We start from the raw sequence: 72089 nt of genomic DNA, 5'->3' as shown, positions 1-72089 counted from the left end.
CGCCTGATAGCCCAGAGAGCTTGGTGTTGGTGAGGCTCGCGGAGAGAAAGACTGCTGTCAGCGGTGCTCTCGTGACAATCGGCGTGGTGAGGACCTCCGCGACGAGGAGACGACGGCAGAGGAGGGAAGATGACGCGGAAGAAGAGAAAGGGGCACCGGTTGGAGAAGATGAGGAGAAGAAGAAGAGCAGAGAGTAAACACGGCGTGAGAGAGGAGGAAGAATCGGGGCGGCGACGAGATAAGGTGAGGAAGGATTCGACGATTAGAGAGGAATAGGGCACGGTGAGGAATTATAACCATTAATTAAATTAGATAACTAGGTTTATTTTAATTAAAACCTAAGTAATTTCTTTTATCAACTCCTACTTAAATTGGATATTCCAAATAGATTTTTCTCAAGTGCAAATATGCCCCCTCCAATTATATCTAGCGAGCTCTGAAAAATTCCTAAAAATGTCTAAAAATTCCGTTAAGATTATTTCCCAATTAAATCTTATTATTTAATTATTATTATTATTTTTTTATTGTCGTATTTTACAATAAAAGTGCACAATTATTAGTAAAAATCAATAAAAATAATAAGAATTCAAGGACTGTAGGGTGGACGACCTCACGGTCGCATGAGGGGGCTAATTGAAAAGGTCACGAACCTTGCGGCCTTGAGAAGCAACTGTAGACAACCTTAAGTGGTTACGATCGCCCTCACAACTACGGTCGGCCTCGCAGCTACGAGCAACCTTTGCAGCAGTATAAGATAGCCACCAAGCACGAGAAAAATAAAATCAGAGGCGGGGGAAAAAGAATTTGTACCTACTCTGATAAAGCCAAAGCCAAATTAAGACGAGGAGAAAGGGTTAGAAAACCTAATTCATATTTATTTTTCTTTATAAAAAGTTATATATAATTTCATATTAAATTTGATTTAAATTCTTTCTTAAAGTTTTTTCATATATTATATTTTATCAAAGTGAATATATTTACAATTCCATGTCTCTGATTTATATAAATATAAAACAAATTCTATTTTCGTTTAAAAATATTTAAACGATCACAAATTCCGTTTATAATTCATATTTATTTTTTTAATAAAATTTATACATAGCTTCGTATCAAAATTTGTTTTAAATTTCTTTTCAAATATTATATTTCATTAAAGTTAAACAAATTAATTATTATGTAACAAATCTGTATCTGATTTATATAAATTTGAAATAGATTTTATTTTCGTTTTAACTTTTAATTAATTTATAAACGAAATTTGTCACAGAAATTATACAGTCTTCTGATTATAATTCATATTTATTTTTGTTTATAAAAATTTATATGTTCGTTTCAAATTTGTTTTAAATTCTGTCTTAATTTTTTTTAAATATATAATTTACTAAAATGAAACGGATTAATAATTCTGTATTAAATCTGTCTCTGATTTATATAAATCTGAAACAGATTTTATTTCCGTTTTAACTTTTAATTAATTTATAAACAATATTTGTCACAGAAATGATACAGTCTCAAATTTTGTTTATAATTCATATTTATTTTTGTTTATAAAAATTTATATGTAATTTCGTTTCAAATTTATTTTAAATTCTGTCTTAATTTTTTTAAAAAAATATATAATTTACTAAAATGAAACGAATTAATAATTCCGTATTAAATCTGTCTCTGATTTATATAAATCTAAAACAGATTTTATTTTTGTTTTAAAAATCGGTTTCTAAAGCCCTGTTTTCTTGTAGTGTTTGTAAATATTATAAATTATTTTTATAATCATATTGTAGGTATGGGTGTATGAGCACATCAGCATTATTGATCCAGACCATCCAGAAAAATTGCCAAGAATACTATGGTGGAGGTGACCTAACTATCATGTTGACACAGTCAAAAAAATGATAGACCGTGTAACTGCAGATAAAATTTTAGTAGATTTAATTCCGGCAGAATCAGAGTTGGATTTACTACCAAACCGGCCTCAACCAACTGAGTCTCTTGAGTTGGTTGGCCAAGAATCTTTACAGCAAGCCGAAGAAGGTCTACTGCAGTGTGACGATACGGTAGATTATATTTTGTGCAAGAAAAATGATAACAAAATTGATAGTTTAAAGCAAGATTTACATAAAGCTACTCAAAGTTTAGAGGAAGCTAATAAAAACCTGGCAACGGTGATAGAAGAAAAGGATAGTCTAGTAACAGCAAAGGATATTGTGATTGCTGATATGGAATCTATGCTTAAAGAAAAGGATCAACAAATAAGTGAACTACGTAAGGAACGGGATACGAGTGGCACCAAGGCTGACACTATAAATTCTGACGTGGATAACAGAATTTTAAATGTTAAAGAAAAAATCATAGCTGATGCCGAAAATAAGATTAAAGAACTCCAACAAGTCATACAAAGCATATCAGGGGAGCCAAGAGCATCAGAAGGCATAGACCCTAATCTGTCTATAATTCCAACTAATTTTCGGGTAGCCCCCAAAAGAAAGAGAACCCAGAGAAGTTTGATAGCCGAATGCAACAAAAAAAAAAGGCAAACAGCTTATTCTTACTATCGAACCAGATGCTCCTGCACCATCAAAGACAGAAGATACAATTTCATCGCAGCTAGAAACAAAATGTGATGAACTTAACAAGGTCAAAACCAAAATATTGAAGGTACGGTCGAGAGTAGGTAAGTTGTTATTTTATATTCCTTAATGACATAGTATAATTTTAATTATCTCAACAAGCGAAGACATTTTTTAAAAAGAGTCAAGATGGTGTGATAGCCGATGCATTATTGAAGCTCAGTCAGTTAAGGTAAGGTAGTTGCCAGCCTAAATACTTAAACCACATGTCAATGAAGGATTATTATTATTGGACTTTAATGATATTTTTTTTACTTTAAATTTATTAAATACCATTGACTGTATCCTTGTGTGTAGGGTGACGGTGCAACCAATATGGACAAATGATAATTTCTCTTTAGATATTCAATCTTTTATGACAATATTTGATTAGACGTAATACACCAATGGGGATTGCATAAATGTTTATTGGAATATTCTTGCTAATGAAGACAAAAAACTCTAACTCACCGTACCACCCATCTATATTTTGTGGGGTTGGATTCCGAGTATGTCCCTTATCTCATTGTAAATTGTTTATAATATATATTGGATGCAGTCATCTAAATACCTCTATTATTTGCATAGAAATTGTTCGGAATGATGCACGTGGATGCATTGAAACAAACTGCAAAAACTGATGATGACAAGGACATTAGATATATTTTCTATCCTCTAAATAACCAAGATGATCATTGGCATCTAATGGTCATGGACCTGGAGAAAAGTCAAATAATTCATTATAACTCTCTTGGTACCATAGAAAATTACACTTCTGTTTTTAATCAAACTGTAAGTAACAAATTTCGTATATCCAATAATCATTGGTTATGTATTAATTACTATGGTTTGATATTTGTAGGTGTTATTTTTTAAGGAGCTAAACTGGTCATACTATACCAGATGCCATAAAGGTTTACACCTTTCTCCGGGAGAGAGTATAAAACGATTCAAGTTATTGGCCCCACACAAAGCAAATCGTAAGTATTTGTGTATCTTCCATAATAATTGGATTTGGCTTTTTTTATGATGCATTCTGCTTTTCTTTTGTAGGTTGGATTGTGCTTTTTTTATAATGCGCTATGTAGAGAGTTTGATGTTCCAGAGATCTACAGACTTTGTACAAGCTGATATGAGAGCTTATAGATTTAGACATGGACATAAAATCATGTTTGACAAAAACTTTAAACTGTAGATACTGAACAATTGTAATATACTATTCTTGTAATGATTTACTGTTTGTGTAAATTAAATTTATGGTGAATCAATTTATTTTACTTTAATTTCTTTTTTGATAAGGAGCATGGTAGCACATTTTGAGTTTTTAGAAAGGGGGAGATAGTATACATTTTTAAGAAAAGATACCATACCAGGCCCACGTTGGGCCTGATATTCAATCATATCAGGCCCAACGGTGCCTAAATTTGTTTTTTTCCATCACTTGTCAGCACACCTATGGAGCTTTAAACCATGATTGGCTACCACCGATGGATTCCTTGGAACTCCAGAATACCACTTGGACTGAAATGGGTCGAATCAGAGGTGTCTAGGTCCATCAGTGGGTTTTGACCAAAACCCACTGATGGCCCTCCCATACTTGGATTTACCTGAAATCACGGTCCCTGTGAAGTTCTGACTAGGGAGGAGGTATATCTGGTGTCAAAACATATTTATACCCCATTTATAAGAAGGTATTGCTCCGTACCAGTTGGCACGGAACAGGGCACAGCTTTTCTGAAGAGGATTTTTAAAATTGTTGTTATTTATTTTTTTCATCAGGACACTGTTACAATGTTTGGAGTTTATATTAGGGAGAGTTATATTTAATGTTTTATGAAACGATATGATACCAGGCCCACGTTGGGCTTGATAGATACTCATATCAGGCCCACGTTGGGCCTGATATTGAAGCATATCAGGTCCAACGAAGGTTGATTATATTTTATTTTTTTCCCAGCACCTATAGAGCTTTAAATAATGATTTTCCAGCAGATTTGGAGTCCTTGCAACTCCAGAATACCACTCGAACTGAAATGGGTCGAATAAGAGGTGTCTAGGTCCATCAGTGAGTTTTGACCAAAACCCACTGATGTCCCTCCCCTACTTGGATTTACCTGAAATCACGTTCCCTGTGAAGTTCTGACTAGGGAGAAGGTATATCTGGTGTCAAAACGTATTTATACCTCATTTCTAAGAAGGTATTGCTCCGTGCCAGTTGGCATGGAACAGGGCACAACTTTTCTGAAGGGGACTTTTAAAATTGATGTTATTTATTTTTTTCAACAGGACACTGTTAGAATGTTTGGAATTTATATTAGGGGAGTTAGATTTAATGTTTTATGAAATGATACGATACCAGGCCCACGTTGGGCCTGATATGCACTCATATCAGGCCCAACGGAGGCTGATTATAGTTTATTTTTTTCTCTGCACCTATAGAGCTTTAAATAATGATTTTCCAGCAGATTTGGAGTCCTTGCAACTCCGGAATACCACTCGAACTGAAATGGGTCGAAACAAAGGTGTCTAGGTCCATCAGTGGGTTTTGACCAAAACCCACTAATAACCCTCCCCTACTTGGATGTTGGGTTTTTCGGGCCGCGAAAACCGCTTTTTCGGGCCGCGAAAACCGCTTTTTCGCATCGCAGAAACCCCGAAACTCGCTAGCCAACGGATCCGTGCAAAGAAAAATTTTTCGAAAAACTACAATTACGAGTTTACCTAGATCTACACTTAGATCTACAAGGGAAAAGGTTATACCTTTGAAGCGAAGCCCTTCGCGTTCCCGCTCATCCAAATGGTGCCGGATCTCGAAGTTGTCAACGTAGACAACTCTCTATACGTATCCACATGAACAACTCAATGGAGAGAGAGCCTTAGAGTGTGCTAGCACTCCAAAGGGTCTCAGCAATGGTAGAGGAGGAGAGGGAGAGGGAGAGCTTGAGGAAGAGGATGAAGTGAATTGCCTTGAATGAAAAATTCATTCCATACCATCACAATAGTGGCCGGCCACTTTCAAAAAGGTGTAATCCCCATTTCCACATTAAGTGCAATTAATGTGGAGCCATTAAAGTGAAGAATTGTAACCTCCATGAGGTGACATCTCACTTAAGTAACCATGATGATGTGGAGCATCATCATTGGTCCACATCTTGCCAACTCACTAATGATGTGGCAAAAAGTCAAGTCAAACTTGACTTTTCCTCTTCCTCTCAAGTCAAGTCAAACTTGACTTAATCTCTCTCATGGTTGATCTAATCCAACCATTTAATTCAAGCCAATTTAATATAATGAATCTAATTCATTTAATTAAATTGATTCAATGAGTCATAATCTAAATTAGACTCATTGAACACATGAATCAACTTGAGTCCAACTCAATTAGCCCAATTAGGATTACTCTTAATCCAATTTGATTCATCAAATGAATCTAATCCTCTTGGTTCATCATATGAACCTAATCTCCATCTAATTGTCCTTAGTGTGTGACCCTATAGGTTCTTGTAATGTTGGCAATGCCCCTAAACCCATTTAGGAGCATAAGTAATGAGCGGTATCTACCAACACATCATTACTACCCAAGTTACAAGAATGTTGAGATCCAACATCACCTTGTGACTACTAATTGTGACTCCTCACAAAATATGACAAGTGTCCTTCTATCCTAGACATCTAGATTGATCAATGTGAGGCATAGACCGTGTCATCCTCTAATCAATCTAAATCTTGAACTCCAAGTAGACTCACTCAATCAAATGAGCTCAATATCCTATATTGACTTATTTGGGCATGGCCATGCACTTCGTGGTCTCACTCTATCAAGAAATATCGATGTCGCTCCCGTCATATAGGAGGGATAGATCCCATCTACATCACTCACATCCCTCTGCATAATTCGTTACATACCCAGTAATCGCCTTTATATTCCACCCAGTTACGGGTGACGTTTGACGAAACCAAAGTACATAACTCCTTATGTAGGGATCCATGGTGACTTCAGGTCTAAGGACTAGTAGTCATACTAATAGCCACATGAGAAAGTATATGACACTCATATAACGATCCATGATACTTTCTCACGGCGGGTCATTCAGTATACATTCTCCAATGCATACCCATGTGTCAACTTGATATCTCTATATCCATGACTTGTGAGATAAAGTCATCGAGTTGACCTACATGCTAGTCTTATTGCATTAACATTGTGCCTGAATGTTAATACTCGACTAGGAATGATTAAGAGTAGTGTTCCCTATATCATCTCACTATCGATTCAACCAATCGATTGATATAGGTTAAGAACCTTCTACTCAAGGACGTTATTATACTTAGTTTATTTGGCACCAATACAAGTAAGTATAACAACCAAAAACCAAATGCCTTTATTTATATAGAATATGATACAACAAGTCCAAAATACAATCATCAAATGATTGGCTCTAGGGCTCTAGCTAACAATCTCCCACTAGCACTAGTGTCAATCAGTGTAGGCTCTAAGCCCCAATGACCTAGTGTGCCCATCATGCTTCCTCTGTGCCAAAGCCTTGGTCAAGGGATTTGCGATGTTAGCCTCTATAGGTACTCTGCAAATCTTCACATATCCTCTCTCGATGATCTCCGGAATGAGATGGAAGCGCCGTAGTATGTGTTTGGTCCGCTGGTGTGAGCGAGGTTCCTTCGCCTATGCTATAGCTCCATTGTTGTCACAATAGAGCTCAATAGGGTTAGCAATGCTAGGAACCACCCCAAGTTCAGTGATGAACTTGAATCCAATCGCCTCCTTTCACGCCTCGATGCGAGAATATACTACCGTCAGAGAATCACCATCGTGTCCTCGCTCAACTCTTCCACCACAAGACCACCATTAATGCAAAACACGAACCTCGATCACGATCTATAGTCATCCTCATTCGAAGCTAGCATCATCAGAACCCTTTACTAGCTCATCATCGCCTCCATATATCAAGAAATATTCTTTAGTCCTTCTTAAATACTTAAGAATATTCTTGATCGCTATCCAATGACTTTCACCGGATCCGACGTATCTCGTCATGTTCAAAGCATACGAGACATCAGGTCGAGTACATAGCATGGCGTACATGATAGATCCTATGACTAAGGCATAAGGGATCTGATCCATGCGGTCTCTCTCCTCTCTAGAAGAGGGACCTTGAGTCTTCGAAAGACTCACGCCATGTGACATCGGCAGAAATCCCTTCTTGGAGTTCTGCATGGCAAACCGAAGGAGTACCTTGTCAATATATGTACTCTGACTTAGGCCAAGCAATCTCTTAGATCTATCTTTATAGATCTGTATCCCTAGAACGCGGGATGTCTCACCTAAGTCCTTCATTGAGAAGCAACTCCCTAGCCAGGTCTTGACAGACTGAAGCAAAGGGATGTCTTTCCCAATGAGTAGTATGTCATCCACATACAATATGAGGAAGACAACTATGTCCCCTATAATCTTCTTGTAGACACAAGGTTCATCTTCGTTCTTGATGAAACCAAACTGTTTGATTGCATCATCGAATCAAAGATTCCAGCTCCGAGAAGCTTGCTTTAGTCCATAAATGGACCTATGCAGCTTGCATACTCTGCTAGTATGCTTTGGATCTACAAAACCCTCAGGTTGTGTCATGTACACATCCTCGAGTAGGTTTCCATTCAGAAACGTGGTTTTGACATCCATCTGCCAGATCTCGTAATCGTGGTAAGCTGCAATAGCAAGCATGATCCGAATGGACTTAAACATCGCTATTGGAGAAAAGGTTTCATCATAGTCAATACCATGAATCTGCTTGAAACCTTTAGCTACCAAGCGACCCTTATAGATAAATCCATCCATGTCAGTCTTTCTCTTAAAGACCCACTTACACCCTATGGGTTTTACCCCTTCAGGTGGATCAACCAAAGTCCATACTTGGTTGGTGTACATGGATTCCATTTCGGATCTCATGGCCTCTAGCCATTTCTCGGAATCTGGTCTCATCACAACTTCCTGATAGGTGATAGGCTCATCCTCTATGAGCACAACGTCATCATGGTCAGACAAGAGAAATGAGTATCTCTCAGGCTGATGGCATACCCTATCAAACCCGCGAAGAAGTATGTCTACTCGAACTGGTTGTTGTTCCTCAACTCCTTGTGGAACAACATCATCCACAACACTTTGTGGTTCCAGTTCAACTTCCATCGAGGCATCAGTGCTATTATTTGCATCTTGAACTTCTTCAAGATCGAACGTGCTCCCACTAGTCTTTCTAGAAACAAAGTCCCTTTCTAGAAAGACCCAGTCTTTGCCACAACTACCTTGTGCTGACTAGGAATGTAGAAGTAATATCCCTTAGTTTCCTTGGGATATCCAATAAAGTAGCACTTGTCGGATTTGGGTCCTAATTTGTCTGAGACTTGACGTCTAACGTAAGCCTCACAACCCCAAATCCTCATGAAAGACACCTAGGCATCTCTCCCAGTCCATATCCTATATGGTGTCTTTATCACTGCCTTGGATGGAACTCGGTTGAGTATAAAAGTTGTCGTGTCTAGAGCATAACCCCAAAGGTATGTCGAAAGATCTGTGTGACTCATCATAGATCGTACCATATCTAATAGGGTACGATTCCTCCTTTCGGATACACCATTCCACTATGGTGTTCCAGGAGGAGTGAGTTGGGATAGAATCCCACACTCAGCTAGATAGTCACGGAACTCATGGCTAAGGTATTCTCCACCTCGATCGGATCGAAGTATCTTAATACTCTTGCCTAGCTAGTTCTGTACTTCATTCTTGAATTCTTTGAACTTTTCAAAGGATTCAGACTTATGTGTCATCAAGTACACATAACCATATCTACTGAAGTCATCAGTAAATGTGATGAAGTACCTATAACCGCCTCTAGCAGCGGCATTGAAAGGGCCACATACATCACTATGTATGAGTCCTAACAAATCAGTCGCTCTTTCGCTGTGCCCACTAAAGGGAGTCTTGGTCATCTTGCCTAGTAGGCATGACTCGCACATCTCATAAGATTCAAAATCAAATGAGTCCAGCAAACCATTTTTATGGAGTTGGGATAAGCGCTTGTCATTTATATGACCTAAGCGACAGTGCTAGAGATAGGTTTGGTTCAGGTCATTTGACTTGAACCTCTTGGTATTTATGTTATAGATAGGGCTTTCAAGGTCTAGAATATAGAGTCCATTTATCAGAGGTGCACTACAATAGAACATATCGTTTAAATAGACGGAACAACATTTGTTCTTTATTGTAAACGAAAATCCTTTCTTGTCCAAACAAGAAACTGAAATTATGTTCTTAGTCAAGGCAGGCACATAACAACAATCATCTAATTCTAGTACAAGCCCAGAGGGTAGAGATAGATAGTAAGTTCCTACAGCAATAGCAGCAACCTGTGCTCCATTGCTTACTCGTAGGTCTACCTCACCCTTCGTCAATGTCCTGCTATTGCTCAGTACTTGTACATTAGTACAAATGTGCGAAGCACATTCGGTATCTAATACCCACGATGAAGAAATAGAGAGGTTGACTTCTATAACATGTATACCTGAAGTAGAAATCTTATTTCTCTTCTTCTTAAGATCTTCCAAGTATTCTTTGGAGTTCCTCTTCCAGTGCCTTGCTTGTCCTTGATATAGGTGATAAAGATGTTCAACCATATCGTAAGCATCCATCAACTCATGTTGATTCTGAAGCTTAGAGTTCATGGTCGCGAGCATAAGACAAGACACATCTAATGCGTCATCTTGATGCTTCTTGTAAGCATCTCGGTCTGCTCGCATGGCAGTGGCAGGAGGAGCCTCCGGAATGGGCTGCTCCAGAACGTACAGTTTACGTTCTTGGGTGAGAACTATTCTCAGGTTCCTGTACCAGTCCAGGAAATTTGCTCCGTTAAGCTTGTCCTTCTTAAGGACAGAACGCAGAGAGAAGTTGTTCGTGTTTGACGTCATGGAAATTCTACAACAGAAATAAATGTAGAAATAAATATCATATTCTTTTAAATCATTTAATTAGGCCTTCAACTAAATGATGCTCCCACTGAATTCTATAATTCATGTGGGACAAGATCCACATCATACTAACCCTTGAGTTAACTTTGGCTAATACGCCCAAGATTTAGTATGATCGGTAGGTAACGATTACCAATTACATCTCTATGCAACTCTTGTTTATAGGATCATTATCCGCAGTTATATTAAAACTTGAGTTAGCTTTGGCTAATACACCCAAGAATTAATATAAATGTGATTTATGTCCTATCTTTTCAACCGTTGGAAGAATGCTTATAGTTGTACTCGATCCAACCGAATTAACTAGTTACTCAATCTAATTGAGTTGTACTCACCCATGCGTTGATAGGCGGGACCAAGATTGTCCCTCCGTACCCTACCAAGATAATATGTGTTGCTCTGCTTTGGCAGATTCAACAACACATGTGATCGAGGTAGTGATAGGTATTATGGCACGGTAGACATTAGAGTTGACGTGATTTAGATCTAATCTAAACGTTGATGCTGTATCATATACTCAATATAGATCTAATCTAATCGATAGGGTGCATCTTGTACACGATGTAGATCTAATCTAATCGTAAGGGTGCATCTTATGCACGATTTAGATCTAATCTTAATCGTTAGGCACTAATTAATTACTTAATTAAACATGCATCACATACACAAGTAATTAACTAAATTTTGTGATTATGTCATGGCCCTACTACGATCTTCTCAAGCCAATGAGAAGATCAGATGGTCAACCTAAGGTCAACAGCTTCTCAAGCGCCTTCCTTTTGACCAGCTTGTGTTGCTCGCGCCTTCCTCGTAACTCCGTCTTGAGTGGACCTTCCACCGCTTCAAAATTTACATTACATTTTGAAACTCGAGTTACATTCGAGTCTAAATCTAATTTACAACCAGAATATAAATAGGGAGGCACGACGCGCAGGTCGCGTATCAAATACAACACACACAAACACATGACGGCACGCAGGTCGTATTATAAATTACAACACAAATCCAATCATATTAGGTCTTTTTGGGCCATGACTATCACAAAAATAATATATAATTCAAAATTATATATTTTCATAATTTTCTGTAATTTTTCATAATTTTTACAACTTTTATGAGTACAATTTTCCGGCGGTCCCGTTTAGCGATTTTCAGGCGCAATCACGGAACGAATCCCCTTGCGGGGCCAGGGGCAGCGCCCCTACCCACGATCTAACCATCGCGAGGGTTCCTTTGTGATCCAAGAGCGCCTTAGCCCGCAGTCCCAAAAAGTTTTGGGGTGAAACTTTGCCGTTTTTGAAAATTCTTCTCGGTAGTTGAAGCCTACAAGTGTCGAAACACTTATGCTTCGCTTCTACGAGAAAAATACTCATAAAAACCATTAAAAACTTAAAATTACAGAAATTCAAAGAATGTTTATTTTTCATAAAAACCAAAATAAACTCGTATTCGTCTTTGCACGTGGCTCTGATACCACTGTTGGGTTTTTCAGGCCGCGAAAATCGTTTTTTCGCGTCGCGGAAACCCCGAAACTCCCTAGCCAACGGATCCGTGCAAAGAATTTTTTTTTTGAAAAACTACAAGTACGAGTTTACCTAGATCTACACTTAGATCTACAAGGGAAAAGGTTATACCTTTGAAGCGAAGCCCTTCGCGTTCCCGCTTATCCAAATAGTGCCGGATCTCGAAGTTGTCAACGTAGACAACTCTCTATACGTATCCACACGAACAACTCAATGGAGAGAGAGCCTTAAAGTGTGCTAGCATTCCAAAGGGTCTCAGCAATGGTAGAGGAGGAGAGGGAGAGGGAGAGCTTGAGGAAGAGGATGAAGTGAATTGCCTTGAATGAAAAATTCATTCCATACCATCACAATAGTGGTCGGCCACTTTCAAAAAGGTGTAACCCCCATTTTCACATTAAGTGCAATTAATGTGGAGTCATTAAAGTGAAGAATTGTAACCTCCATGAGGTGGCATCTCACTTAAGTAACCATGATGATGTGGAGCATCATCATTGGTCCACATCTTGCCAACTCACTAATGATGTGGCAAAAAGTCAAGTCAAATTTGACTTTTCCTCTTCCTCTCAAGTCAAGTCAAACTTGACTTAATCTCTCTCATGGTTGATCTAATCCAACCATTTAATTCAAGCCAATTTAATATAATGAATCTAATTCATTTAATTAAATTGATTCAATGAGTCATAATCTAAATTAGACTCGTTGAACACATGAATTAACTTGAGTCCAACTCAATTAGCCCAATTAGGATTACTCTTAATCCAATTTGATTCATCAAATGAATCTAATCCTCTTGGTTCATCATATGAACCTAATCTCCATCTAATTGTCCTTAGTGTGTGACCCTATAGGTTCTTGTAACGTTGGCAATGCCCCTAAACCCATTTAGGAGCATAAGTAATGAGCGGTATCTAGCAACACATCATTACTACCCAAGTTACAAGAATGTTGAGATCCAACATCACCTTGTGACTACTAATTGTGACTCCTCACAATATATGACAAGTGTCCTTCTATCCTAGACATCTAGATTGATCAATGTGAGGCATTGACCGTGTCATCCTCTAATCAATCTAAATCTTGAGCTCCAAGTAGACTCACTAAATCAAATGAGCTCAATATCTCATATTGACTCATTTGGGCATGGTCATGCACTTCGTGGTCTCACTCTATCAAGAATATCGATGTCGCTCCCGTCATATAGGAGGGATAGATCCCATCTACATCACTCACATCCCTCTGCATAATTCGTTACATACCCAGTAATCACCTTTATAGTCCACCCAGTTACGGGTGACGTTTGACGAAACCAAAGTACATAACTCCTTATGTAGGGATCCATGGTGACTTCAAGTCCAAGGACTAGTAGTCACTACAAGAAAAACCCTCATAGACATCGGTTTTCCACCGCTGTCTATTACATTTTCGACCGATGTCTATGAAGGCGATGTAAAAGGTCTGCCATTTTAGACATCGAATTTTAACCGGTGTAGTATCTCTTAACGACATCGGGTGTAAAACCGATGTAATATTATATGTTAATAACACCAGTTTTGACAGCGGTATATGACCGATGTAATATTAGTTAATGACACCGGTTTTGCATCGGTGGAAAACCGATGTAATATCATTATTGTTTAACAACACAAATTCGATTTCTGAAATAGTGAAAAACCAATATTATCACCAAGCAAATCATAAAATTAAGTTAATATTTTTAATTCACTAAGAAAATCACAAATAAAAATGCACCGATATATCTAAACACACCAAGTTAATATCCATATAACAAACACATAAATATTCTTCTTACAACATAAAAAGATAATAGATATTGTGCACATCAAGTCAGTATCCACAAATTACACATAATTATTCTTCTTACAACATCAAAAGGTAATAGATATTGTACACATCAAGTCAGTATCCATAAATTACACAAATATTCTTTTTACAACATCAAGATAGTATTTGCAATTTACATTCCATGCAAATGCAACTTGCATTGTTTGTGCGAGCAAGCTTACACTACAAACTTTAATGCCTCATGGCATGATAAAGCGGTCGATACCACAGGATATATGCACCTGGAACTTCGGAGATGAAGTAAATGATGGAAAGGAGCCAGATCTTGACACCTGGAGAACAAAGAGCAATCTTCTTTATTGAGATATAACAAACTAGTCATAAAATCTGTAATACAGTAAAAAATATTGATTCACATATGAGTATCAGAATTGAAGACAAAAATGAGCAATCTTCTTTGATAAGACGGTATAAAACATGGAAACACACTAGATGACAAACTCTAACTCTTATCTGGCTACCTCCTCCCTCTATCCAAGCTGCTGTTACTGCTATGATATTCCAAAACAAGGAACCAGCCAAACCTGCAGGATGAGATTGCACGAGATTTGAATATTTACTTTTGCCAGTGTCTTTGAAGACCTAACATAAGTGTTCATTGAACTATAAAATAGATGCATTGCCATCTAGTGAAATGCTTATTCCCTTTTTTTCTTAGAAACATCTGAACAAAAATCAAGAAATGTACATTCAACAATAGGAACAATAAATTTCATACTACTATTTTATGTGAATGTTCGAATATTGTAAGAATTGCAAATGCAAAAGTTATTAATTAACGGTAAAAATCCTCTAAAAACTTGTAATTGTAATTTGTGATTCATGAAACTGAAGGAACAATAAGCTATAGCAAAAAACAACATACCCAACAATGATGCAAAAGCAAAATATTGCAATCTTTGCAAGTGGACTGGTATTTCATTTTCAACATCATGGTGTATGATAGGGAAAAAAGGCGGCCAATTTTTCTCCTCAATGATAATGCCCGCTACAAAGGCACAAAAAGTTAAATCAGCATATGAACAAAAGATAAACATTTACTAGACAGAAAATATATAGTACCTTGGGCTGCAGCTTCTTCTATCCGTTTGAGTTCCTAGATGAGAGGAACATATTGTGGTCAAAGTTTTATATGTTAGAATCTGCTATTGATTGTAAACAGCTTATTTATTCACACAACATTATGAAAAACTACAAGTTGCAATGGTGCATCTGAGATTCTTTCAGCATTTAACTCAAGAATATACCTTCCCTCTTATCTAATTCTGCTTCCCTGGCTTGAAGCTCCTTCTCCCTTCTCTTCATATCCTACATGAAGAAATGGAACTAACATGGAAAAGAGTTCACAAATTCACTCGATGAACATGACAAAAAAATAACAAATCAGTATATTCTAGCAAGATACATGTAACCTTACAAAGCATTGGAGCACTACTCTGCTCCCTAAGAGAATATTTTACAGTTGCATCACAGTTAGGTGTTCATAAGGATTTCAACAGAAATCCGCTAGTCTTGCTAAGTACAAAAAGGGGGGGGGGGGGGGGAAGGTAACAAAAAGCATTCACTTGATCACTTCTTACTTAATAATATAATAATGATGATCATATTTAGAGTTTGATATGTGCTAAAACGCTTATCATCAAAAGAAACAGCAATAAGGCTCATGCTCTATTCTAATAAACACAGAACGTAAATACCCCTTGGCCAAGCATGTGGACATATGTTTTGAACATTTTGACAATGTAGATATGTATAAAAGTTAACCAAACTAAGCCGAATGAAAAATAAGGTTCAAATTGCTCATGCATTCCAACTATAGAAAAATAAACTTACTATCATGTAAAATGACCCTCCTCCATGAGTTGACTTAACAGCTTTACTACGAATACCAGGATCCTGCAACAGAGGGTTTCACATAGCTGGCTTGAATATATTCCAAAAAGCAGTGATACGATTCCAATTATAGCTGGGAAGATGTTGCTACACAACATTATTCTTAGTGTCATATTTTTGAGGTTAATGAAATTTTTTTACATCCCTGACCCTTAACTTAGAGAGAAAAGAAAAGACCTTAATATGATCCCATAGGTTACAATCTAGCCTTTGTATTTTCCATTAATAAGAGCACACACATGTAGTATTTTCCCAAATCAATAGTAGAGAAGTTTCAGAGACTGAAGATTTTTTATGAATGCTCAAACTGAGATTAAAGTGGAAAGTAATATCACAACTGTGCCTAGCACCTACAAGGCTACAATAACATCACAGGGCCCAATTGCAGCTGATGCCTTTAAAACCATGTTTCAACTGGAATATGATCCTTATGCAATTGGAAACAATTTTGTTACACATAATCATCAACACGAATGTCAGTGATAAACCACTAATCTGAAATTGGCTATGCTCCTTAGGAAATAATGGAAAGTAAGTCGGTAACCAGGTCGCAAATGCATGGGCAAGAAGCTCCATGACAAGGATGTGCATTTGGAATCTCTCAATTAACCAAATATGAGATAATAAACGGAAGGGAATCCGTCAAAAGTAGCAATCACTGCTACAAGTTGGATACGTTACCATGAATTATAATGGGCACAAGTCATGGCACTATGAGAAAACCATCCAGCACATACAGAATCTATGAATAGAGCAAGCAGTCATGATAACAGGCACACAGCTTAAGTTACACACTCAACCCCACCTGCTTATTCATGCTAGCAAGAAAATTCTTAGGGTGAAGCAGAGTGGAGATAGACAAGGGAAGACATTATACTAAAATCTGAATGGGATAGCAACATTATAGTTCTTGCCCACTAAACAATTCCAAGGGAATTGGTAGAGGATTGTACACCCCGTCCAGTGATGCAGAGAAACGCCAAAATGTCCTGGAACAATTTCTACTAAGCTGGTTTGTGGCTTTCCTTGGCAATATCTTCATTCATATTTCCAGCCCCTTTAGGTGTTATGTTATTCTAATGTTATGTCATTCTAACCTAGTGTTTGACCAACCTGACCTACTTATTTAGTTAACATGGCCCTAATTTATGTGCCAATCTATTGGTTTGAGGGATAAACACTCGAGATAATATTCTTTTCAGTTTCCTAACTATTACAATTCTGCATTTGTGGAGTGCCTGTTTGTTACTCCCTTTGTTCCTCCCTAATGCCAGTATACCAGGTTTCTCTTAACTACCAACCCCAATGCAATATCCATAATGAAGCCCTGGGAACAAACTCAAACTCACAAAAACTCATATGGAGGAAAATTCATAAATTGAAGAATTATCCATTAGGTGGGGGATCTAAAACCCTTTTATAAAATCAAACAATAAGACCAACCCTCTAAAGAGAAAGTCTATCATACCCTAAAAGTACAACAAACACACAAAAACTGCAACATACAAACACACAAAAACTAAGACAACTTTTAAAATTTTAACAAACTGTAAATTTAAAACCCTAAAGATTTTAACATAAAACTCCAAAATTAACCCCAGATTTCATGCCATAGCAATCCACTCATCAGGACAGCAAATCTCAAACTCTATCATGAAATCAGTGTTGATAATGCAAAATCACAATCCATAACAATCCAAGAGCGTCTTGGCTTCTATATCAGAGCCAGAGGTAAATCTATAAAGGTGGATTGTCCTTATGAAGTTCAACTGAATATGAAAATAAATCAAAAATGGCGTGGAACAGCTTTTACTTTGATAATGGAAAGCTATAGCTTTGCTTAATCTCAAAACTATGCCAAAGAAAACAATAAAGTAGGTCTTAAAAAGAAATTAGCACTCTCCCAAAGGAACCCTAACCCCAATCAACACAAAGCCGAAATAGATTGTTTTATCTTCTAACCGTCTCTAATCCTCAAAACCCTATTTATGGAAGGATAAGGACAAATCGATAAAACCTAGAATCAATTGGATTGGGGATACCATGAAATCCAAAAAACCGACCAATCCGCACCGATTCCATCTAGTGCTAAAGTCTCCATATTACTAATCAGAGACCCAGCAAGAAATTTTAGAACAAATCAAAACACAAAAAAAAATCATGTCAAAGTAAAGAGGTAACCTGGATGCTCATGGCCTTCTTGCTCGTATCCAGTTGGCTCCCTGTACGATAAAATCGAAAAGGAGCAAAAACTAGATCGATTAAGCAAGCGAAATATAAGATCCATGAAATTCGATAACCATATTAGAACAGAATACGAATACCCTTGGAGGCTTTGTTCTCCTCCATGTTCTCCATGTTCTTCTCGCGTGCCATCAAAAATATGTGTAACTTAAGCGTCGTGTGTTGATCCTGATCGGGAGAGGAAGGGGCGTCGATCTAGGAAGGGGAAGAGGGAGATGAGGCTGAGAGAGATGGTCGGACGGCCAGCGGCGAGGAGGAAAGTGGTGGTGGCGTCGCGATGGTATACGGTGGACGGCGCGATATAGGTTTAGGTTTGGAGGGAAGAGTGAAGTGTTCTAAATTTTGGCTAAGTATGGGTGGGAAAATTAAATTATTTTATTTTATCATAGACACCGGATTTTAAAAACCGCTGTTAAAATCGGTGTCTATTAATGAAAAAAGGCGCTCATAGACATCGGCTTAAAAAGCCGATGTCTATGAGCGAAAATCTACACTTATAGACACCGGTTTTTGGAAAAACCGGTGTAAAATACTCAAAGACATCGATTTTTGCTTAAAACCGTTGTTGTTCCACCGATGTCTATGAGAGTTTTTCTTGTAGTGAGTCATACTAATAGCCACATGAGAAAGTATATGACACTCATATAATGATCCATGATACTTTCTCATAGCGGGTCATTCAGTATACATTCTCCAATGCATACACATGTGTCAACTTGATATCTCTATATCCATGACTTGTGAGATCAAGTCATCGAGTTGACTTACATGCTAGTCTTATTGCATTAACATTGTCCCTGAATGTTAATACTCGACTAGGAATGATTAAGAGTAGTGTTCCCTATATCATCTCACTATCGATTCAACCAATCGATTGATATAGGTAAGAATCTTCTACTCAAGAACGTTATTATACTTAGTTTATTTGGCACCAATACAAGTAAATATAATAACCAAAAACCAAATGCATTTATTTATATAGAATATAATACAGCAAGTCTAAAATACAATCATCAAATGATTGGCTCTAGGGCTCTAGCTAACATTAGATTTACCTGAAATCACGTTCCCTGTGAAGTTCTGACTGGGGAGAAGGTATATCTGGTGTCAAAACGTATTTATACCCCATTTATAAGAAGGTATTGCTCAGTGTCAGTTGGCACGGAACAAGGCACAACTTTTCTGAAGGGGACTTTTAAAATTGTTGTTATTTATTTTTTTCATCAAGACACTATTAGAATGTTTGGAATTTATATTAGGGGGACTTAGATTTAATGTTTTATGAAACGATACGATACCAGGCCCACGTTGGGCCTAATATTGAAGCATATCAGGCCCAACGGAGGCTGATTATATTTTATTTTTTTTTCTTGCACCTATAGAGCTTTAAATAACAATTTTCTAGTAGATTTGGAGTTCTTACAACTCCATAATACCACTCGAACTGAAATGGGTCGAATAAGAGGTGTCTAGGTCCATCAGTGAGTTTTGACCAAAACCCACTGATGGCCCTCCCTTACTTCGATTTACCTGAAATCACGTTCCTTGTGAAGTTCTGACTGGAGAGAAGGTATATCTGGTGTCAAAATGTATTTACACCCCATTTCTAATAAGGTATTGCTCCGTGCCACTTGGCACGGAACAGGGCATAGCTTTTCTTTTCAACCCTATGGAAGGGGACTTTTAAAATTGATCTTATTTATTTTTTTTTATCAGGACACTGTTAGAATGTTTGGAGTTTATATTTGGGGGAGTTAGAATCAAGCTTTATGAAATGATACGATACTAGGCCCACGTTGGGCATGATATGCACTCATATCAGGCCTATGTTGGGCCTGATATTGAAGCATATCGTGGGCCTGATATGCACTCATATCAGGCCCACGTTGGGTCTGATATTGAAGCATATCAGACCCAACGGAGGCTGATTATATTTTATTTTTTTCCCAGCACCTATAGAGGTTTAAATAAGGATTTGCCAGCAGATTTGGAGTCCTTGCAACTCCAGATTACCACTTGAACGAAAATGGGTCCAATCAGAGGTGTCTAGGTCCATCTGTGGGTTTTGTCCAAAACTCACTGATGGCCCTCCCCTACTTGGATTTACCTGAAATAACGTTTCCTCTGAATTTCTTACTGGGGAGATGGTATATATGGTGTCAAAACGTATTTATACCCCATCTAAGAAGGTATAGCTCCGTGCCATTTGCCACCGAACAGTGCACCTCTTTTATTTTTCAATGACCGAGAAATGCTGTCCTATCTTATTTTGCAAGGATTACTACAATCCCTTTGTGCGAGTTTTATCTCATTTATATTTCACCACATATTTACGTGACTTTGAAATTACAAACCCCTTCCTATTGAATTGAAATGTATCGTATTTTTATTTTACACAATGGAGATATGGTGTGAAGTATTATTTCTTCCTTGCAGGTGATGGTTTACACTTCTTATACCTTCAATAACACTGTAACACAAAATAAATACTCCATAAACCTATATAACAGAAACATCACTTTCCACAACTATTTTTCTTACAATCCTATATATGTACTTCATACAAAACATATGGCTCAACTCCTCCAATTTACAATTCAGTCAAAAACCAGGGGCTGACGGCATTCTACATGTCCTCTGATTATGACCCAGTTGTTTGCACCTGCTGCATTTGATTTTTACCTTCCCATTATGTTTCGACTCGATCCTTGCCTTCTTTCGCCTATCAGGCTGCACAAGGCTACGGGGACATAACACTATAATGTTGTTGACCCCCCTAGGCCAAAATTCCTTGCTTCGAGAGGGGTCAATACAATCCATGTATGTCGTTTTCCAATTCTGTGAATGAAAATAATGCTCACAATATGGGAGTGTATCCATGTTCCGGTGAATTATGACGGCAATTGCATGTGAGCAAGGCAATCCTGAAATTTGAACTCCCTATAGTTACAATATTTTCTCTCCAAATCAACAATGTATGAAGCACCCCATGTCTCTACTTCCATTTCGGATTGAGAGTAGGGGTGGACTTTATATCGTCTAGCTTTCTCCCTCCTTGATTCCATTTTTTTGGTAGCATGAGGTGTCAACGCAACATACCATTTCGACGCTTCCTCCTTACAGTTAAAGAACCATTGAGCTACATTTCTTCTGGTATTATCAATTAACCTGTTTATCGAAAGTTCACGTGTCTCCTTGAACAAAGCATTTAAACTCTCTACACAATTGGTGGTTAGCATTGTGTACCTTCTGCCACTAAAGTATGCATTAGCCCATCTTTTAGGGTCAATGTTCTGAAGACACTTATGAGCATCTGGATGTTTTTCAAGCATGGACTGCATTATGAGATCATATTTTAGTGTTGTGTTTACTCGAGCTGCTGCCCAAAACAACCCTAAAGCTTACCTACTGCCAGTATCTGTTACCGTATTACAAGACATGTGGTGGCAACAAAAAGCATGATGGGCAGTAGGGTAGACTATCCTAACTGCTGCTATAATGCCACGATGTCTATCTGATACTATACTCATTGACTCTGGATCAACATTAAAGAATCTCTTCGTATGATCCAGAAACCACTCCCATGCAGACCCACATTCAACTTCAGCGATTCCAAAGGCTACTGGGAGGACATTGTCATTAGCATCTATTGATGTAGTCATCAACAACACACCCGGATATTTGCCTCTTAGGTGTGTGACATCAATTCTAATTAATTTACAAAGATAAGACATGAATACTCTTCTACAATCTCCAAAACCCCAAAAACAACGTTTAACCCCATTCCTGTATAGTGCCACATAGGTTACAGGATCCTTGACTCTTAACTCACGCAGATATAGTGGAAGATCTCTATATGCTTGGTCATAATCTCCAACAACCTTCTTCATCGCTTTCTCTCGTGCTATGTATGCTTTTTTGTAGGATATGGCCACTCCGAACCTGGCTTTTATATTTGCTATAATCATACTTGGCTTGTATTGTTCATTAGCAAGAAATTGCTCTTCAACAAAAGAAGCTACAAAGGATGAAGAGCATGCTTGATGATCAGCACTTTCCCTAATGGTGCCACATTGGTATTCCTTTATATATTTTGTAACAATGAACTCTACATCCCCCCGGGCAACTACTCTCCACTTACACGATTGATTGAAGCAGACAACTTTTACTTTATTTTTCCGAGTGTCAACTGGGTTATATCTCATATGTTTAACCATGGCATGCTTCACAAGTTCATTCTTGAACTCTTGTCGAGATGGAAATATCTGTCCTACAAAAAATCATGCTGATCTGTTGCCTTTTCAATTGACCTTTGGAGCAATCGAGAATTTAGAATATATGGATCATCAGCTATTGGGAACTCCTCCTCTAAGTCACTGTACTGTTCTTGAGATATTTCATATTGTTCAATCTGCATATCATCAACAAAGAATTCTTGTACATCTGTATTGTATTGCATTTCCTCTGCATTTCTATTATAATACCCTTCCTCCTCACTCCAAGTAGGCTCATAGTAATCAACAAGTGTTGCACACGGGTTCAGAACCTCATCTTCTTGAATACTAGCTTCTTCATTTAGATCAAATGTGAAATTACTGCTTGTATTTCTATTTGTGTTAGGCACACAACTATACTGCGAAGACGATGGAATATTTGTTCTGGCTACTTCTCCTACATTAGCTGCATGTCCAATGCTAGAATTTGCATCAAGAGTATTCCATATCTCAGAGAGAATTTCTTCAGTTATATGATCATCCTTGATCAATAAATTACAAACTATTTTAGTAAATTTGCAACTACATAATCTATTGCTGTAGTTAAATTGTAATTTTGCTCAAACTAGGAAGGGTATGATGTAAAAGCAAAGTTTTAACCACATAACACTTTATCGATATCAGACCCAACGTGGGCCTGATATCATAGATATCAGGCCCCTTTTGAAGCATATACTTATTGTAAACTAGGACCACCATTGACTAAACCCTAAACCAAAAATAAAGAATTTTTAGCCTAACTTAACTATCAATGTCAGAAACTAACATGACTTAAATCGATTAAGTCTTCTATTACATCATAATTCAGGTGTTGTTGAATATTATTCCCCCCACACAACCAAAATAAACCATAACAACACTTTTTGCCGTCACCCTTCCCACCAATACTGTCATTTTTATTTACCATCAATACCCTTATTTGCAGTAAAAAAATCAATACATACATGTCTAAATCTTTAAATGTGTGCTTCTACTAATTTCCCTCTTGCAAGAAGTTTGTCCTTCTCGGCTGACGTTCTTAACTTAATTTGTCCTTGGTCTCCTCTAGCAACTCTTACGCCATTATGCCATAAACCTAACTGGTATATTGTAATCCCGCCAACCAGCACGAGCAGTAATGGCAAGCGCAGGGTTCATATTACTTTCAAGTTTATAACACCACGCAGAGGGATGGAGGGAGAGAGACTGTGAGAAGACGTGCATCCGAACCACAAATTATTTTTCAATTCTATTTTCGGCTTGTATGCTTGGAAAAATATGTTTGAAAAAGGCGGTTGCCAGGTTAGCCAGAGGGGTAATCTGGGAATAGATTTTGGTAAACTGTGCCTTTTGGTAAATATGAAACGATGATACGCCTTTTGGTAAAGGGTCAAAAGTCACGCCAGCGTGGAGGTCAGAAGTCTAGCTCCCGTGGCTGGTCAAAAGTCACGCCAGCGTGGAAGTCAGAAGTCAGAAGTCAGGTTTACAGGGAGGTCAAGATTCAAATTTGGCTAAGGTCAAAGCCTCGGTTGACGAACTAGTCAAAGGACAGTATTTACGAGTTGGGCCAGAGCTGGTCTCAAGAGGAATCAAGAATGGATCCGACCCACAGGGCCAAATACAGCTGATAACAGGACCCACAGGTCAGATGCTACCCATGGATTGGGTGCAACTCAGGGGCAAACCTATTGACCGGATAGAGGCACCGAAGGAAAGGCCTCCGGTGAAGCGATGTGGGTCAGGAGATAGACCCAGCGTGTAGGTCAGAGCGTACATGCCTTGGATGACGCAGACAGATGCGGGTCAGGAGACAGACCAGGCGTGCAGGTCGGGACGTACATGCCTTGGATAACAGCAGATAGATGTGGGTCGGGAACTAAACCCACGTGCAGGTTGGGGCGTACATGCCTTGGATAACAGCAGACAGATGCGGGTCAGGAACCAGACCTGGCGTGCAGGTCAGAACGTACATGCCTTGGACGACGCAGACAGATGCGGGTCAGGAAACAGACCCAGCCTGCCGGTCGAGAAATAGGTCAAAGCCCAGGTCTGAAGGCGGAAAGCGAGGATCACCAGGTCAGAGCCCAAGACGAGTCGGAGGTAGGATCAGGATAAGCAGAGTGAGACAGGAGCATACACAGGTTTGGAGGCGCCATCAGGTCAGGTTGATAAATACAGACTCAGCTTAAGGATCGCGGACCAAGGAGACCAAACACTACAAGACAAATATGCAAGGAATCGTGTTAGAGAATAATCATCGCATGTCAGGGAATATTCTAACGGTTTGAGGCTCATACTCCTCTCGATTCCTCCGCCAGCCTATAGGAGGAGGCCACGTGTCGACCACCGCCAGACAAAGCCTGACACCCGACATTCCTTGACATTCGCCAGGCTCCAGAAACATCCGTTGCGGTATAAAAAGGGATGTTTTGTCCCTTATGCAAGTACGCTCACTCGTCATTTCTCACTAGTGTTTACTTTTCGTCCTTTCTCTGTGTTTTCTGGGGGAAAAGTACCTGACTTGAGTGTCGGAGGGCCTGACCCGGAGACTTTTTCCCTGGTTTATGGTCTCTAACGACTAGGGGTGCTCGTCTGAGTGTGCGCAGAGTGACAGCGTCATCGTCCTGGTCATCTTTCTTCATCAGCTACCCGTGCGAATCTTTCTAGGGGGGTACCCAGCAGATTCAACGCTTCAATGACTTTCCATCAACTTTCCGCACAATAAGGCCCGCCTTCATCCGACTCAGCTTCCTGATGGAATCAAATTAACATGTATAATCAATGAGAGGATAGAAATATATGGTAGTAATAGATAAATATGTTCATCCCTAGTGTATTCGTCAATTCATTTCAGGGCCAATATGAAAGAGGTAAATTACGGACGGCTACTAGTCTTTGGAATAGTGACTAGCACACAAGGAAGACATTTTATCTCGGCTTTATCGAGATTTGAACCACATATCTCATGATGGCAATACCTCATGCACTAGCCACTAGATCGTCCCGAAAAGACAGGGGATAGAGACACATGATTATTAGGACAAAGGATATGAATTCAAGTGCATGATGTGATGTAATATTATTGATTGGTTTATAATGTTAGCGATAATATTAAATAAAAATTATATCCGAATTTTCACATTGGACATTAAAAAAATATTAACCAGACCATATCAACATTTTAGAACGTACACATAGTGTTGATCGCTGATCCGGTGGTAAGGATCGGGGCCCATATATGAAGGGGTCAATGATAAGTGGAAGTCAAAGTCACGGTCAAACGAACTTCCAGTCCGATCGGTCAGTCAAGACACCTAGTTGACCGGCCAGGGTAACTCCAAGGCCGGCGCAAAGATAGCTCGACCTCGGGTCGAGCTTCCGACGCTCTCGGGGTTCCCCTGGGGGGAACCTTTGCACCGAGTGGCCGGTCCGCTCAGCTGAACGGTAGATCGACCAGCATGTGCCTCCGTTCAAGTAGGTGACCGAGCGGCCTTTCCGCCTGGTCCAAGGCGCATACCTGCCCGAACGCCCGGAAGGTCGAGTGGTTGTCCCGGCCAGCCCAGCAATAGACAAAAAACTCAGAAGAAGACAAAAAGGACAGTTAGTGATATCATTCTCGAGACAGCTACCACCAACAAGCAGCATGGTCGGCAGCCGAGCCGTACAGAAGATCGTACGGTGGAAAGTTCCACAATCTCGTCAAAGATATGCTCGGACGGTTGCGGAATGGCGTCAGACATGCTTTTCTGACATTCATGTTTGAGGTATGTTTGGGAAAGCGTGCATGCCTCAGGAAGCGTGCACGCCTCAGGAAGTGTGCATGCACCTCCCCGGGGTCCTATATAAGGACCAAAGACTTCGACGAAGGTGTGCAATTCTCATCACTGTAGCCACAGTAGCGTTATTCTGCTTCTTTTTCGCTGCCTGACTTGAGCATCGGAGGGTCGTCGCCCGGAACCCCTTCCTGGCTCGGCTTTGTTGCAGGTTCGTCGAAGGTCCACGTCATCAGCCGAAGACAGCGGAGAGCGCCACATCCCCAGCGTCTGTCGACTCATCGCTCGGACAAGATCAAATTGGCGTCGTCTGTGGGAACGCACCTGAATCCGAGCAGAGAAGATGGAAGAAGCTGGACGTCAACTCATGGTGACGCTTTCTCCCGAAGAACTCGATGCGCTCATCCAAGCGTGAGCGGCAAAGATTGTGGAGCAACAACAGAAGGCTCAAGCCGAGCGGATAGCACAGCAGGCGACGTCGGCATCGGGCGGTCAGGCGGCACCGGAGGATCGACCGGAGCAGCTCTCGATATGGGGGCAGAACAAAGGTTCGACCGGCACTCAAGTAGAAGCACTGCCCGCCCCGATACCGTTCCATCGGGCCTTATTTCAAACGCCCTCGGAAGTCGCATAGGCCAACCTGGAGCAAGGATCTTCATCTGACGAAGCACCCGTTCGGGACAACAGAAAGGGCAAGGCGCCCCGAGCGGACATATCGCTTGAACGGATCAACCGACAGTTCTCCGATGCCATCCTGAGAGACCCACTGCCAAGGCACTACACGCCCCCGACGATCGAAGAGTATAACAGGACCACCGACCCGGATGACCATCTGGGTAAGTTCGATAACACGGCCACTTTGCATCAATATACAGATGGTGTGAAGTATTGGGTGTTCCTCACCACCCTTTCTGGATCAGCGCAACGGTGGTTCCGGAGGCTGCAGGACGGATCGATCACGAGCTTCAAGGAATTCCGCACGGCCTTCCTTCATCATTTCGCAAGCAGCAGATGCTACCAGAAGACCAGCGTCAGCCTGTTCGCCATCAAACAAGGCTCGAGGGAGTCGCTCCGAGCTTACATCCAACGATTCAACCAGGTGGCCATGGACATCCCGATGGTCACCTCGGAGACCATGATGAACGCGTTCACGCAAGGGCTCGTGGACAGCGACTTCTTCCGATCGCTTATCTGAAAGCCACCTCACAGCTACGATCACATGCTGAACAAGGCCAATGAGTACATCAACATGGAAGAAGCCCAGGCGGCGAGGAAAAAAGAAGCGCTGACCGAACAGCGTGCAACTGCTGAGCGGAGGCCCCCAACCAGCCACCAACCCCTGAGAGGACCCCAGGCCGAAGGAGCACGACCACATCACAAACTCCGGTCGCAAGCAGTCCAGCATGTAGCGGCCGATCGACCTAAACAGAAGGGGAAGGTATGGACTCCCATGTTCTGTTCGCTTCACCAGTCAGCCGCCCACAATACTCGAGACTGTCGGAGCCTTCCGTCGATCGCTCACCCCATGCCCCGAAGCCATCGTCGTCGATCCCCCTCACCTGATCGAAGACCCCGACACCAGGACACCAGACGACGCGGGGCTAGGGAGTCGCCCGAGCAGCACCATCATCATCAGCCGAGGACTAATCCTCGAGTGTCAGAGGAGCGAGCAAGACCCTCCGCTCGGGAAGAGGAAAATAGAAGCAATGCTGCTCGAGGCGAAATCAATATCATCGCTGGTGGCCCCACGGGGGGAGATTCCAATCGGACCAGAAAGTCACACGCTTGGCAGCTAAGGATCCATGTAGTCAGCTGCAGCCAGGAGCAAGCACAAGGTCCCGAGATCAGCTTCGGGCCAAGGGACCTGGAAGGAGTTGAAGTGCCGCACGACGACGCACTCATCATCCGAGCGGTAATAGCTAACTACACTATTCACCACATATTTATTAATATAGGCAGCTCGGTCAACATCATTTTCAAGAAGGCATTCGACCAACTTCAAATTGACCGAGCCGAGCTATTGCCAATGATGACCCCGTTATATGGGTTCACTGGCAATGAGGTTCTTCCGATCGGGCAGACCAGATTGGCTATCTCGCTAGGGGAGGAGCAGCTCAGGAGAACGCGGACCACTAACTTCATCGCGGTTGACGCCCCTTCCGCCTACAATGTGATCCTAGGACGACCGACTCTCAACTAGTTCCGAGCGGTCGTCTCAACATTTTATCAAAAAATAAAATTCCCTGTCGAAGATCAGGTGAGGGAAGTCCGAGGAGATCAGCTGGCAGCCAGGCGATGTTATGAGGAAATGGTCCGAGTCGAAGCAAGGGCTGCTCGGAAAGCTCCACGGATTGAGGTAAATGCTATAACTGAGAAGCCGCCTTCCTTAGTTTATGAAGAAAAGGAGGAGGTACAGATCCACCCTGCCCGACTGGATGCCACTACGTTCATAGCATCCGACCTCGAGGCCAGCACTACAAGAAAAACTCTCATAGACATCGGTGGAACAACAACGGTTTTAAGCAAAAATCGATGTCTTTGAGTATTTTACACCGATTTTTCCAAAAACCGGTGTCTATAAGTGTAGATTTTCGCTCATAGACATCGGTTTTTTAAGCCGATGTCTATGAGCGCCTTTTTTTCATTAATAGACACCGATTTTAACAGCGGTTTTTAAAATCCGGTGTCTATGATAAAATAAAATAATTTAATTTTCCCACCCATACTTAGCCAAAATTTGGAACACTTCACTCTTCCCTCCAAACTTAAACCTATATCGCGCCGTCCACCGTATACCATCGCGACGCCACCACCACTTTCCTCCTCGCCGCTGGCCGTCCGACCATCTCTCTCAGCCTCATCTCCCTCTTCCCCTTCCTAGATCAACGCCCCTTCCTCTCCCGATCAGAATCAACACACGACGCTTAAGTTACACATATTTTTGATGGCATGCGAGAAGAACATGGAGAACATGGAGAAGAACAAAGCCTCCAAGGGTATTCGTATTCTGTTCTAATATGGTTATCGAATTTCATGGATCTTATATTTCGCTTGCTTAATCGATCTAGTTTTTGCTCCTTTTCGATTTTATCGTCCAGGGAGCCAACTGGATACGAGCAAGAAGGCCATGAGCATCCAGGTTACCTCTTTACTTTGACATGATTTTTTGTTTGTGTTTTGATTTGTTCTAAAATTTCTTGCTGGGTCTCTGATTAGTAATATGGAGACTTTAGCACTAGATGGAATCGGTGCCGATTGGTCGGTTTTTTGGATTTCATGGTATCCCCAATCCAATTGATTCTAGGTTTTATCGATTTGTCCTTATCCTTCCATAAATAGGGTTTTGAGGATTAGAGACGATTAGAAGATAAAACAATCTATTTCGGCTTTGTGTTGATTGGGGTTAGGGTTCCTTTGGGAGAGTGCAAATTTCTTTTTAAGACCTACTTTATTGTTTTCTTTGGCATAGTTTTGAGATTAAGCAAAGCTATAGCTTTCCATTATCAAAGTAAAAGCTGTTCCACGCCATTTTTGATTTATTTTCATATTCAGTTGAACTTCATAAGGACAATCCACCTTTATAGATTTACCTCTGGCTCTGATATAGAAGCCAAGACGCTCTTGGATTGTTATGGATTGTGATTTTGCATTATCAACACTGATTTCATGATAGAGTTTGAGATTTGCTGTCCTGATGAGTGGATTGCTATGGCATGAAATCTGGGGTTAATTTTGGAGTTTTATGTTAAAATCTTTAGGGTTTTAAATTTATAGTTTGTTAAAATTTTAAAAGTTGTCTTAGTTTTTGTGTGTTTGTATGTTGCAGTTTTTGTGTGTTTGTTGTACTTTTAGGGTATGATAGACTTTCTCTTTAGAGAGTTGGTCTTATTGTTTGATTTTATAAAAGGGTTTTAGATCCCCCACCTAATGGATAATTCTTCAATTTATGAATTTTCCTCCATATGAGTTTTTGTGAGTTTGAGTTTGTTCCCAGGGCTTCATTATGGATATTGCATTGGGGTTGGTAGTTAAGAGAAACCTGGTATACTGGCATTAGGGAGGAACGAAGGGAGTAACAAACAGGCACTCCACAAATGCAGAATTGTAATAGTTAGGAAACTGAAAAGAATATTATCTCAAGTGTTTATCCTTCAAACCAATAGATTGGCACATAAATTGGGGCCATGTTAACTAAATAAGTAGGTCAGGTTGGTCAAACACTAGGTTAGAATGACATAACATTAGAATAACATAACACCTAAAGGGGCTGGAAATATGAATGAAGATATTGCCAAGGAAAGTCACAAACCAGCTTAGTAGAAATTGTTCCAGGACATTTTGGCGTTTCTCTGCATCATTGGACGGGGTGTACAATCCTCTACCAATTCCCTTGGAATTGTTTAGTGGGCAAGAACTATAATGTTGCTATCCCATTCAGATTTTAGTATAATGTCTTCCCTTGTCTATCTCCACTCTGCTTCACCCTAAGAATTTTCTTGCTAGCATGAATAAGCAGGTGGGGTTGAGTGTGTAACTTAAGCTGTGTGCCTGTTATCATGACTGCTTGCTCTATTCATAGATTCTGTATGTGCTGGATGGTTTTCTCATAGTGCCATGACTTGTGCCCATTATAATTCATGGTAACGTATCCAACTTGTAGCAGTGATTGCTACTTTTGACGGATTCCCTTCCGTTTATTATCTCATATTTGGTTAATTGAGAGATTCCAAATGCACATCCTTGTCATGGAGCTTCTTGCCCATGCATTTGCGACCTGGTTACCGACTTACTTTCCATTATTTCCTAAGGAGCATAGCCAATTTCAGATTAGTGGTTTATCACTGACATTCGTGTTGATGATTATGTGTAACAAAATTGTTTCCAATTGCATAAGGATCATATTCCAGTTGAAACATGGTTTTAAAGGCATCAGCTGCAATTGGGCCTTGTGATGTTATTGTAGCCTTGTAGGTGCTAGGCACAGTTGTGATATTACTTTCCACTTTAATCTCAGTTTGAGCATTCATAAAAAATCTTCAGTCTCTGAAACTTCTCTACTATTGATTTGGGAAAATACTACATGTGTGTGCTCTTATTAATGGAAAATACAAAGGCTAGATTGTAACCTATGGGATCATATTAAGGTCTTTTCTTTTCTCTCTAAGTTAAGGGTCAGGGATGTAAAAAAATTTCATTAACCTCAAAAATATGACACTAAGAATAATGTTGTGTAGCAACATCTTCCCAGCTATAATTGGAATCGTATCACTGCTTTTTGGAATATATTCAAGCCAGCTATGTGAAACCCTCTGTTGCAGGATCCTGGTATTCGTAGTAAAGCTGTTAAGTCAACTCATGGAGGAGGGTCATTTTACATGATAGTAAGTTTATTTTTCTATAGTTGGAATGCATGAGCAATTTGAACCTTATTTTTCATTCGGCTTAGTTTGGTTAACTTTTATACATATCTACATTGTCAAAATGTTCAAAACATATGTCCACATGCTTGGCCAAGGGGTATTTACGTTCTGTGTTTATTAGAATAGAGCATGAGCCTTATTGCTGTTTCTTTTGATGATAAGCGTTTTAGCACATATCAAACTCTAAATATGATCATCATTAATTATTATATTATTAAGTAAGAAGTGATCAAGTGAATGCTTTTTGTTACCTTCACCCCCCCCCCCCTTTTTGTACTTAGCAAGACTAGCGGATTTCTGTTGAAATCCTTATGAACACCTAACTGTGATGCAACTGTAAAATATTCTCTTAGGGAGCAAAGTAGTGCTCCAATGCTTTGTAAGGTTACATGTATCTTGCTAGAATATACTGATTTGTTATTTTTTTGTCATGTTCATCGAGTGAATTTGTGAACTCTTTTCCATGTTAGTTCCATTTCTTCATGTAGGATATGAAGAGAAGGGAGAAGGAGCTTCAAGCCAGGGAAGCAGAATTAGATAAGAGGGAAGGTATATTCTTGAGTTAAATGCTGAAAGAATCTCAGATGCACTATTGCAACTTGTAGTTTTTCATAATGTTGTGTGAATAAATAAGCTGTTTACATTCAATAGCAGATTCTAACATATAAAACTTTGACCACAATATGTTCCTCTCATCTAGGAACTCAAACGGATAGAAGAAGCTGCAGCCCAAGGTACTATATATTTTCTGTCTAGTAAATGTTTATCTTTTGTTCATATGCTGATTTAACTTTTTGTGCCTTTGTAGCGGGCATTATCATTGAGGAGAAAAATTGGCCGCCTTTTTTCCCTATCATACACCATGATGTTGAAAATGAAATACCAGTCCACTTGCAAAGATTGCAATATTTTGCTTTTGCATCATTGTTGGGTATGTTGTTTTTTGCTATAGCTTATTGTTCCTTCAGTTTCATGAATCACAAATTACAATTACAAGTTTTCAAAGGATTGTTACCGTTAATTAATAACTTTTGCATTTTCAATTCTTACAATATTCGAACATTCACATAAAATAGTAGTATGAAATTTATTGTTCCTATTGTTGAATGTACATTTCTTGATTTTTGTTCAGATGTTTCTAAGAAAAAAAAGGTATAAGCATTTCACTAGATGGTAATGCATCTATTTTATAGTTCAATGAACACTTATGTTAGGTCTTCAAAGACACTGGCAAAAGTAAATATTCAAATCTCGTGCAATCTATCCTGCGGGTTTGGCTGGTTCCTTGTTTTGGAATATCATAGCAGTAACAGCAGCTTGGATAGAGGGAGGAGGTAGCCAGATAAGAGTTAGAGTTTGTCATCTAGTGTGTTTCCATGTTTTATACCGTCTTATCAAAGAAGATTGCTCATTTTTGTCTTCAATTCTGATACTCATATGTGAATCAATATTTTTTACTGTATTACAGATTTTATGACTAGTTTGTTATATCTCAATAAAGAAGATTGCTCTTTGTTCTCCAGGTGTCAAGATCTGGCTCCTTTCCATCATTTACTTCATCTCCGAAGTTCCAGGTGCATATAACCTGTGGTATCGACCGCTTTATCATGCCATGAGGCATTAAAGTTTGTAGTGTAAGCTTGCTCGCACAAACAATGCAAGTTGCATTTGCATGGAATGTAAATTGCGAATACTATCTTGATGTTGTAAAAAGAATATTTGTGTAATTTATGGATACTGACTTGATGTGTACAATATCTATTACCTTTTGATGTTGTAAGAAGAATAATTATGTGTAATTTGTGGATACTGACTTGATGTGCACAATATCTATTATCTTTTTATGTTGTAAGAAGAATATTTATGTGTTTGTTATATGGATATTAACTTGGTGTGTTTAGATACATCGGTGCATTTTTATTTGTGATTTTCTTAGTGAATTAAAAATATTAACTTAATTTTATGATTTGCTTGGTGATAATATTGGTTTTTCACTATTTCAGAAATCGAATTTGTGTTGTTAAACAATAATGATATTACATCGGTTTTCCACCGCTGCAAAACCGGTGTCATTAACTAATATTACATCGGTCATATACCGCTGTCAAAACTGGTGTTATTAACATATAATATTACATCGATTTTACACCCGATGTCGTTAAGAGATACTACACCGGTTAAAATCCGATGTCTAAAATGGTAGACCTTTTACATCGCCTTCTTAGACATCGGTCGAAAATGTAATAGACAGCGGTGGAAAACCGATGTCTATGAGGGTTTTTCTTGTAGTGCAGCCAAAAAGAGAAGCTGATCAGATGTCTCCAACAAAACTGCGATGTCGTCGCTTAGTCGACTCACAAGCTGCCGGGAGTCTTGCCGAGCGTAGTGCAGCACGAGTTTAATGTCCGGCCAGACGCTCGGCCTGTGAAGCAACGGAAGAGGGACTTCAGCGCCGAACAGAATGTCATCATCCGAGCTGAGGTCGAGAAGCTTCTAGAGGCCGGCCATATACGGGAGGTGCAATTCCCGAGCTGGCTCGCTAATGTGGTGTTGGTCTCCAAGCCGAGCAACAAATGGAGAGTCTACATCGACTTCCGTGATTTAAACAAGGCATGCCCGAAGGATTTTTACCCTCTGTCCCGGATCGACCAACTGGTAGACTCTACCACTGGATGTGAGCTGATATGCATGTTGGATGCGTATCAGGGCTACCACTAGGTGCCGCTCGCCCAGAAATATCAGGAAAAAGTGAGCTTCGTTACTGCGGACGACACTTACTGCTACAACGTGATGTCATTCGGACTAAAGAACGTTGGGGCTACATACCAACGGCTGATGAACAAAGTGTTCCAGGAGCATATCGGGCGCAACCTGGAGGTATACGTGGATAATATACTCATTAAGTCATTCCGAGCGGTGGATCTTGGTGTAGATATAGAGGAAACCTGCCGAACACCGAGGAGGTATGGAGTCAAGTTGAACCCCCAAAAGTGTTTGTTTGGAGCAAAAGGCGGACGCTTCCTTGGCTATATCGTGACCGAGCGGGGCATAGAGACGAACCCTAGTAAGGTGAAAGCACTGCAGGATATGCCGCCTCCTAGAAACCTGAGGGAAGTGCAGCGCCTTATCGGTCGGATAACGGCATTATCGCGATTCATCTCCAGAACAGTCGACCAGAGCTTACCTTTCTTCAAGATCCTGCGTAAAGCTACCAGGTTTCAATGGGACGAGGAGTGCGATCGGGTGTCTGAAGAATTGAAGGCCTATCTGAATTCTTTACATGTATTGGCTAAGCCGAATGTAGGCGAGCCGTTCCGTATATACCTGTCATCCACCGAGCATGCTATCGGCTCAGCGCTGGTAAAAGAAAACGGAGAAGAGCAGCCCGTGTATTTCCTGAGCCACATTTTAAAAGATGCTGAGTCCCGCTATATCGGTCTCGAGAAGTTCGCATTCGCGCTAGTCCTGGCCACCCGGAGGCTCCGCCCCTATTTCCTGGCGCATACTATCATTATTATGATGAACAGCCCACTATGGAGAGTACTCCTCAATCCAGAAGCATCCGGGCGGCTCATCAAGTGGACAATGGAGCTCAGTGAATTCAACATCCAGTATCAACCCCGTTCGGCGATTAAGGCACAGTCCTTGGCAGATTTTGTAACTGAAGTACAGAATCCCGAGCCTGAAGCTTTATGGAAAGTATTCATGGACGGGTCATCCACTCGGCTCGGTAGCGGAATCGGTATTTTATTACTTTCTCCTCAAGAAGAGCAGATACATCTGTTCGTCCGGTTGGATTACCGAGCAACGAATAATGAAGCAAAGTACGAGGCCCTCATAGTCGTCCTGTAAGCCGCGCGGCACGTGGGAGCCAGCCGGGTGATACTTTACTCAGACTCCCAGTTGGCCGCTCAGCAACTCACAGGGGCCTTTAAGATAAACAGTGCGAGGCTCAAGCTTTATGTGGAGGCCTTTGAAAAGCTCCGAACCGGCTTCACCGAAATTGTCATACAGAAGATCCCTCGAGCCAAGAACCAGTTAACAGATGAACTAGCCAAGCTCGCAAGTTCTATATCACCGGTCATCATTCAACAACCGATCGAGCAGGTGTCCCTGGTGGCACACATCGACCGGATAGAAGGCCTCACATTCCCAAGAGATTGGAGAACAGCCATAATGGAGTTTTTACGTTCGGGAGCCACGCCTTCCGATCAGAATGAGGCCCAGTTGCTCAGAAGAAGAGCCAGTCGGTTCACCCTTATTGGGGATCAGCTCTACAAGAAACCTTTGTCTCGACCGTTGTTGAAGTGCGTCAGCTCAGAAGACGCAGAATATATACTGAAAGAGGTGCATCAGGGGTCTTGTGGAGGACACTCGGGCGGTCGATCGTTGGCAAGGAAGATTCTGCTAGCTGGGTACTTTTGGCCCACTCTACACGAGGATGCCGCACAGACCATCGCTGCTTGTTTGTCCTGCCAGAAGTACCACAGCTTCTCCCATCGGCCAACGGAGGAGATGAAGGCGTCCACAGTGTCCTGCCCGTTCGACCAGTGGGGCATGGACATCGTAGGGCCTTTCCCTATGGCGACCGGGCAGCGGAGGTTTTTACTAGTAGCGGTCGACTATTTCTCCAAGTGGGTCGAGGCCAAACCGTTAGCAAAGATAACCGAGCAGATGGTCAAGAAGTTCATCTGGCAACATATAATCTGTCGGTTTGGCATTCCTCGTCGGCTTGCATTGGATAACGGGTGGCAGTTCATCGGTCAGCAGCTCAGAGAATGGTGTGAGGGGTATGACATCGAACAGCACTTCACTTCCGTGGCGTATCCTCAAAGCAATGGTCAAGCCGAAGTAGCCAACTGGGAAATCCTTCGAATTCTTCATATTCGGGTCAATCACATTGAGGGAAGCTGGGTGGACGAACTGTCGGACGTATTATGGGCAATCTGCACGACCCCAAAGGGGGGAATGGGTGTAACGTTGTTCCACTTGGTATACGGGGGTGAGGCGGTCATCCCAGTTGAGGTCGGCGTAGAGTCCGATCGGATCCAGAGCTACGATGGAGACAACGCCGAGCGGAGGCAGCTGGAGCTGGACTTGATTGACGAGGCGCGAGCCAAAGAAGCCGTCCGGTTGATGGCGTATCGTCAAAGAATGAAGCAGAATTACAACAGGCGTGTAATTCCCAGAGCATTCTAGGTCGGCGACCTAGTGTGGAAGAAGGTGAAGCCGGTCGGCGATGTAAGCAAGCTAGAGGCTCCCTGGGCGGGGCCCTTCAAAGTCGTCAAGAGGCTCCGATCGGGCGCCTACTACCTGGAGGACGAGGACGGACGACGGCTGGAGCGACCATGGAGCGCAAACCATCTCCAGCCGTACCGGGCTGGGTCAAAGGTGCGCCAGTATAATTCATTTCGTGTATGATCTGTTCGTCTGTATCCTTTGGCTGCAGGAGTAAAGATTAGAAAAAAGGCAAAAGATATAATCAGTGTACACCGAACGGCAAAACTTCACGAAGACCGTTGAGTAGCGACGTTAAACTCTAGAGTCGGACCGGCGACTATAAACCCCCCGACCTGAAGATCGTCAAGCGACGACGTTAAACTCTAGAGTCGGACCGGCGACTATAAACCCCCCGACCTGAAGACCGTCGAGCGGCGACGTTAAACTCTAGGGTCGAAGCGGCGACCATAAATATTCCGCTCAAAAGACCGTCGAGCGGCGGCATTAACTCTAGAGTTGAACAAGCGACTATAAACCCCCCGGCCTGAAGACCGTCGAGCGGTGACGTTAAACTCTAGGGTCGAAGCGATGACCATAAATATCCCGCTCGGAAGACCATCGAGCGGCGACGTTAAACTCTAGAGTCGGACCGACAACTATAAATCCTCCGGCCTGAAGACCGTCGAGCGACGACGTTAAACTCTAGAGTTGGACCGACGACTATAAACCCCCCGGCCTGAAGACCGTCAAGTGGCAACGTTAAACTCTAGGGTCGAAGTGGCGACCATAAATATCCCGCTCGGAAGACCGTCGAGCGACGACGTTAAACTCTAGAGTTGTTCCGGCGACTATAAACCCCCCGGCCTGAAGACCGTCGAGCGGCGACGTTAAACTCTAGAGTCGAACCGGCGACTATAAACCCCCCGGCCTGAAGACTGTCAAGCGGCGACGTTAAACTCTAGGGTCGAAGCGGTGACCATAAATATCCAGCTCGGAAGACCGTTGAGCGGCGACGTTAAACTCTAGAGTCGGACCGACGACTATAAACCTCTTGACCTGAAGACCGTCGAGCGGCGACGTTAAACTCTAGAGTCGGACCGGCGACTATAAACCCCCCGGCCTGACGACCGTCGAGCGGCGATGTTAAACTCTAGAGTCAGACCGGTGACTATAAACCCCTCGGCCTAAAGACCGTCGAGCGGTGACGTTAAACTCTAGAGTCAAACCGGCGACTATAAACCCCCCCTGCCTGAAGACTGTCATTCGACTATCCTAAAGCCTAGCATCTAAGGCTGGGCGAATAGCGAGCCTAAGCCCAGAGACAAGGAAGAAATAACGTTTTGGCAAAGCACCCGCTCAGACCATATGGCTATTGATGCCGATCGGGGGAACACAAGCTAACAAAACAAAAATTACATTTAAAATAAAGTTTTGCCGACCGAACGGCAGAAATACAAAGACACTTCATTTGATATGATTAAAAACATATTTGGGGATAGTGGTCAGGAGTGTGGCATGTTCCCGGACGGGGATGAGGAAGGACTCTGGAAGATGACCCTGGGCCTTCAGGTGATCCGCCGTGGCAGTGATGGCCAATTCAAAAGCATGGATGAGCTGGTCGCAGACCTTCTGGACGAACTAGTCCGAGCGGATGTACCTCTGCCTCAGTGTGACGAATCGGCCAGGCTCAGCCTCCTGGTACTCCTTGAAGGCAGCGCGGGAAGCATCAAGAGCCTATTGCAGGGCCCTCAGCTCGTCCTTGAGCTTGGCAACCTCCTCTGAGTGGCCCTTCTTCTCACCGTCCAGCAGGTCAGCTAGTTCCTTCACCCGCCGCTCTAGAGCCCGAGCTTCCACGTTCTTCGCATCTAGATCGGCGATCGCTTGATTCTTCCAGCTGGTCGCCAAGTCCATCTTTCGGTTAAAGGTTTTGACCTGTTTTTTGAACTGGCCCAGCATGTACGCCTGATCAGCCGTCTTATTGCGCTCAGCCTCCAGCAACTCCTTCGTCTTGGCCAGCTCTTTCTGCAGCTCAGCGTATGAGGGGCCCTGAGTGGAGGACGAACCGCCAGAAGTTTTGAGCTGCTTCAGCTCTTCCTCTAACAACGCCAGACGAGCGGCAACCGCTACGTCTTCCACCCAACGCTAACGAAAAAGGAGCTTTTTAGTGTCAAACGAAAAGGCGATACAAAAAAGTTTGGGTGGATGAAAGACTTACGCCAGTGGCATGCCGCATGTGACTGTTGGCCAACAGATCAGGAGGCATTACGGCGACGCAGGCTCGGTCATCCGCCCATACCTCGGCGAGCGGCCCCCGGATGGCGATCATGTGCTCAGGGGTCGTGGGTCGATCCAACTCCGTCATGTACTCCTCGGTAGGGAGATGCAGAGTGGCCTTGATGGTGCGGCGCCTGCCCTGCGTCGTGTGAGCAGACGCGGAGGGATCAGATGCTGGTGCGGACGACGTGGAGAGTATGTCCGAGCGGCGAGGTCTCTGAGACGCCGGGGGCAGGGAGCTGACCGGCTGAGCAGCGATGGGGTCTGCTGGCAGCTCCAGCTGGGAGGGGGTCCATTCAGAAGAAAGCGCCTCAACAGATTGTGCCCGGCCTCCAGGAGAAGAGCGCTCGTCCGCTCGGACGGCTGCACCGCGAAGGTGGCCGATCTTAGAGGAGTCTCCGTCCGGTGTCTCTTCCTACTGAGAGGGAGATCATCCTCTAGTTCGGGGTCCTCCTCTCGCGCGGCGGGACCCCTGCTGGTTGTTGCTTCGCCCCCCACCGCCTCCACTGGAGAGGCCTGAGCGGCGGACTCCTCAACTCCCGCCTCGCTCTCACCCTCATGAGAGCCGACCGGGACGATGTTCAAGAGCTCCATCTCTTTGGCCGCCGCTGCCTCGATCGCCTCAGCCTTCTTCCTTAAGATTCCGAACACCACGGATTCCATTACGATGTTAGCTGCAAAAGAAGAGGAAGGAAATCAGTTAGACATAAAGCGAAGGCACAAGTAAATCTCTTACCGAAGCTGCTCGGGAGCTTGGTTCGGCTCGGGCTCAGGCTGAACATATACATGACACCCTCCGGCAGCAGCTTGTTGATGTCCATCTTCAGACCGGCCAGCATATTGGCCGCTTGGAGGTAGTCCGGACGGGTTTTGTACCTCTTCACTCGGGAGAAGTGGGCGGTCCGACCCGCCACCTAGTGAGGAAAGCAAGCCGCTCGGGAAGACGGAGGAAAAAGAAATACTCCTTCTAGTGTTTGTTGGAGGAGGGCATTTTGTCAAAAAAGGCTAAGCCGATCCGAGACTGGAACAGATAAGTGCCCAGCTCGGATTGCTTGGGATAGCAGAAATAGTAGAAGACCTCCGGACGGAGGGGGATATTGTGGATTTTAAATAAAACCATGAATCCACACAAAAGGCGGAAGGAATTCTGTACCAGCTGGCCGAGCGGAATACCGAAGAAATTACAGACTTCAACGATGAAGGGATGAAGAGGAAACCGCAGACCGGCCACAAATTGATCGCAGAAAAAACAAACGGTGTCGTGCGGCGATTTATGCGGCCGGGCGGAAGGCGAGGGCAGGATAAGCTCGAAATTAGAGGGAAGATCAAAAGCATTGACTAGACTCTCCGCATCAGAACCGCGACTCCATGGTCGTATACCATGGGCCGGGAGTAAATTCGGGGGGTTGGGAGGTGCTGGCCATCGTCGAAGCGATAGGAAAAATGGACGCAAAAGAAAAAAAGGAAAAGACGACAAAGAAGGTGATCAGAACAGTGTCAAAATATAGATGCGGAGAAAAATATGAAAGAGCAAAGAGGCAAGGAGGGGGGATTCTTACAGAGAAGAAGACGACCTAGAAAGAAGACGAAGAGTCGCCGGAACGCCGAGGAGCAAGTTCGCCGGAGCATTGAGCGCAAGTGGAGGCTTCTGAACGCACGACTGCGAGAATGCGACGGAGGAGGGCGACAGACTTTATAAGGTTGGGCCCGATCCTTCCGAGCCGTCAGATCCAGGTCACAGGACCTGAGGCTCATATCTAACCGCCCATTTCAAACTGCCGAAGGTCCCATCGGACGCGATGCCGCCGTCGTACGATGACGACAGTGGCACCACGTGGCATCAGGTCACAGGAGCACATTTAGTGAGCCCTATTACGGGGCAGGGGCCGCGTGCTCAACCTTAATGGTAAGGATTTGCACGTATTCCAAGAGGATCCCGGGGATGTCAGCGATGAACGACTCCAGGCCGGAGGGGTAATCAGCTGTAGACGCCCGAACGACGATACTTGACTCCATATTGGCCGAGCGGAAGGATATTTTTTGAAAGTGGCAGAACGGCTATCGCTCGACCAGACTCACAGTCCAATCAGTCGGACTTAGCACCTCCTTCGACTAGACTTGAAGGGAAGGCACGTGATCTGGTGGTAAGGATTGGGGCCCACATATGAAGGGGTTAACGACATGTGGAAGTCAAAGTCACGGTCAGACGAACTTCCAGTCCGATCGATCAGTCAAGTCACCTGGTTGACTGACCAGGGTAACTCCCAGGCCGGTGCAAAGATAGCTCGACCCTAGGTCGAGCTTCCGACACTCTCGGGATTCCCCTGGGGGGAACCTTTGCGCCGAGCGGCCGGTCCGCTCGGCTGAATGGCAGATCGACCAGCATGTGCCCCGTCCGAGTAGGTGACCGAGCGACCTTCCCGCCCGGTCCAAGGCATGTACCTACCCGAACGCCCGGAAGGCCGAGTGGTCATCCCAGCTAGCCCAGCAATAGACAAAAGACTCAGAAGAAGATAAAAAGGGCAGTTAGTGATATCATTCTCGAGACAGCTACCGCCGACAAGCAACATGGTCGGCGGCCGAGCCGTACAGAGGATCGTACGGTGAAAGGTTCCACTATCTCGTCGGAGATATGCTCGGACGGTTGCAGAATGGGGTCATACATGCTTTTCTGACATTCATGTTTGAAGTATGTTTGGGAAAGCGTGCACACCTCAGGAAGCGTGGACGCACCTCCCCGGGGTCCTATATTAGGACCCCTAGACTTCGACGAAAATATGCAATTCTCATCACTGTAGCCACAGTAGCGTTATTCTGCTTCTTCTTCGCTACTTGACTTGAGCGTCGGAGGGTCGTCGCCGGGAACCCCTTCCCGGCTCGGCTTTGTTGCAGGTTCGCCGGAGGTCCACGTCATCATCCAAAGACAGCGGAGAGCGCCACATCCCCAGTGTCCATTGACTCATCGCTCGGACAGGCTCAATGGCCTATAGAAACTTTTAATAGGTATTAAATTGGTCATTCAATCATCTAGAATTAATTGGTATATATATATATATATATATATATATATATATATATACGATTTTGATATACTGCGCGACACGCACAGTGCACGACTGTGCGCATCGCGCAGTATACCATGATTTTTTTGTTTTTTTAATTTTGATTAAAAAATAAATAAAATATATTTTTTAAGATTTTATTGGTAGGGTTCAGACATCCTAATTGGGATATAATTTTCAGTTAAATTTTTTTTTTAAGATTTTACCTCTAGGGTTTAGATTTTCCAATTGGATTATAGTATTTAATTTAAAAAAATTAAAAATGAAATAAATTTAAGTATTTACGCAGTATTATAATATGTTAAGGGGATATCTTAAAGTATTAGCTACCTATATAAAGAAATATTATTTTTTTTAATTCAAAATGTCTATGTTTTGTTATTTTTTTTAATTTTGAATTAGAAAAATAATTAATTTTTTTTAATGATTTTATTTTAGGGTTCAGATTTTCTAATAGGGTTATCATTTTTAAGCTAATTTTCTTTTTAAAAATTTTACTTCTAAGGTTCAGACTTCCCAATTGGGTTATAGTGTTTAGTTAAAAGAAAAATTAAAAATAAAATAAATTTAAGTATTTACAGAGTATTGTAATGTGTTTAGGGGATATATCTGTTGGTGCAATATTCCCAAGGTCAAGGTTGACCTGGTTGACTGAGCTTGAATTGAGTCAAGCTCGAGTCTCGATGGTTGGGTTTCGATGTTTGACAATACATGTAGACAACACATAGAGATTGTAGGTGCAAATGTTCATGTGGAGAGATTGTGAAGGAGAGTCAAGTAGGTCAAGTTTGACTGGATACTTGACTGGGAAATCCTGGTGATCAGTGAAGCCAGGTGAAAGACCTAGTGAGTGAAGCTAGGCAGAAGGAAAATCCTGGTGAGTGAAGCCAGGCAGATGGGAAGTCCTGGTGAGTGAAGCCAAGCAGTTGGGAAATCATAGTGAGTGAAGCTAGGTGAAAGTCCTGGTGAGTGAAGCCAGGTAGATGGGAAGTCTTAGTGAGTGAAGCTAGGCAGAAGTGAAAGACCTGGTGAGTGAAGCCATGCATGAGGAAATCCAGATGGGTCAAGGTTGACCAGATATCTAGTGAAAGTCCAAGTGGGTCAAAGGGATTGACCGGACACTTGGTGAAGGAATCCTAGCAGGTCAAGAGTGATCGGATGCTAGGCATGATGAACCAACAGGTCATGGTTGACCGGATGTTGGCTTAGGGGGGTTTGAACTTGGTTTTGGGCAGAAACAAGGAGTTGGATCGATCAGCCGATCGATTGGCTCATGCCCAATCGATCGGTTGATCGATTGGCTTATGCCCAATCGATCGGTTGATCGATTGGGTGAACCCCCTGCGATAAACTTCTTCCCGATCGATCAGTGGATCGATTGGGAGAAGTGCACGATCACACAGAATAGCTCTGGATCGATCGACCGATCGATCCAGAGCCTCCAATCGATCAGGCGATCGATTGGGAGGTGTTGTTTTCGCGCGATAAGCCCTGGATCGATTGGTCGATCGATTTAGGCGATTTCTAGGAGTACAGAGGCGCTCTGGATCGATCGACTGATCGATCCAAAGCCTCCCCAATCGATTGGGAGCAATCTAATCGATTGGGATCCGACCGTTTGCGCTGGATAAAGACGTTGGCGTGTGATTTCATCGATAGATCTCTTGGCTTTCTTCTCTAGCGAGCACAGCGATTCCACAGCGACTTCTCCACAGCTCTCACGCCAGATCTTGAAGGTTCTTGGAGGCTTGTGCTGGTGCACGTCCAAGTCAAGAGGCAAGGAAGAAGCTAGGGTTAGAGTTTCTTGTGCATATCTTGTAAGTTTTTGCTTGTATTGGATTTCCCTTCCCTTTCTTCTTGTACTGTGAGCTTGTAGGGCTTCTTCGCCTTCGGTAGTTACCGTAAAAGAGTGTTTTCATAGTGGAGGGTGTGTGAGTGTGTGGATCCTTGGACTAGTCACCTCTTCTTGAGGTTGATACCAAGTAAATTTTTAGTGTTAGCGTTGAGTGCTGTTTTCTTGTATATTTCCGCTGCATATCATCGCAAGAAGCAAGCAACGCCAAGCACGAGAGCGCGACGAGCTATTCACCCCCCTCTAGCTACTTTCCGGTCCCAACAATATCTATATACTAAGATTTTATATAAGGAAATGTTGAATTTTTTAAATTCAAAATATTAAAAAAAATATAATAATTAAAAAAAAAAAGAAAATTGATATGGTGCGCGATGCGCACAGTCGCGTACTGTGCACGTCACGTACAATATCAAAAGTATATATATATATATATATATATATATATATATATATATATATATATATATATATATATATATATATATATATATTTGCACCTCCTATATGGACTCTATGAGCATCTAACTTTTTTTTTAATTTTGAATATATCATAACTATTACAATATAAAAAATTATCAAATTAAAATTATTTGAAACCTCTAGAATGATTTTAAATAATATTTTTTAATCTAAAATTTAGGTCATTATGGGTTCTACACTATAACCAATTATAAATTTCTTAGCGATTTAATATATTATATATTCTTATGATAGTAAAAAATTATAATCTCTCAATAACTAATAGTTATAAAATCTTCGTAAATGTTTAAGGTTTAGTTCATTTACCGTCGCCTAAAAGCCGATGTACACCTGGGGATTATCATTAATGCTCGTGTATCCAACTCGTTAAAGAATTACAAAACAAAATTATCTTTTAGAGAAACTATAATTTTTTCAAATTTAAACACCTGTGTATCTATACTTATGAGTTTTTATCGAGTTTAAATGAGCTTAATAAATATAAATTTAAATATTTATTAAAAATTAAATTATATATTTAAAAAATATATAATATTCTTATTAAAATTTATAATTTTATTATAATAAATAAATTTAATATATTTATTTATATTTTTCACAAGTAAAGTGTAAAATCTATAAATTTAATATCAAAACTATTATTTTTTTCATTTAAAAGTTGATTCATGAGTTTACTAACGAACATGTTCACGAGGTAACGAGTCGAGTATTGTATAACTTGAGCTTGTTTTATTTAGCTTAACGAGCCTCATTAAACGAGCTTAAATAAACTTTTATTGAATTTAATTTTGAATAGTTCACAAACGACTTGATTCATTTACACCCCTAGATTCGTGATTGAGTAGGCAAAGTTGAGCCTAGCCCACTAAGTCACGCACTTCAAGCGCGCAGGCCTGAGTCAGCGTAAATAAAATGTTTATAAACTCCACACAAACATCCCTATAATAAGAATTATTTCAATCTTCTATATATACTCATTTAAAATACCAGAAACCCTAGTCTCAAAGCTTCATTTCACCGGCCGATCTCTGTCTCCTCCTCGACGACGACGGTGAAAAATGGATTTAAAGGTGCAATAATAACGCTAGTTGCCCTTGTTTTCTTCGTTTCTTTCTGATTTTGAGGTTTTGGTATATGTTATCCTTCGAAATCCATGTGGTTCTTTCCGGTTAGCGGTTAGTTCCTGGCGATGTAACCGAAGTTGAGCGTTAGCAAGCTTCGGCTACAAATCATGGCAGCCGTTCGCTTCGTTGAATCCAGAAACGAGGTTGAGCAACCCCTTGTAGTTGGCCTTGTCAATGTCGTCCCTAGACTCCATCATAGCTTCTCCCCTTGTGGTTTTTTTGGCTAGAGAAGGGGAGGTATCTATTTCGAGGCGTAGGTAGTCTGGTTAATGATGTTGTCTTCGACTTTGTATCAAATCTGGAAGAAGGTTCACCCTTTTTTGCAAGAAAAGGAAGACAAAGATAGATTTTTTTCATATATAGAAATTCAAGTTGAAGCACTGGTGGAGCTGTGGACGTTACACAAGTTTGAGGAATGGAGATCCCACATCAAGACTTGATGTGGCGGACGCGATTGTAGTGGCTATTGTTGTTGGGGCTCTTGCGACTCTGAAAGGAAGCCAGAACCAAGGAGACTTGCTACATTTCACACTTCTCCTACGCTAGCTCCTCTGCTGATATCTCTCTGAGGTCTATCTATTTGCCTGTTTTTGTATGGAAAAAAAAAGAACCTAAAGAAATGTCATTTCTGCAAAATGAAGCAAAGATTTTGTGGTACCAGGGAGGGGAATGAGAAAATCAAACTCAAAAGAATTTAATGGATTTAAGTGTGGTAAATCAGAATTTTCATTACTACCTATGATTTTATATGCCTCAATATTCCTCAGCCATATTCATTCTTGGTTAGTGATCAGATCACTTTGTAGCACTACAAATGTGAAAGATCAAGACAAACCAAATACCAACTGATGCTGATACTTAACAAGATAACAAGCACTGAAGTACAAAATGATAAAAAAAAAATTAGGAAGAAACCATGGGTGACTGACCATATAAACCAACGTTTGAAAAAGTATAGCAATGGTACGATGTCAACCCATTGCAAAAACACATTGGGTATGTGAATATTTAGTCAGTATTAAAATGGTACGTGCTACAAGCTACTAAATATAGTAGCTTAGGGTTTAAGTCAATTTGGTTCGGTTCATATTAATGCAAATGAACCAAATAAGTTTTTTCAACTACGTATGTAGACTACATATGTCATATGCGGTCGCTATGCTATCCCTTCAAAAATCAGCTAGGTGGCTTATTATGCGGCTCAACTAAGGGCTTTTTAAAACTATGGTATAAACCTGCTATTCTAAAAGAATATATAAATACTTACAGCATATGCCTCTCTTCTTCATCATGTCCTCCAATGTGCATATATCCATTTTATCCTACAAACGAGCTACTTTAGTGCACACCATCTTTATGCCCACTACTTCTTAGGATTAAACCTTAGCACACATGCACATGTAACAATATAAGCATCATGAGGCAAAGTCATGGAGCTAGCAGTTGTAGGCGTCTTAATTTCCAGAAGTAGGATTGTAAACAAGTCGAGCCGAGCTTTAGGGTATTCAAGCTTATTTGATAAGGTAACTGAATCAAGGTGAGCCAAACTTAAAATGAATCAAACCTTTGAAATGATTGTTCAAACTTGGCTTGGTTTATTTTTTATGAGCTTGAGCTTGTTTTAAGCTTGGCTTGAGCTTGGTTCGTTTAGATGTTATCGAGCTCTCAATTCAAGCCTGACTTGAGTTTGGTTCGAGCTTGGTTCATTTAGATGTTATCGATCTCTCAATTCAGGCTCGTTGATTGTTTGATTGGTTATTGAGTTTGATAATTCAAATTTATTTATTTATTTTATTTTATTTTGTTTATTTAACATATTGATAAAAGTTTTATTAATAAATATGGTTCGTGAACATTGTTTACGAACATTGTTCATGAACATTATTCACGAACATTGTTTACAAACATTAACGAGTTGAACACATGTGTTCAAGCTTGCTTGTTTAGTTTAACGAGTTGTTTAAGCTTGTTTATTTAATTGATCTTACGTATATTGAACGAACATAAACAAAGTCTTACCAAGCCGAACACCAAAGTTGTTCACGAACGTTTGGTTCATTTACAACCCTATCCAAAAGAACCCTCAGTCATATACCTAGGACTATGTTAAATGCATTGTGGGCCTGATTGTGACCTTAACCTGAACTTTAGTTCCGTCTATTTCACATTTTATTTTATTGACACTACCTTATATGGCTTGTGGCTTTGCTGATCAGACAACATCACTTGTCTCTATGCTAATGCTAAGCTTATCCAAACATCAACACTCAAATAGTAGGTCTTTTTTTGTCACAATTATTCTTAACCTTCAATTCAGTCACCTGTCAAATAGTTCAGACTATTTATCACAGTAGCATTGTCCTTCAGTTAGCAATATTTGATGATTTTCATTCATCCATTCGTCTCTGTTCCTCCTCTACGTAGGAGGAATGTCCAACAACAATCCATTAATGTATCTGAGATGTTTATTTTAGGATAACCTTAATGGTACATTTTCAATTTTTCTAAATTTTTGTTCAATTGAGTAGATGTAATAGTAATCCAGTGAAGCTATCATTATTTTTTCTATTAGTAAAGATCTCATAGAACTTTGTCTACACAGGCAAGCGATAGATTCAACATCAATTCTCAGCTAGAGCATCTTCAAGCTAAATATGTTGGAACAGGGCATGCAGACTTAAATAGATTGTAAATTCCCAAATCTTACTTGCAAAGTTGCTATCTATTTGTCATAAATAAATTGAATACATAAAAATAATTCAAATATATCTTTCTTATGTCCTTCAGTGAATGGGGTGTGAATATCCAACGCGACAGTTATGCATCATACATTGGCCACTACCCTATCTTGGCCTATTTTTCTATTGCTGAAAATGAATCCATTGGAAGACAACGCTACAATTTTATGCAAGTGAGGCTAGATCCTGCTTCTTCATCTATTATTTATATTAATAGTCAGCTACCCATTTAAGTTCAATAGAAGTTAGTTATGCATCATAAATGCATGATATCATTTACTTTTGCCTTTTGTTGATGAATAAATGAAACGAATGAATTTTTTTTTTATCATAGATTTTGGTTTTGTTTTCTTTCTTTATATTAATTATGTATGCGTCCATCACAGATGTGCATCGTAGAGGAAAAATTATGGTATCCTTTTATCTGTAATATATGAAATTGATGTTATGTGATAGATAGCTAAGTGATTCACCATCCACATATGTTCTTGTGATGCTAACTCGTAAGTTGATAAAATTCTTGCTTTTTGTACCTACAAATGAGTCGAACTTCTCTCAAAAGTTGTAGACTTTATTTGTTATTTGTTGAGATCATATGGAGGTTCTTGATTGGTTAGGTTGGCGGCTGTAGTTCGAAAACATTACCCTGCATATGTGCAGCTGATTGGCATGAGAGAACAACAAAGTTCTAATTTTAATTATCTGATTTGTGGACTGGTTTATTTTAATAAGATTGAGTAGTTTTCTTCTGTCTTAGCTTATATCAGTAGTCTTGGGTGATTACACATGTCAAGCTAGATCCACTAGTTCTTTGTGTTTTAGAACAGTGCATTAAGTGCTGTAATTTGGGCCTCTTTGCCATTTATATTCCTTTGCCACAAGATGAGTACAGCAAGATAACGTGTCTCTTGTTGCAGAAAATGCTGTTGCCTTGTGGTCTTTCTCCAGAGAGAGAAGAAGATTGAAGTCCTGTGTTATTTGTGGCTGCTTCCTTGTATTTTTATTTATACTGCTGTGTAGAACTCTGTATGCGTGTTGAACTGAGATCATCTGTAATGGATTTGAAGTTTGCTGGCTACAGATGGTAAACACTTGTTTAACTATTTTTCGGTTTCTTTGTTTTTCCGTGGGTTATTTAGTAGAGGTTCAAAGTTGTTGATTTCTTGCCTTCCGAAATGATCTGTTTATCGATTGAATGTCTGAAACTCGTGTTGCTTTAAGTTCACTCTTGAATATAGAACAAATAGTGGGTTTTCTTTGTTTCGTTATAAGAAACCTGGTGAGAAATAGCAAAGTTAAAAAGGAGAAAAATAGAAAGAAGAAAGGGCCATGATTCACAACCAAACCGCAAGTAGCTGTGAACTCGTGGCTGTTAGAGTTGTCAGATAGACTAATCCGTGGTGGGGCGGGTTGATCGATGACTGACCAATCATTTGGTGGGACGGATCGATCCGTCAACTTCACGGGTTAGAAAATTTTCAACCCAATCTAAAACGGGTTGTGGATTTGATGGATCAATCTGTGGGTCTATTATTTTTTTAAAAAATATTTTTATCTTTAATGTTTTATTTTGTAAAAGTTTCATCAATCAAATATATCCACACACACATATATATATATATATATATATATATATATATATATATATATATATATATATATATATATATATATATATAAATATAATTGAACACAAACGAATATTTATATGGGATGAAAAATAATAAATTGATATAAAATTTAGCTTATATATATTTCTCAATCGTGGGCTAATCTAAGCTGGTGTATACGGGTCGGTTCACAGTGGACTTAAGTTAGTAAAATTTTAATTCAATTCATTTAAATGGTTTAGTCATGACTTTGCTGTGAGCTCTAGCCTGGTTACAAATTGTGGCGGTGATCAAAGTATGGGAGCGTCTTGTAATGAATGAAAAAAATATTTGAACATAATTAAATTTATTCATGAATTGTTTTTTATTAAATAAATAAAAATATTATTTCAAATATTGAATCAATCAGTTGGTTCGATTTTGAAAATCAGTGTTTCCTTTGGAACGAAGGAGGTTATAAAAGGATATATAATGAAAAAGGAATATATAATATAAAAGATATCGGATATTTTAAGAAGTATGGATATATATCTTTATATTCGAGATATGAAAGGAAGGATATAGAATCTGATACGCATCCCGTCCTAGTCGGCGGTCTGCCGAATCAGGCAGGCTGGAATTGCACGGCCGACATATATCATCGCACGGCCCGAAGCCAACGTTGCGCCCCGTAGCTCGTGCCGTTTTACCTATAAATACCGAGCGCCGCCTCGCTCCCTCTTCCTCCAAGAAGAGGTACGCTCGCGATTCGAGAGGCGAAGGAAACCTAGCGAGGTAATAATTTCTCATTCTCCCATTCTCCGGTTGTCGATCGGTTTCCGCGGCGTCTTCGATTATGAAGTTTCGGATTGCGATTATCCGATTTGTTTTCGACCACTGATTTTCCTTTCGCTGCGTGAAATTTTTTATTTGTTTGTTCAGGAATCGCTTTCTCCTTGCTTTAAATGCCTTGATTACTTGTTCGTTTGTTTATGATTAGAGTTCTGGTTCGCTGCTCATGGCTTCCAAGAGGCTACAGAAGGAGTTGAAGGACTTGGAGAAGGACCCGCCGCTGTCATGCAGTGCAGGTAGACTCTGTTTCTGGTTGCTCGGATGATCTTTCATGTATGTAATCAAGTAATGTATTTGAACATGTCATTCTGGGTATCTTAGCAAAATACAGCGCGAACTCTGTCGTCCACCATGTTATGCTAACAAATGTGAAATCAAACTAATGAAACTTCCACCCTTTCCGATTCACTTTTGTATGTTGTTGGTCTCAATTAATGAGATTGGTCCATGTTGGGCCCGGTAAGTCAGGTCGTTGACAAGTCAACAACAACTTGAATGGGTGAGGTGTTGGTATGGCGACATAGATTATCTCTTTCAGATTCTCGACACATCCTTTTGGCTATTGAGGCACCCTTTCGGGTAGTAGCATCATCACTGATTTACTAATGCTGGTCAGCCAACTCATCTCTATATATGTTGACACGCCCCTGTGTGTTGTTTTATCCCTTTGGATAAGAGAATTAATGTTAAGTTAAAGGCAAGTTTTCTCTCATTAAGATGAGTGCTTGCAGGTTAATTGATAATTTTCTTTCAAGATACCATGACTTTTGATTTGAAATAGGTGTAATCTAAATTTTGAGTCCAAATGAATTTTCGAAACTCTGGAACTCATTAAAGAGGAGAGGGAGAATTCAATAGGAGAACTCAAACTTGAGTATTGAGTGAATTGAACAAGAGTAAGGGATATTAACTAATAAGGGTGGCAAGTTTCTTCCCAGAGGTGTCAAGACACCCTCAAAGGGTGAAAAGACAACTTTACAAAAGGTGCCTTTTTTTTTTTTTGCAAAACTACCTTAATTAACTAGATTATTCTTGCTGGTCTGTGATCGATTGTTCATGCAATTGCTGGTCTGTGATTGATTGTTCGCTGCCAAATTGCTTCTCCATTGCCCGCATTTATTATTTCCTATTCGAGCTGTTGCATGCAGTCAATGGGAATCAAAGAATGCTTCATGAAATCATGGAAGGACTGATTAATTAATTAATATTATCCTTTTCACAGTTCTATCTTGGGTTTTAATCCCTGATATATTTCTTAACCTTTAATGGCCGTATGAGAATTGACAGTTATGCATTCTTGGATTAGTGTTCATATATTTTATGTCCATGACCCTCGCTCATATTCAAGGCCACTATCTTTGTTTGATTTCATTGGACCAATCTTTCATAAGTCATTTTAGATATTAATTTCTTATTCACTCGAGAAATTAGTTTATGATATTCTATTCCTAAAATAGTTTACGGACTATTCAATTTTAATTATACTTGATATAGATCTATCAATTGATTTATTAATACATCCGCTTCATTTTCTTGTCCATTAACTTTGCTAGGTCCTGTTGGTGAGGACATGTTCCACTGGCAAGCCACCATTATGGGGCCTACTGATAGCCCATTTGCAGGCGGTGTATTTTTAGTGAATATTCACTTTCCACCAGATTATCCCTTCTGGCCACCAAGGGTAGGCTTTTTAATATTGTTAAATGAAACAGGTTTCTTTTGGGGAATGCTATATGTTGCAGATATGCAAAGTCTCTTTTGAGGAGCTTGTGCATATGACTTGCATATTCTTCTAGATGTGCTAACCTGAATCCTGCATGAGCTTGCTTTTCACTCAATTAGATATTCATTCTACTTTATTTGATGGAGTTTACTGACATATCCATTTTGCCCACAAAAAATCTGTTAAGATGAGTATTTTGATGGTTGATTTGATATTATGACTGATAGAATAAATTGGGTTGAGAAATATCAACACAAAACTTATGCATTCTATTCAAATTCTTAAGAAATTATAAACTGGATAGACAAAAAATTACGGAAGCGTACCAGAATCCATGGTATGCAGTCGATTTGGGCAAGATCTTCAATTTGCAGATCTTCCTTAGTATCCAGAGAGTTTTGTCGATGAGGAAACAAAACAAAAGCGTTATCTGCAAACTGGGACCATAATCCTTATTTATAGAAGCCTAAATGCTTATTTCTAATTTGGCCCCTCAACAAATTAGAAATTATACATGGTATCCACATTAATTTATTCATAATAATTAAACCCTTAAGTCATATTACTTAATTATAATTTGATCACATTAAATTATGACTTATTTAATTTGATGACATTAAACATTTATAATTATAATTATGGTCTCAAAATTCTAACAATGACTCTTCATGAATGTCTGTAGCATATGCTTCTTTCATCTTGAACACTTTAATAAGGTGTAATCGATCATTTTGTTTGTTTTTCCCCATTTTCAACTAGTCCAGTCTTATAATACAGTTTGTAGTAGGGCTGGCATCATATTTCTTAAACTTTGTGCTTACATTGAAATTATTTCATTTAAATGTATATATCATACCAAGGACATAGGTGTATATATTTTTTCACGAAGACGATTGGGTGTGTTTTTTTGATCAAAAGCAAAAGGAACAAATAAAGGAAAAGAAATAATTTTACCAATTTTTTCAAGCAAAGAAAACGAGACTAGGAAGGAATTTAATTTCATCCAAGGAAAATGTTTCTAATTTCTAATCAGTGCACAACATAAGCATGGGGCATTTTCTTTTATTTTAGTTTCATTCAAATGAATAAGATGGGCTGAAGTTAGTTAGTGAGGAAGACTTTATCAATTTAATTACTTTTCTTTTCTCCTATATCCTTCCTTTCAAGTCAACATAGTATTAAGGAATTTCATCTCAACTAGATTCATGGTTCCTTTTCATGATATCTAAATAATACATTGATCTTGCAGATATCTTTTCTAACAAAAGTCTATCACCCAAATATTAACAGCAACGGCAACATCTGCCTTGACATTCTGAAGGAGCAATGGAGTCCTATTTTGACAATATCTAAGGTAGTATCTCTCTCTCTTTTTTTTTTTTGTCTATTTATCTTTAGATAGTTTAAATTAGTCATTTGCTTGGCCATTATTACTACTAAATATGTGTATTGATATGTCGAACCAAATGTTATTTATGCATGTCAAATAATACCTATATGTATAACATTCAAGTACTCAGATTTGTAGGCTGGGGATCCATGATTTTAGCCCCTTTTTTTTCAAATTTAAACACTAGGTACCAGAAAGAGGTCACCATAGAATTATTCTAAAGCTGTGGAAGCATTAGGGAAATGATCTCCTCTTATGACTATAGGCTTTCATTTGAGTTTCACTTTAGTTCTATTGGGAGTTCAGTTGTGTAAACTTATTGATAATCAAGAGACATACAACTTATTGGTAAAATACCTTCAATTTTTAATAGTGTCTTCAGAAATTTATAGAAGATGATTGAACTATATTTCCTTGATGCTACCAAAGAGAACCTAACTAGCAATCTGAATTCAAATTTTAGGTGTTGTTATTGATGTGCTCACTCCTCACTGATCCCAACCTTGATGATCCTTTGGTTCCTGAGATCGCTCAAATTTACAAGAATGATCGAGTCAAGTACGAGACCACTGCCAGGTCATGGACTCAGAAATATGCCATGAGCTAAATATTCGTGTGAAGTAAACCAATCACTTAAGTTTTTATTTCATGAAGTAGGGTTGGCTATATAGAATCGCTTATGTCATTGAACTTTTCTGGTTATATTATCTATATTTAAATAAATTTTATCATATTTTATCATGGTTAATTAAATTTTCTTTGATATTTTTCTTTTTTGATGAATATATATATTTATCATAATTTCATATAATTTAAGTAGTGCATTATCCTATCATTTTAGTATCTTGTTCTTGTGTTCATGTGCTCATCACAATTCACAAATAACACTTGACCGTTTTTCTATTTCAATTATTTTTATTTATTTATTTTTGTTAAAAACAATCTGAGAGGTTGCTCGACCAAAAATCAATAGTACATTGGATGATGGATAACCATCACTAATGATAATTCTGGTTATCCACGAAATCAAAAAGTTTTGTTGACCAAACATTGGATGCTAGTTAATTAACAATAAATGATGCCCTTAAAAGCATTAAATTTGAAAATTTTGCTCACATAAAATGTTGGTTGACCAACCTACGAAGTTGTTTTGTGATTAGAAAGATATCTTTCTAGTCACTTGATAACTTAACGTTTTCTTTAGTCAAGCCGAATCTTATCATCTTAATCCATTTATATATAGTTCTTCCATACTACCAGTACTTAGAACTTTACACAGCGTCAATGGCGAGTGTGAGAAGATTTTTACAATGAGCCCTCTAAGTAAATAAATCTGTTGCCTAGATCAATTATCAAGCTATGGAGTCTCTTATGTGATAGCGTAGCATCAAATGAAATCTAATCTAAATAATGAAAGACAATGCAAGTAATAAAGCTAAATCTAACTTAACTACAATTGCAGAAAATAAAAGACAACATGAAATAAAGTAAGCATCTAATGAACCCTAAAGCATTAAAGAAATTTAATCTAACATAACCTAATTGCATTCAGTCAAAACTAGCACTTAACTAAATTAAAAGAACTAGACAAAGCAAGAATTAAACAAACTAAAATGCGTCAAATTAAACCTAACTATTGGTTGAAGCATTTGATCAAACACGTTGTGAGCATTAATCAAATTGAACATAGTACGTGCAATTTAAACATGCAAAATATAGTTCAATATAAACATTCAACCACAAAACATTAACACAAATAAACATAAGCAATGAATAGAAAATAAGCTAAAAATTCCAAATCTACACATCCGTTTCCGATTACCAACGACTACCCTTCGCCGTCACACGAAAGACCCTGCTCGGAACCCCCAAAGCCGGTGGCAATAGCTCACTACCGGTTGCTGCAAACTTCGACAACGGTGAGGATGAGATGAATCTTCCACCGAAGAACCCCTTCGCTGGAAGTTGGCCAGACTGTGATGGACTGCCGGACCTCCTCTGCCGCTGCCGCCTGAACCCCAGTAGGTAGAGCCTTGGAAAAGTGTCGGAAGGTGAAGGATCTCACTGAAGAACCCCTCCGGCGAGGTGGATTTGGTCGGAATCGCCGCCGTCGCTTGCTGCTCCCTGCCGTGTTCGCCTCTGCCGTCGCCATTGGAAATCAAGAAGAGGAAGTGTGGGGTCACGGCCGGAAAGCGGAGAAAGCCAAGGAGAAAGGAAGAAAGGAGGAAGAACTACAGCAGTTGAGCCCGCTGGAAAAATCGGAAAATTGTGAGGGGAGAATCAGAGTCGCCGCGTGAAAAGGGGGAGGGTTTCTTAACGGATTTCGGGTTTGGGTAAGGAAAGGGATCCGATCTGAATCCAATAAGAAAAGGGAAATTGGGTTATGAAATTGGGCTTCAAGATTAGGCTTTAAGAGTTGAATTTTTTGCTCAAATTGGGCTTTTCTCTGGATCCAAATTGGAGATGAATTGGACTTGGATGAGGATGATCTTTATGAACGGTCAAGATCACTTTAAATCAGGATGAAGGGCTGGATCACTTAGATCTGACTGAAGGGGCAGGATCTCACTGGATCTTGATCAACGGTTTAGACTGATTCATCTTGATCTCCTCCATTTGACCTCCAAATTAGGTCAAATTCGATCCGGCTTGACCCTAATCCATGACTCTTTGAATTTCCTACAAAACCACAAAAAAATGAAATTAAGTATAAGAGTCAAAATAATCACAAAAATACACATTATCAATGACATTGGGGATGAGCCGCAGGCTTGAATGCATCCGAGAGACGAGAGCCAAAGGAATTAGGCTTGAAGGCAAGAGGTTAAGGAAGCAACGAAGAGTCAAGTGAGTCGTAAAGGTGAGGGTCCAAATGATGAGAAACTGTACTCGGGGTATCAGTTGACTGATGGAAATGACAGTTGATTGGGAGTGAATAGAATTCGTCTGTTCGCTCGGCTAGTGTGAAGCAGTCGATTGGTACTTTCACCAGTTGATTGATATCGAGCTATTGGGTTGTAACGATCGAATCTCCACAGAGGGCAGTTGACTGACACTTTCACCAGTCGACTAGTAGGCAGATTTTTCTAACCCATGGCCTATATAACCAAGGCTTGGAAGCTTGATTAAGGTTGATGAAATAGAGATGGTTAACCCCTATTAGTAGTCTACCAATGCCCTAGTTTCTCAAGAGTTCTTATGAGAGTTATGGTGAGGTTTTTCCACTCACAAGGAGCTATGTGAGATAGCCAGAGGTCTTCCAGGGAGTAATCCACCGACGGATAGGGATCGTCCTCCTAACGGACAGTCATGGAGTAGGAGTTTTATCTTCGAACAACGTAAATCGGCATGTAGCGGTTTGCCGGTTTGCTTGTTCTTTTCTTTATTGTCTTTAGCTTTTGTATTCATATTTGTTTTTGTAATATACGGAAAATAAATAATAAGGTTAAATGGACCAATAACCTTAATGGAATTTTTCAAAATTTTTAAAAATTTACTAAGAATTTTTTGGAACTCATACGATGGGTTTGAGGGGATAAATCGGGGGTTCGGAAGAAAGTCTGTTTAGGTTACCCCATTTAAATGAGGAAATGTTTATTTTCTTTATATTTCTTTTCCTTTTTCTTCGTTCCCCTATTTCTTCCCGAGTCGATCTCTTCTCTCCCTCACCCTCTCGCACCATCGCCTCTGACCTTCTCTTCCCACCCGAGCCCTAAGTTTTTTGTCGCCGAATCCTCCCTCTCCTCTCTCACGCGACGCCGATGCTGTCGAGCTCTCCCTTCCTCCGCAAAGCCATCGTCGCCTTGGCTTGAGGTCAGATCGACAACGCAGTTGATCGAGGGAGTGCCATAGGTTCCCTGTGCTCTGATCTCCCCTGATTGTCTGCCTCTTTCTCTCGCAACACATCCTTGCCGGAAGGAAGGATCAACACCAGCATCGCGTCTCTGCCCTAGAGAAGTCGCCACCCTCCCTTTGGCCTGGATCGTCGCTAGCGTATGAGGTATAGTCGTGCCCTAGATTTCCACCGTCGGGCCTTCTATTTCCACACTACCACCGATCGAGCCAGCGCCGGTTGTTGATCACCAGGTACTTGCCTTCAACCGGCCATCGTCGGAGGTAATCTTCTGGGTTTGTGATCCCTGTGGACGGAGGAATCTATTGAGCTAGTTGATTCGCAGGTTCTGTCGGGTCATCTATTCGCTTTTTTGGTGGATCTAATCGCATTGCAAGTTGTGGCTTTCCTCGGTTCCGGCCTTTCTATTGTGGATTGGGTCTGTTGCCATCACAGACGACTAAAGGAGATGAAGAGGTAAGGTGCATAAATTTGTTCTGGTATTAGGTTCATATTTGGGAGAGTTCAAGTTGATTTAGGTTTAGACCTAAATCAAATTGTATAGTAGAACGATTAGGGTTTAGGAAACTAACCTTAGTTGACCTATGGTGTAAATATAGTTAGGGTTAATATCTACGATCGATTAGGGTTTTCCTTAATTAGGTTTGGGTATTTTATTTAGCTATTTAATTCTTATGAATTTTAGCTAAATAAAAATATATATAATGTTTGATGTAGGACTCTGATTTGAGACAAGCATTTCGACGTCAAATTTAGCTCAATTGGATCTTCTATTTGAGGCGGATACTTTTGACTTATCTTTGATATAGTCATTTTAGATATGCATAATAGTTTATTTCTAGTAGTAATGATTATGGTTGCATCTGCTTGGTATGTCACTACTCTGTTCTTGTAGTCTGTCCTGATTGTTATCTGTTATACCTTCATATTTATTCCCTCTTGATTGTTGCCTTGTATACTCCTGTTCATAGAAATAGTGACATTCATTGCTCTTCTGTGTAGTAGTCTTGTGACTTGACATATTTGATTCGAGTACTTAGTTAATTGTTACTTAGACCATCGTATGATTTATTTCCTTTTAGTGCATTTTATATGGAGGGTATACGGTTTGTATCTACATGTTTAGTGTCATGCACCATCTTGCATGATTGCATACTGGCGATGGTCAGCTCCATTATTGTTGAGCGCATTACAAGTTACATGGTCTGCACACACAACCACTCATGAGTTAATGGTACATTAGGCAGGGTGTATGCAACTTGCTCTGTCAGGGCTCCTCTCCTAGATATCGATGACTGCAGCGTGTAGCGTGCAGGGATCCCTCCCCTTGGCTATGATACAAGGAGATGAGAGCATTGAGCTCCCCTACTTTGTTTGGGGTAAGAGGATAGGTGTACTCAGACAGCGTTCTATCCACTCGGTCACTCAGGAGTGATGGCAGAGTGCACAGTTGTCATAGTCCTACCCACTCGGTCTCACCATAGCGTGTGAGATGGTTGACTGACATCAGGGGTGACATATGTCATGTTTGCACCATATGCATAGATTGCATTTATTGTCTATAATTGTTGCATTTGTTTGGATTGCATATGTTTGACATGCATACATGTGACATTTTATATCTGGTTTGACGACCCTTATATTCAGATAAGAGGTCCTAGTGAGTACAGTTTTCTTCAACTTTTTCAGTTTGTATTTCCTACCTTTGTTCAGATAGCTATACCACATGATGATTACTGTTAGCCATATCTTATTATGCATGTCTATCTAATATCCGCTGAATTGTTGAACTCACCCCATTGCTTTATATTTTTATTTCAAGTTGATGTCGTCAGGAGGTTCTAGTTGCTAGTCCCCTTGTCGCAAGAACGTTTGATTTGGTCTTTTGGTTTTCTATATGTTTTGCTTAGAAACTAGGATCTAGACTTGTATTGGTTTGTACTTCAAATTTTGTGTGGTTTGTCTTTAAGTATTGTATTGGTTGGATTTTCACTTGCTTGATGGATTTGTGTTTGGTATGATTGCTACATGCCTGATGAATGGCAGAAGAGGTAAGTTTGGATGTTTGTTATCATTTCTTTTCGTATTGTGTTGACAGCCGGATGCTGTGTTATTATAACTGCGTGGATTGTTTCATTTTTGTTTGTTATATATATTCCAGTCGTGTTGGCTGATGAGTGTGAGCCCTGAGGGTTATGTATAAAGGTCTCAGATTGTTACCCGTATCACTACCTGGGGTGTGATAGTTTTTTTATTATTCCACTGCACAACTAACGAATACATAGAAAGCGATCATTTGGGGGCACCGTCTATCCAACCCCCTTCTAGCAGGCCATACAAGATCCCCATCAAGTGGTATCAAAGCCGAGGACGCTCTCCATTAGACTAATTGCCAAGGAAGCAAAAGATGGTCGACTTGATAGCATCTCCAAAGTTTGAAGGAGGAAGCCTAGGGGACATTGCATTGTCTTCTTCGACACGAATTGAGACACCATGATGATGATCAAGGACCCGTTCGAAGTCCCAAGAGACAAGAAGGGAAAAAGACTCTGACCGTGATATTGGACGGAAGAGTAACGATCACGATCAAAGGTAAATTCAAAGGTAATATTTATTTTAATTGATATTTTGCCTAATAATGTTGTGAGTTGTGTAGGTGAGTATGAGAACGCCCACGAGTTGTGGAGCAAAGTGAAGATGGTTCTACGAGAAGAACCTAAACCTGCACAAGAAGAAGAAGAACCCAAAGAGATGAGTTTAATTACTCAAGTTGAGGAGGAGCAAACAAAAGTTGAGTCATGCTTAACATATGAGGACGAGAAGGAAGATGAGACATCATTTATATCCTTAAGGATTGAAGAGGAATCCAAGACAAGTGAAGAAGAAGAAGAGGTCTTGGAAGTCAACCTTATAAGCATCTTCATCGAAGTCAAGTCAAAGGACCACATCATTTGCTTCGGTTGCAATGAGAAGGGACACTACAAGAGTAGATGTCTAAGGGTAAGAAAGAGATATCTCCTAAACTTAATTCAATTCCTTTAGAATCTAATTTGAGTTATAGGAAGAAGGAGAAGAAGCACATTAGATGCTTCACATGTGGTAGAATGGGTCAAATGCCTAAGGAAGAGAGAGCTCAAGAAGTTGGTGCATTTGAAGATGTGGGAAAAGAAGTGGAGGAAGAATGGAGGCTCATGTCAAGGAGGAGCTTAAAAGGTAAAGGATAAGGTAAACCCTAGTTTAAATTTGAAGTCAAACTTAAATTCCTCTATGCATGTTAGGATAAATAATGATTATCATTATGTAGCAATGAAAAATTTTGGCTTTAGATATCATGATAGAAATAGGGTAAATGTAGATCATCACCCTAGGAGACTCATTCATGGTAAATCTAGAAATGGTAGACTTAAGGAGAACCAAGGCATTAATTCCAAGAAGGGGAGACACATGCTTAGGAAGGGTAGGTCTAGGAATGTCCAATGTGGACAAGTCAATTCTAGGATTAGGAACCTAGAAAGGGAAAATCAAGCTTTGAAGGCAAAGCTTGATCAATTAGAGAAAACCCTAGCTAGATTCACGGTTGGATCTAGATGGTTGAGTACGGTGTTGGGTAGCCAAAGACCCAATAATGATAGATCATGTTTGGGATATCGATATAATGTCTCCAATGCTAAAAGAAAGTCTTATGCTAGGATTGCATATGACTATAGTAAGGAGAAGCCAATAAATGGTAAGGGAAAGCCATTTAAAGGTAAGGAGAAGCCAACCAAGGACAAGGTATCCAAGGTTAAGAAGGTTAGGTTTGTAGGCCAAGTGTCACCGGAGGTGCACCGATGTGGCCTAACAATTGTGGATGAGTCGCATAAGGAGGTGGCAAGGATAGGAGCTCTAGGGGAGCTCAAAGAGTCAATTTAGGATCCATGCCCAATGGATCTCAAATGGGTTTTACTTGGGAGTCTAAATTGGGTCATGAAATCTGCCAAAAGATTTGAAGTCGGATTTGAGTCTCAACCTTAGAGAATTGGCACACATGAGTTATGTTTCATGTAAGAAAATATGATATTAAGGTCATATTACTTGATAATTAATTTTGGATGTATAGATACTATATAAACCAATGTTAGGGATGCATTATGGGTTAGTATGGGCAAATACATCAAAAGCAAGCCAAAACTAGGACTTTAGGTCAAAATTCAATTGAACCATTTGGCTAGTTTTGAGTTTTGTGTCAATCTTGGAATTGGTGATAGATACATTTTTGAATGTATTTTTCCCAAGTAGACATGGGTAAAATAGACCTCTCCACAAATTTAGGAATTTTTGGATATCTGTGGAATTTCTGATGCATTTCTGAAATTGGATTAAAAATATTAAAATAGACTGAAAAAGGGTACTAGTCGTCTTGTGTAGTTACCAGTCGACTAGTAATAATGTATTTCAAACACAGAATGACTCTATGTGTTGAAATCAATAGGAGCAATCGATCGGTGATTTTGGCAGTCGACTGATACCAGTCTGAAATTGTTTTCAGCACTGGATTTTGATCGGGTTAGCTCGTATATGTGTATGAGATCCTAAGGGATAAAAACACAAGTTTAGGGTCAGTCTAGATGATAAGTTTCAACAATTAGGATATTGTTGGAGCTTTTTAATATTAGGCAAAGGGGGAGAAACAAGGTTTAGTTGGGAAAACCTTAAATGCCTTTGCATGAAATTCTTAGCTCAATGGGAAGCATAGGTGTAGGGGGAGCCTTGTGATAGGTTCTTAAATAGCCTTGTGGTAAAATTCTTACCTCAATGGGGAGCATAGGTGTAAGGGGAGCCTTGGGATAGGTTCCAATGCTTATTTATAGTTTTTATTCAGCGGTGTAAGTCCAAGTGTGTAGCCTTGACAACGTAAGTCCATTCAGCGATGTAAGTCCAAGTGGGTAGCCTTGGCAATGTAAGTCCATTCGGCAGTGTAAGTCCAAGTGTGTAGCCTTGGCAATGTAAGTCCATTCGGCAGTGTAAGTCCAAGTGTGTAGTCTTGGCAACGTAAGTCCATTCGGTGATGTAAGTCCTTTTGGTGCAGTTAGCACTAACGGTCTAACCCAGATTTTGATGAATGACAAGATAGGTTAAGTTAGTTTTGTTGTTGATCTAACACTCTAACTGAGTGTACAGGTCGACGGACTGACCGGATGTCTGGCACGAAGCCTAGCTAGGTGGATGGGATGACCGGATAGCTGGCACGAAGTCCAAATGGGTCGACGGGCTGACCGGACATTTGGCACGAAGTCCAACTAGGTCGACGGGCTGACTGGATAGCTGTCAGGTAGTCCAGACGGGTCGAAGGGCTGATCGGACGTCTGGCAGGTAAGTAAAGGTAAGTCACTAGAGGGGAGTGACTGTGAGGACGCGTTCCCGGGAATGGAACTTAGGCGCCGATCCGACTTAGAACCATTTCGGAACTCTAAGTCGAGATCTTGACTAGATTCTGATCTCGGAGAGACGGAATCTAATTCATACTATTTATGTTGAAATTATAAACTGTGCTAATACTTTGTTTTGCAGGATATACATTATATATTTGTCTCGGATTAATTTTTTCTTGTAGGAGAAGGACTTTCTGGAGAAAGGTGGTCCGGGCGCCCGGAGGCAAAATTTCATCCCTTTGCATTGTCGACACGTATAGCTCGTTGGTTGAACCTGCTACTTCATACCAGGGCGCCCCGAGTATCCTGTAGAATAAGGGTCAAGGGTGGAGCTTCAAATACAACTAAGAATTCAAGATCTACTCTCCTGTGCTCCCCGCGATGCTACAAAAGCTCTCCGACGACGTGCTTTTCTTTTCAGTTCATACTTTCTGTCGGTACTTTCTTTTCTAATAATTCTTGTACTCAATTCTTGTAATCACCTTCCGACTTATTAGTGAATTGCCCATCAAAAGCACTCTTTTGTGCGGGCCTTGGAGTAGGAGTCGTCAAAGGCTCCGAACCAAGTAAAATTGGTATGTGTTAGCCTTGTTTCTTTTCGCATATATTTTCCGCTGCGCTTAACTCTTTTCGAAAGTTTTTGAATCGACATTCACCCCCCCTATCGATTCTTCACGATCCAACAAGTCCAAGTGTGTATCTTTGGCAACGTAAGTCCATTATTTTTAGTATGTTTATTTGCTATTATGTTTTTTCTAACTTAAGCATATTGTCAAACATCAAAAAGGGAGAGATTGTTGAATCAATCCTAATGGTCCATGTGACCATGTGTTTTGGTGTTTGGGGAAAGGATTTAAGTTATGTTCATTCTTGTATTTGATATATGTATGTGAGTATGCAGGTTTGCAAGATACACATATGACTCAGCTTGATGACTTCGGGTCTGATGAAGGATGGAGCTGTTGGTGTAGGAAGCATCCGACGATTGAACCGATGTTTTGATTATGGCAAAGGGTTCAAGTTAAGTTGTTTTGTGATCTGATATGTGTGAATAAGTTTGCAGAAAGTCCTAACTGCGGTTAGGTAGGTGAAAAACTCTAAGGGGCGGTACCTTAGGTCCTAGGGGGTGGTAACCTTAGGCGGAGGAAAACCCTAGGGGGTTGTTACCCTAGGTCCTAGGAGTGGTAACCCTAGATGGAGGAAAACTCTAAGGGGCGGCAACCTTAGGTCCTAGGGGGTGGTAACCCTAGGTGGTGGAAATTCTAAAGGGGGGGTAACCTTAGGTCCTAGGGGGTGGTAACCCTAGGTGGTGGAAATTCTAAAGGGGGGGTAACCTTAGGTCCTAGGGGGTGGTAACCCTAGATGGCGAGAAACCCTAAGGGGTGATAACCCTAGGTCCTAGGGGGTGATAACCCTAGGCGGAAAGTCCAGTCGGTCTGGAGGATCGGACTGGCATTAGGTATGCTCTCCTGAGTGCAGTAGGTGAGGACGCGTTCCCTGGAAGAGAGAACAATAGGCGTCGATTCGACCTAGGGTTTCCGGTTGGAAATCCAAAGTCAGAACCGAACAGTCCAGAGACTGTCAGATACTTCTTCTATTGGATTTGTATGTATGCTAACTTTGTCTTGCAAGGTATGTAGGTGTTTTGTGGATTAACATATTTTGCAGGGACTAAAATGCACATCATGCCTCGGATGAACAGTACCTGAGGCGCCCTCATGGAGCTTAAGGCGCCTCGGGTGCAAGGCACAAGAAGTCTACGCAGCAAGCTTGGAGGCGCCCTCGAGGGAGGCCGAGGCGCCTTGGATGCTAGGCTTGACTCGCCTCCATGGAGCAATGAAGGCGCCTCCAGGCAGGATAAGCAACAAATAGCAGAGGCTTATCGCAGCGCAAGAAGAGGGATAGGACTTCACCTTTGAGTCACCTTAGTGAGTCCATGGAGGCGCCCTCAACGTCCAATAAAAGGACATCTTGACCAGCAGCTCAATACATCTTCTTCCAAGCGATCTTTCTGCAACCAGCTACTAATGAGAAGTTCCGACGAAGCTACAACTTGACGCCGACGACCCAGAGCTCAGAATTTGCCATATTCTTTTGTCATTGGTACATTTAATTACTGTTTTTAATTGTACTTTAAATTGTAACATTTTAACGATATTATAGTTGTTGTCCACCAAAAGCGATCAACGATCGTAGGCCTTGGAGTAGGAGTCGCCCAAGGATCCGAACCAAGTAAATCTTGGTGTTCTGTGTGATTGTCTTTTTATTATTCTGCTGCTTTACTCGATAGTTTTTCCGAATCTGAAACGTGTGAAAGCCACGACCGCTATTCACCCCCCTCTAGCGCGGTCTTGATCCAACAGGAGCATCCGAGGGACTGTGGACAAGACATCAAGGATAAGGGCCGAGGGAAGCGACTTCGAGGCATACGCGAAGGATGACATTGGGGACGACCCACGGTACTCTTGAATGCATTCGAGGGATGAGAGCTAAAGGAAGTAGACTTGAAGGCAAGAGGTCAAGGCTGCAACGAAAAGTCAAGTAAGCCGTAAGGGTGAGGGTCCGAGTGTCGAGAGATTATACTTGGGGTACCAGTTGATTGATGAAAATGACAATCGACTGAGAGTGAACAGAATGCTTCTCTTCGCTCGGCTAGTGTGGAGCAATCGACTAGTACTTTCACCAGTCGACTGGTATCGAGCTGTTGGATTGTAACGGTCGAATCTCCACAGAGGGCAGTCGACTAGCACTTTCACCAGTCAACTGGTAGGCGAGGTTTTTCAACCTATGACCTATATAACTAAGGATTGGAAGCTTGGTTAAGATTGACAAAATAGAGGTGGTTAACCCCTATTAGTAGTCTTTTAGTGCCCTAGCTTCTCAAGAGTTCTTGTAAGAGTTGTGGTGAGGTTTCTCCAGCCACAAGGAGCTACGTGAGCTAGCCGGAAGTCTTCCGGGGAGTAATCCATCGACGGATAGGGATCGTCCATCTTATGGACAATCGTGGAGTAAGAGCTTTATCTTCGAACCACGTAAATCGGTGTGTAGTGGTTTGCTTGTTCTTGTCTTTATTGTCTTTAGCTTTTGTATTCATATTTGTATTTATTTTTGTATTATTCCGCTGCGCAACTAACGAATACATAGGAATCGATCATTTGGGGGCGCCGTCTATCCAACCCCCTTCTAGCCGGCCATACAAGATCCCCATCACAAACATCGACCCGTCCAGTCTTCTGCCTGGTGTCCACGACCCCTAGAACTTTCACATAGTGCCCTCGACCCTAGGATTTCTACCCAACGTCCTTGACTTGCTAAGACTTTGTTTAGTCCCCCAGACGAGAACTTCTTTGCCTAGTCTCAACTAGGACTTTCACCATGTATCACTTAAAACCTTCATGCACAATCAGTAAAACTTTTTAGAATCACAACAAGACTTAACTTAAAATCTTTTACCAATATTAAAACTCAGGTTCGATCATCTGATATTTTTTACATGAACAATTTCCACCTTTTTAATTTATAAAAATATAATTTAAGTTAAGTATTAAGATAACAGTGCAACTAGTTAAGAACAAGTAAAAATTTTTACAAGTAAGAAAAGAATATTTTTGCAAAGTAAGAATTTTATAAGTATTGAAACATAACTTAGAAAAATATTCATTCTTTTCAAAGTTAAAGTTTCTAAATTAAAATTATAAAAATAATATTTTAGGTTTAAACTCCCCTTGAAAAGTAATTAGCTTTTGAAAAAAAAACCCTCCTTGAAAAGTAATTAGTTTTTGAAACTTTAAAAATCTCCCTCTAAAAATCATACTTAATTTTAAAAATTTTATTTAAATTTTAAATCAATATTTGGAAATTATCTAACTTGTAAACCTTCTTTTGAAAAAAAAATATTATTTTACTTTTAAAAATATTTTAACTTTTAAAAATACTTATTTGTTTTTTATTTTTTCTCCTTTTTTGACATATATAAAAAAAAAATAATGTTCTTTGCACAACCCTAAATAATTTAAGAGTATTTTTCAAACACTTTTAATAAAAAAATTCAATGATTTGAAATTCCTCCTCTTTAATTAATATTTCTCTTGAAAAATTTTGAAAACAATATTAAAGAAAACTCAACAACTTTGAAGCGATTTTAAATGGTAAAAATTTTGAAAATGTGTTTCAAGATAAAAATATTTTAATGATAGGAAATTTTGAAAAAGTTTTTAAGAAAAGAAAAAAACTATGTAACTACTAAATTGATACTTTCAAGAATGAAAAACTGGATAAATTAAAAGCATAAGTATCCAACCTAGAATCCAAGCATGATTAAGAACACTTAATTTCCCTAGCATCTCATCTATTTTAGATTTTCAAATGTGGTAGCCTTATGTGTTGTGAGAGATGCATAATTTATATAGTGTAGAACTAATATGATTTCAAGTTTAATGTATTAATGATAAAATTTGAATTGAGTAAAATTTGAGTTTGTTAATTAATTCGAATTCAAGTTGAACTTGGATTAAGTTTAAATCATTTTTGGATTAAATCAAGTTAAATTAATTAAATTTTACTCAATTCAAATCTTATCATTAATACATTAAACTCAAAATCATATTAATCATGCTTGGATTCTAGGTTGGATACTTATAATTTTATTTTACCTAGTTTTCATTCTTGCAAGTATTAATTTAGTTACATAGTTTGTTTTCTTTTCTTAAAATTTTTTTCAAAATTGATTTCAAAATTTTTTATCTTTAAAACATTTTTTATCTTGAAACATATTTTCAAAATTTTTACCCATTAAAACCACTTCAAAGTTATTGAATTTTTTTTTAATATTGTTTTCAAAATTTTTCAAGAGAAACATTAATTAAGGGGAGGAATTTCAAATCATTAATTTTTTTATGAAGAGTTTGAAAAATACTCTTAAATTATTTAGGATTGTAAAAAGAATACTACTTATTTTTGATATATGTTAAAGGGAAGAAAAAACAAAGAAAGTTAAGTATTTTCAAAAGTTAAAATATTTTCAAAAGTAAAGTAATATTTTTTTTAAAAGGTATGTTAAAAAAATTTACAACAAGATCTAAGAACTTAGATCTAATTCTAAATAGTTAAAAAGCAGCCTATAATAAAACCGGACTTGGCTACAAGTCAAGTTCAAATAAAACATTTAAATCATTAATAATCCAACATAAACAACAAAATAAAGCGTGAGTTCCAAAAGCATGCTTAACCACGTAAGTAGGAATTAGCCAATATTACATACCCAAAGATAAAATATCTTATGTAAAATCACATAAATTAAACAAAAATCAAATTACAAATCTAAAACAACAAATTCAAAATCAAAAAATTAACCTAAACCGATAAAAAACCAAATATCATCAAGGTAATTTGGACTAGATCAAAGGGGAAATAATTTAACTTGACCAACGATATTGGTGAAGTTTTGGATGATAGTACGTTAGGGAAACTATGTCTATGCATGTCTAGGAAGATATGACTTCGACCTGGTGTATTTGGCTTAGTGGAACTAACTGAAACTACCCTTTACGGATTATAACCAGTTAGATCAAGGTTTTGTATTAAGTTCAGTGGATAGGATTATTTGGAAAACCTTGAAGACATGGTTACTTTAATGATGTCCAAGTGACTCACCATAGCCCAGAAGTTTATCCAGAGAATGCCTATTTGTTGATCCCAAAGCTAAATCTGAATCTAACACAAAGTTAAACCAAATCCTGAAACTGAATTTAACTCTTCTCACAAAATTATAGAATTCCTTAATTGAAAATTTAGATCAGGTGAGATAATTAAGGACTAAAAATTAAATTAAATTAAACTAAACTAAATTAAATTAAACTAAATTAAATTAAAATTTAAAAATCATTTTTAAAATTTATTTTAAAAATTATTTAAAAAACATTTTGAAAATCATTTTAAAAAAAATATTTTAAAAAACTATTTTTAAAAAAAATTAAAAATTTTTAAAATTTTTTTTTTTTAAAAAACCTTTTAAATTCTTTTAAAAATTATTTTAATTTTTTTTTAAAAAATTATTTAAAAATTATTTTAAAAATTATTTTAAATTTTTTTAAAATTCTTTTAAAAATATTTAAAAAATCATTTTAAAAATTCTTTTAAAAAATTATTTAAAAAACATTTAAAAATCATTTTTTATTTTTTTTTTAAAATTATTAAAAAAAATATTTAAAAATTTTTTTAACTTAAAAAATCTTTTTAATTTTAAAAAAAATATTTTAAAAATCTTTTTAATTTTAAAAAATTATTTTAAAAATATTTTTAACTTAAAGATTATTTTTTTAAAAAAACTCTTTGAAAATCATTTTAAAAACTCTTTAAAAATCATTTTAAAAAATTAATAATGACAATAAAATAAATGATAATTATTATTATTTTACTATTATTCTTATCTAAGTAAGGTTGTAACTTAAAACATAGACTAACCCTCAACCCCTACTTATTGTAGGAAGCCAAGTGGATCTTGGACAGTGGTTGCTCCAAACATATGACTGGAGATCACACCAAATTTACTCAACTTACCTATAAAAGTTTAGGAACAGTTGTCTTTGGTAACAATGACAAACTCAAGATAATTGGCATAAGTAACATTGAGCTTAAAATTGACTTCATTATTACAAATATTTTACTTGTTAAAAATTTCATATATAATCTCCTTAGTATCAGTCAATTGTGTGACACTAGATATAAGGTTAGGTTTTTGTCTTCAGAATGTCTAATCAAGAACCTACATAACCCTACGATAAGTCTAAAAGGGTTTAGAAAAGATAGCATCTATGCAATTAATTTAACCACTTCTTCAATTAAGTGTTATTTAACACAAAAAGAAGAAACTTGGTTATGGCATAGAAGAATGTCACACACTAATTTCAGAAATATAAGTAAATTAAATGTATTAGTTAGAGGATTACCAAAATTACCTAACTTAGACTCAACAATATGTAATGCTTGTCAACAAGGTAAATAAACAAAATCTACTCACAAACCAACTAATCAAACTCAAACCAACTCGATACTAGAACTTCTACATTTAGACTTCTTTGACTCCCATAGGGTCAAATCAATAAATGGAAGTTTATATTATCTAGTAATAATAGACGATTATTCTAGTTTCACTTGGGTAAAATTAAAAAAAAATAAAGATGAAACGTTTGAAATCTTTACAAACTTTTGCTAACAAGTTGAAAATGAAAAAGACCTTAAAATTCAAAGAATTAGAAGTGATAATGGGGGAGAATTTAAAAATCATAACTTTAATAAATTTTATCTTGAAAACGGATACCATCACGAATTTTCGTGTCATAAAACTTCCCAACAAAATGAAATTGTAGAAAGGAAAACTAGCACTCTACTTGAAGCCTTTAGAACTATGCTAAATGAATATAATCTACCTAAGTACTTTTGGGCAGAAGCTGTTAGCATAGCCTGCAATGTATAAAATAGAATAACACTAAATAAAACACATAACAAAATCTTTTTCAAAATATATTATAATAAACAACCCAATATAAAATATTTTAGAGTATTTAGGTGTCCAGCCTTCATACTAAACACACGAGAACACTTAAGAAAATTCACTTCTAAAATAGAAAATGGAATCTTTGTAGAATATTCACTAAATAGTAGGGGTTACAAAATATATAATAAGGTTAAATTAAGAATTAAAGAAACCATCAATGTAAAATTTGAAGAATTCAAACAAAACCTAGAACAAACCCAACTTCAACCAATTGAATTTACTCAAGGCAATAATAATCAAGAAGGAACCAATCACGAAGAAGAAGAAGAACCTCAAGAGAATTAATAGCCTAGAACCATAAGAGTCAATCCAAATCATCCAATTGACCAAATAATTGGTGATCCAAACCTAACGGTTCAAACTAGGTCATCCTTTAAAAACCTGAGTCAAATTTCTTTGATTTCACAAATTGAACCTAAAACTGTAGCTGAATCTTTACTTGATCCAGACTGGGTCATTGTTATGCAAGAGGAACTAGCTTAATTTGAAAGAAATGAAGTTTAGGACTTAGTGCTACCATCCAAAAATAAAAAGATAATAGAAACAAAATGGGTATTTAGAAATAAATTAAGTGAAATTGGGGAAATTACTAGAAATAAAGTTAGGCTAGTTGCTAAAGGGTTTAGTCAAGTAGAAGGACTTGACTATGATGAAACTTATGCCCTAGTAGCTAGATTAGAGTCCATTAGAATGTTACTCAGTTATGCAGCCCATAAAGGATTCAGACTGTATCAAATGGATGTTAAATCAGTCTTTCTAAATGGATTATAAAAGAAAAAGTTTATGTAGGACAACCACCTGAGTTTGAAAGTCTAGAACACCCTGACTATGTCTTTAAATTAAAGAAAGCCTTATACGGACTTAAACAAGCACCTAGGGCATGGTATAAAAGACTAACCTCTCACCTAATATCCAAAGGGTTTAACCAAGGTCAAATTGACCCAACCCTATTTGTTAAATTAATAAAAAAGGATATTTTTATAGCTAAATATATGTAGATGATATAATTTTTGGTTTGACCAACTCAGAATTTTTAGAAGAATTTACAAATCTAATTGAACAAGAATTTGAAATGAATTTAGTAGGAAAATTAACTTACTTTTAAGATTACAAATCAAACAAACAAATAAGGGAAATTATATTTATCAACAAAAATATACTAAATAATTACTTAAAAAATTTGGGATGGAAAATACTAAAGAAATAAAAACACCTATGGCAGTTAACACAATCCTAGATGACGGTCCTAATGGAAAATCAATTGACTTAAAATACTATAGGAGTGTCATAGTAGCTTACTATACTTAACTACAAGTCGACCCGATATTTTATTTGTAGTTAGTATGTGTGCTAGATA

The 72089-nt window shown here is 39.5% G+C and overlaps 2 protein-coding genes and 1 long non-coding RNA gene across 3 annotated transcripts in view; 2 read left to right on the top strand and 1 right to left on the bottom strand.

The window, feature by feature from the left end:
- LOC122035395 overlaps nucleotides 1-289 on the bottom strand; it is a 1582-nt gene extending 1293 nt beyond the window's left edge. Inside the window, exon 1 of the long non-coding RNA XR_006126971.1 lies at nucleotides 1-289. This exon is cut by the window's left edge and continues 269 nt beyond it. This is a non-coding gene — a long non-coding RNA (uncharacterized LOC122035395).
- Nucleotides 290-40468: 40179 nt separating this feature from the next.
- LOC122033835 (uncharacterized protein At4g14342-like) lies at nucleotides 40469-49462 on the top strand. Its single transcript, XM_042592998.1, has 4 exons — nucleotides 40469-40582; nucleotides 48224-48309; nucleotides 48409-48532; nucleotides 49277-49462. Exons 1-4 carry the CDS (start codon nucleotides 40469-40471, stop codon nucleotides 49322-49324), a joined length of 372 nt encoding a protein of 123 aa, XP_042448932.1. The 3' UTR covers nucleotides 49325-49462.
- A 1063-nt stretch (nucleotides 49463-50525) lies between these two features.
- On the top strand, nucleotides 50526-54607 carry LOC122033391 (ubiquitin-conjugating enzyme E2-17 kDa-like). Its single transcript, XM_042592396.1, has 5 exons — nucleotides 50526-50743; nucleotides 50949-51036; nucleotides 52354-52481; nucleotides 53773-53877; nucleotides 54377-54607. Exons 2-5 carry the CDS (start codon nucleotides 50967-50969, stop codon nucleotides 54518-54520), a joined length of 447 nt encoding a protein of 148 aa, XP_042448330.1. The 5' UTR covers nucleotides 50526-50743; nucleotides 50949-50966; the 3' UTR covers nucleotides 54521-54607.
- Nucleotides 54608-72089: the final 17482 nt, after the last annotated feature.

Source organism: Zingiber officinale, chromosome 11B (genome assembly GCF_018446385.1).
Source record: "Zingiber officinale cultivar Zhangliang chromosome 11B, Zo_v1.1, whole genome shotgun sequence".
Classification (NCBI taxonomy): Eukaryota; Viridiplantae; Streptophyta; class Magnoliopsida; order Zingiberales; family Zingiberaceae; genus Zingiber; species Zingiber officinale.
Note: the sequence above shows the minus strand (reverse complement) of the source record. Positions and strands in the feature narration are given on the sequence as shown.

Coding starts and splice junctions, on each gene's coding strand:
- LOC122033835 (XM_042592998.1), top strand. CDS start 40,469: ATGGTCGTATACCATGGGCCGGGAGTAAATTCGGGGGGTTGGGAGGTG. Junction 48,310..48,408: donor CATGCAGACTTAAATAGATT/GTAAATTCCCAA, acceptor TATGTCCTTCAG/TGAATGGGGTGTGAATATCC. Junction 48,533..49,276: donor AACGCTACAATTTTATGCAA/GTGAGGCTAGAT, acceptor CTCTTGTTGCAG/AAAATGCTGTTGCCTTGTGG.
- LOC122033391 (XM_042592396.1), top strand. CDS start 50,967: ATGGCTTCCAAGAGGCTACAGAAGGAGTTGAAGGACTTGGAGAAGGAC. Junction 52,482..53,772: donor ATCCCTTCTGGCCACCAAGG/GTAGGCTTTTTA, acceptor TTGATCTTGCAG/ATATCTTTTCTAACAAAAGT. Junction 53,878..54,376: donor CTATTTTGACAATATCTAAG/GTAGTATCTCTC, acceptor TTCAAATTTTAG/GTGTTGTTATTGATGTGCTC.